General features: G+C 37.1%; 4 protein-coding genes across 4 annotated transcripts; all 4 read left to right on the top strand.

Moving 5' to 3' along the window:
- The first annotated feature begins 15,921 nt into the window (after nucleotides 1-15,921).
- Olfr898 (olfactory receptor 898) lies at nucleotides 15,922-16,872 on the top strand. The gene has a single exon (NM_146871.2). The coding sequence runs from the start codon at nucleotides 15,922-15,924 to the stop codon at nucleotides 16,870-16,872; it is 951 nt and encodes a 316-aa protein (NP_667082.2).
- A 17,512-nt stretch (nucleotides 16,873-34,384) lies between these two features.
- On the top strand, nucleotides 34,385-35,380 carry Olfr250 (olfactory receptor 250). The gene has a single exon (NM_207552.2). The coding sequence runs from the start codon at nucleotides 34,385-34,387 to the stop codon at nucleotides 35,378-35,380; it is 996 nt and encodes a 331-aa protein (NP_997435.2).
- Nucleotides 35,381-44,719: 9,339 nt separating this feature from the next.
- On the top strand, nucleotides 44,720-45,670 carry Olfr251 (olfactory receptor 251). The gene has a single exon (NM_207553.2). It carries the CDS (start codon nucleotides 44,720-44,722, stop codon nucleotides 45,668-45,670), a length of 951 nt encoding a protein of 316 aa, NP_997436.2.
- A 22,877-nt stretch (nucleotides 45,671-68,547) lies between these two features.
- Olfr147 (olfactory receptor 147) lies at nucleotides 68,548-70,666 on the top strand. Its single transcript, NM_146869.2, has 2 exons — nucleotides 68,548-68,761; nucleotides 69,706-70,666. Exon 2 carries the CDS (start codon nucleotides 69,713-69,715, stop codon nucleotides 70,664-70,666), a length of 954 nt encoding a protein of 317 aa, NP_667080.1. The 5' UTR covers nucleotides 68,548-68,761; nucleotides 69,706-69,712.
- The last annotated feature ends 1,423 nt before the right edge of the window (nucleotides 70,667-72,089 follow it).

The following is a 72,089-nucleotide window of genomic DNA, read 5'->3' on the forward strand; positions in this document are numbered from 1 at the left end:
CTTACTATTTTAATAAAATATATTCTAATAATATATATTCTTAAGATATTGGCCAATAATTTTTTAAGCATCACAATATAGTGCTATCTAATATAAGCATATTTGATAATTACTGAAATTTTGGTGTGTTGTGTATGTTTTTACTAAATTATGTATACAGTCTGCACACATTGCTTATATTATTCTGATATCACAGGTTCCTCAAATACATAAGTGGAATTAGGTAAACTGGTTCCATAACTTTATATTAACATATATTGGATTCATTTCGAATCTCTTTCAAACAAAAACATAATGAAAATTATGATTGATTCATAAAAATTCAGTATCATCAACATAAAGGTAATATTCACATGTTAGGCTGTCAAAAATATGAAATTAAAACGTCCAAAAAACAACATTTCAAACCCATGAATGATGTTCATTTACCCACCTCGTTCATTCCATATCGCTAAGTAATCGAAATGTTCATGGATTCTTGATTTGTTGCATTCATCAAAAGTTTCAAATATTTCTCTCTGCAGTTCTTTTTCCCTTTGTAGTTCATCAGTGAGTATCAGAACAGACCTTGGCAACAACATGAATTTTAGATGAAGTGGTACTGGGCCCAAGTCAGTTTAATGTTACCCTGAACACTTGGCATTTCAGGTTGGTTGCTCTGGCAGAGTGTTGCCTAGAAAGTAGTATCCTGGGATCAAAAGTAATGAGGTCTGATATGCTAGCACACCATGGCTGTGGCAGAGCAGGACTAATGAGAAAAAATAATGATATCATTTACTCTGTTACAACAGCCTAAGGCAAGGCTCATTTTATACCTGGCAGCAGCTGTGGTGGTCATGGAAGAGGATGTCTGAGTTTTGGTTTGATTCATTGCTGTCTTTGCTGTTGCAAGATGCCAGGTCAGAAGTTGTAAGAGCTACCTCCTGACACAGAAAACCTAAACTTCCTTTCTAGATAGATACTTCTGTTCATTTCCACTTACATAGTTCTTCAGTTGCCTTAGAAGTACTTACAGTGTGTCTACTCCTACAGTGAACTAGTTTTATGCTACCCAGGTGGATTTTGTGTGTGTGAGTGTTCAAAAATACTTGAAATTGATTTTAAATTATCCAAAGTCTAATTGCTGAAAGAGCAAATGTTGTTTAATGTGATTCAACTTCAATATTTTAAAAGCTGTAAATAATATTTGAAACTATGTTACTGCGTTGGGTCCCATCTATGAATATAGTTACATAGAGCTTGTCTTTCTGAGTCCTTTGAACATACCTAAACTGAGGGAAGAATAACGCTTAACAGCGTAAGAAAGAGGTGCTTAGAAGTGTACCCTGGTGGCTGTGGTCAAAACTTATAGTTTATTTGAGAAATAAATAAATTGCTAATCTGAGAATTATAGCCAATAATAATTTTATGTATTTCACCGACTGACACAATGGAGTTTTAAATAATATAAGCACAAATATAGATGTAAAGAGATGTAGAGAGGTACATTACTTTGCAAGATTTACTCACTGCACAATGTTTATATCTATTAACAATGTCACATAGCCTCCAAAATTTAACTACACTATCTGAATATCATTTCCACATACAATTTCTCATTGGTGGTGTCTAAAAGTAATTTAGAGATATGAGCCCTAACACCAAAGTAAAAATCTAATCGTAAGACTAACATGGGGCCTGCTTCTCTTTATTTCTCTCTCCTCCCCTCTTTTCTTCATTTCTCCTGTTCCTCCTCCTACTCCTCCTCATGTCCTTCCTATGTTATTTCATACCTTCCTTTCTGCTTTTGTAATAACATCTACCTTAATTCTATTGACAAATGCCATTTGTCTGTTGTAAATAGTCTTGAGTTGACATATTTTGCATAGCAAAAGGAGTCTCTGCAAATATCAGTTGTGAAAATTTATGTTTAAAAGCTTAAGAATTTACTCTACCTCCAAATTCATAATTGAACTTGCCACTGTTAATTAATATTCAGAGAAATCACAAAAGACTTGAGTCATCTTCAAATAACTTAATCATTCACAGTATAATAGACAATATTCACACTGTCAATTAAATTCTTATGTCTTTACTTCACATTTCATAGAAGGTACTGTATCTATTACAGCCTCAATATAAGGAACTCTCAATGGTAGGGGCTGTTGAAAAATGGGTCCCAATTTTACAACTCTCAGAAATTTCCTTTTAAAAAGTGTTACTAAACAAATCCATTATTTTTTTGGGAGGAAATTCTATCCCCATCTTCTCAAGATTGTTTGGTTCATATTCTTGGAAAGGTAACTCAGAACAAGGTTGTGAGTTTTTCATGATGAGATATGTAGAACTGAATAAAAACTGCCCAATGATTATCAAATGAGGTAAAAAATAATGCAGGTATATAAATTCATATTTTTCTGTCAATAGCCATTATTTAGGCTGTATTTTGTTTTTTTCTAAGAATACCTAAATAAGCGAAATGTCCTAAATAAGCTTCATAATGCTGTGAAAACTATACATTAAAGAGCATCATTTACACTTTTAAATGTTCCCATCTCTTGATTGATGTCTTACATTCTGCTTTATGTAAATATGATACTTTGTTTAAAAATTCTTGTTTAATTTTAGCATTTTCTAATTAATATCATGGTACTTTCTAACTTTATGTTTGTTCATCTGTGGATAAACAATCATAACAACACACATACACACACTTACACACAGGTATGTGCATGACAGAACTCAGCCTACATGTGAAATAAGTTGTGCAAGGGATATTCTGAGTGCTTGTATAAAAAATAAAAATAAAAAACTTCAAGAAAAAAAGGATAAGTGTCTTTTGATGTCACTTTCTTCAAAAACATGGAATTTGTCATGGAATGTGCTGAGTATTCTGCCCAGGTGTAGCAGATAGGTTGAGTTTACTACAGCTGTTGTATTCATATGCCTCCATGGAAAAACATGGTTTTATTTTTTGTTGTGGCTTATCTTTGTGATTGAACACAATACTAATCTGATTCTTCTTTACTAGCAGAGGAAAATTTGTCTAGTGCTTTGAATAAAATTTGCTATTGAGTGATAATTTTGTCCAACTCATTCCCAGGCAATGTTCTTCCAGGTTCATGTCACCAACTAGAGAGGTAAACACACACACACACACACACACACACACACACACACACATTTTGTGAGAAAGTATGTGTGTGTGTGTGTGTGTGTGTGTGAGAGAGAGAGAGAGAGAGAGAGAGAGAGAGAGAGAGAGAGAAAGAGAGAGAGAGAGAACTATGATGGCACATGCATAAGATATAAGAATTAAAGAAACTGGGGACTGATGTAGGAGGATCACAATTTTAAGGCCAGTTTTTCATACATAGTGAATTACAGGCCATGGTTGATGGTGTAGAGATACCTTAAAAAGACAAGCAATATGAACAGCAACAAACATATAAATAAACAAAATCAAAGAAGTAACAACTAAAATAAAATGTCAACAAAAGCATTGCTAATACTTATTAAATGGTAATGTGTTTGTGATCACAGTACCACAAAGAAAGTGTTACAAAGACCCTGAATTTGCAGGCTATCTGGGCTACAAATAGTAGAAAATATTTAAATAAATAAATAAATAAATGAATAAGCATAAAAGTTTCAATCAGGTGTACAAACACAAGGCAAAATACAGGATTATAATCCAGAAGTAGGCATACATTTTCATTTGTCTCCTGAAAGGCTGAGCCAGAGTCTGACAAATACAGATGTGGATGCTCGTAGTTAATCATTGGAATGAGCATGGGGACCCCAATGAAGGAGTTAGAGAAAGGACTGAAGGAGGTCAAGGGCTTTGCAACCCCACAGGAAGAACAACAATATCAACCAACCAGAGCTCCCAAAGCTTCCAGGGACTGAACCACCAACCATAAAAATACACATGGAGGGACCCATGGCCCCAAACCCATATGTAGCAGAGGATAGAATTGTCTTGCATCAATGAGAAGAGAGGTTCTTGGTCCTGTGAAGGCTCAGTTCCCTATGTAGGGGAATGCCAGGGTGGTGAGGTGGGAGTGGCTAAGTGGGAACCACACTCATAGATGCAGAGGAACGGAGGGATGAGATAGGGAGTTTGCAGAGGAGAAACCAGGAAAGAAGATAAAATTTGAAATAAATTTTAATTTGAATAAATAAAATATCCAATAAAAAAATTGTAGTTTACTTGGGTATGTTATGTAATGTAAGGAAAATTATCCCTCAAATAGTTGTGGAATTATTGTCCCTTTACTAGAAATACGGTATTATAGCACACATAATCTATAGATAAGTGAAACTTAATAAATGTTCTATTGCAATGCCCTGCCTTACCTTTTCTGGCATCATTCATGATTGCAGTAAAGGAGGAAGCCTCCAGCTCTATTCCAACTTGATTTCTATGCCAAGTGTCTAAAGTGTATCATGTAATTAACAATAAGAGCATACTATCTACCTATGATGGGCAACCAAGAGAAATAGTACCTTTCTGTATTATTTGGGAGACCTCTGGGCACTCTCTAACCAATAGCTCATATAGAGGTATCTCCTATCTGAAACGTCTGTTTTTATTTAAATGCTATGATTTCTACATACAGCACATTTTTTGTACATTTGTCTGCTCATTTAAAATATGGATATATTTTAACTACATCAAATTTTCCTTGTTATGAATTAAATTTTCTTACTTCTTTGCATAATTAAATTTGAGATAAAATTTGCCATGTATACACATTGATATCACTTATTATAACACTGAGTTATCAAGAACACAAAGGAAGATTCAAGCTTGGCCAACTTGGATGGAAATGGAAATACCAGTTCTTTGGAGCTTTTGACTGGGCTCATGGGACAAAAGTTTCCATATGAGGAGCCTAACATCTTAATGTTTATCTGATTATATTCATCTGCCCACAATTTTCTGCTTATGTGTCAATAAAAAACATAAAGCAAACCACACAATGACAGAGAATATTTTTAAAATATTTATGTCCCATGAGAATCATTTATCTACAATAAGTAAATAACACTAAGAATTAAATCACAAAGAAAAAAAGCGTAAGACAAAGGCAAAAATCTGAATAGCCATTTCATCAAAGAAAATATGGGAATGTGTCATCAGCATGAAAAAAATGTAAACTTTATTTGAAATTTGAGGATCACAAAATAAAACTATTCAACGTATGACATATACCAGTATGACTAAACTTGAAAAGAAAATCCTGACCCCAAGATTTCTTAATATTAAAAAAGATCTGAAACAATGTAAAATTGTATTTGCTTTATTTTTTATGAGAATTTAGAATGAGTGACATTTTAGAAGAGGATTGGTAGCTTTTCTTTTAACTGAATATTTTTCGAAGAATATATTTTGTTCATATTCTACTTTCCTGCAATTCCTTCAATAGAGTCCCAACCTTCCTACAAGGGAAGAACTTTATTCTTCCCTTGTCCTAAAATCTAAACCAAAACCAACCTAAACCCAAATAAAACCAACAAAAGGCCAAAGCAAATCATCCTCTTCTCTCATAGTCAGTCTGCTCCTAGATAGTTGCTATGGAGTGGTTTGAAAGAAGGTGTGCAAGAGAAAACTTGCATATGAATGGAGCAGTTTTATTTATCTTTTTCAATACAGACAACTAACCAAAATACCCTTTAAAAGATGGTGGATAAACAAATTGTAGTACATTCCATATAAGGAAAAGGGAAGAAATTAGACATTGAGCCTTGCAAAAACGGGGAGGAGTCTTAAGGACACATTGCTAAGTGAAAAACCTGGCCTCAATAGGTTGAATACAAGATATATCTAGTACCACTATTGACATGTTCAGTTGTTTGGCTAGGTATAAAGTACCAGGCATCAATTCTGTCATGTTCTGTAGGACTTGAGACAATTAGACAGTTGTTGGTTGGTGCCATCATTGCACCCTTAGGGATATCTTGATATGATGGCCATCATTATTCAAAGGGTTTGCAAATAGGTAAGATTATTGATTGTTTTCTCCCTTGTCAACTTGTATCAAACCTTCAGACACTCTGAGAGCTAGTCCCCATGAGAATTTCAGTGTCAGGCATGAGAAGCCTTCTCTTGAGTTGTTTTTTTTTTCCCCATTTTTTAAGGTATTTAGCTCATTTACATTTCCAATGCTATACCAAAAGTCCCCCATACCCACCCACCCCCACTCCCCTACCCACCCACTCCCACTCCCCCTTTTTGGCCCTGGCGTTGCCCTGTACTGGGGCATATAAAGTTTGTAAGTCCAATGGGCCTCTCTTTGCAGTGATGGCCGACTAGGCCATCTTTTGATACATATGCAGCTAGAGACAAGAGCTCCGGGGTACTGCTTAGTTCATATTGTTGTTCCACCTATAGGGTTGCAGTTCCCTTTAGTTCCCTGGGTGCTTTCTCTAGTTCCTCCACTGGGGGCCCTGTGGTCCATTCAAAAGCTGACTGTGAGCATCCAATTCTGTGTTTGCTAGGCCCTGGCATAGTCTCATAAGAGACAGCCATATCTGGGTCCTTTCAGCAAAATCTTGATAGTGTATGCAATGGTGTCAGCATTTGGAAGCTGATCATGAGATGCATCTTTGGATATGGCAATCACTAGATGGTCCATCCTTTTGTCACACTTCCAAATTTTGTCTCTGTAACTCCTTCCATGGGTGTTTTGTTTCCTATTCTAAGAAGGGGCAAAGTGTCCACACTTTGATCTTCGTTCTCTTGAGTTTAATGTGTTTAGCAAATTGTATCTTATATCTTGGGTATCCTAAGTTTCTGGGCTAATATCCACTTATCAGTGAGTACATATTGTGAGAGTTCCTTTGTGATTGGGTTACCTCACTCAGGATGATGCCCTCCAGGTCCATCCATTTGCCTAGGAATTTCATAAATTCATTGTTTTTAATAGCTGAGTAGTACTCCATTGTGTAAATGTACCACATTTTCTGTATCCATTCCTCTGTTGAGGGGCATCTGGGTTCTTTCCAGCTTCTGGCTATTATAAATAAGGTTGCTATGAACATAGTGGAGCATGTGTCCTTCTTACCGGTTGGGAAATCTTCTGGATATATGCCCAGGAGAGGTATTGCTGGATCTTCCGGTAGTTTTTTTTTTTTTTTTTTTTTTTTTTTTTTTTGGGTTTTCGAGACAGGGTTTCTCTGTGCAGCTCTGGCTGTCCTGGAACTCACTTTGTAGACCAGGCTGGCCTCGAACTCAGAAATCCGACTGCTTCTGCCTCCCAAGTGCTGGGATTAAAGGCGTGTGCCATTATCACAGTTATGCAAGGCTTCTGTTTTTTCTTCAGTAAGCAGCTGTCTTAAGAAGCCCATTACTCATTATGCTTTTCTTTAGATATAAAATTTACCTATTCAAATAAATTAACATAAAACCGTATTCTACCCTTTTTTATATATTATGTGGTTAACATTGTTTCATGTTCATTATCATTGTTTCATTGTTTTGGGAACTTCATACATGAGTACTATATTTATTTCATTTTTCCCAATTTATATGTTGTCTTCCATTTAACTAGTGTCTCCTATATAAGACAGGGAACAACATTATGAAATATCAAAAATATGGCTGCCTAAATGAGAGATGAGAAAGGACACTTTCAATTGACATGCCATTGTGATAGAGAAACATTTCACAAGCTGCTACACCTAGACAAGGAGCCACAAGCAATCAATGGCTACAGAGAAAGAGAATAAGCCCACTCCAGAGAAAAGCCCCTGATAGACTATGTTATGTTCTCTACTTTTCCAAATGACACTGTTTATTTTAACTTTTTTATTTACTGATAAAATTTGATCTTTTTTCACCATTGTATTTATGTACATGATATATCCTGAATACTTCAATCCTACCTTCTAAAAATACCTGTCTCATACCCCTTCTAATAATCTCTCTTTTCCATCCAAGCTCCAGGACTTTCAATTTTGCTTATAAATTTAGTACTATCTTATGGAGCCTGTTAGGCTCACCTGTACATATTCAACTGAGGACAGTGACTTTGTTCTATCAGTATTCAATAATGATGCACAGAGACCTTGGGTCCTAGGAGACTTTCCACATCCAAAGTCTGAGTGTTAGCAGGTCCAGTCTTCTGCACAATTAGTGGAAACAACAATAGCTCTGTTATTTCATGATTCCAATGGCTCTGTCATGTTCAGATGTTATTTCAGACTATTACAACAAGCAAAATTCTCAATCATTATAGATAAAGAAAGTAAGATATTATACAATAAAGTCAAATTTTGAAAATATCTATTCAAATCCCCAGCCATACAGAAGGTAAAAGAATGAAAATTCAAACCAAAGGAGGTTAACTATAACCATGAAAACATAGGGAATAAATAATCTCAGAGAGGAAAAATCAACAAAGGGAAGCACAGAAACACCCACATATACCATCACCACTATTACCATTCCCAACACTACTAACACTACCACAATCACCACTAACAACAAAATAGCAGGAATAAACAATCATTGGTCATTGATATCTCTCAATATCAATATATGCAATACAAGACAAAACAAACAAATAAACAAATAAAACACAGATGGAAAGAATGGCTGTGAAAACAGGATCTGTCCTGCAACATCCAAAAGACATACCCTAACATCAAAGATAAATATCATCTCAGGGGAAAGGGCTGATAAAAGCTGTTCTAGGCAAATAGTCCTAAAAGGCAAGTTGATATAGCCATTTTAATAGCTAACAAAATAGACTTTAAACACAAACTAATTTGAAACAATAAAGGGCAGTACTACATACTCATAAAAGAAAAATATCCACTAACAAGATATTGCAATTCTTAACTTCTCTGCCCCAAATACAAGTGCATCAAAATTTGTAAAAGAAACACTTCTACAGATTTAAGTTCATAGCAGTAGTTACCTACAAGGATGTGAAGAAATAAGAACACTCCCCCATTGTTGGTGGGACTGCAAGCTGGAACAGCCACTCTGGAAATCAGTCTGGAGGTTCCTCAGAAAATTGTACATAGTACTAACTGAGGACCCAGCTATACAACTCCTTGGCATATACCCAGAAGATGCTCCAACATGTAACAGAGCCTGACAAATACAGAGGCAGATGCTCTTAGCCAACCATTGGACTGAGCACACGGCCTCCAATGGAGGAATTTGAGAAAGGACTGAAATGCTGAGGGGGTTTGCAATCCCATAGGAAGAACAACAGTATCAGCCAACTGACCCTGCAGATCTCCCAGGGACTAAACCACTAACCAAAGAGTACACATAAAGCAACCCATGGCTCCAGACACATATGGAGCAAAGGATGGTCTTGTCATGCATCAATGGAAGGAGAGACCCTTGGTCCTGTGAAGTATTGATGCCCCACTGTAGGGGAATGCTAGCAGGAGTGGTTGGGTGGGTGAGAGAGCACCCTCATAGAAGCAAGGGATGGGATAGGGATTTTCCAGAAGGGAAACCAGGAAAGTGGATAACATTTAAAATGTAAATAAGTAAAATAACTAATAAAAAAAGACCAAGAAACTGGAGGCTTTCAACTGAATATCACACAGGAAAGTTCTAGAAAAAAATGGAAGAAATGAATGCAAGAGAAGTAGACAGCAAAAAAAAAAAAAAAAATTAAATAATAAATAAATAAATAAAATTAAACCAGAGGCTAAAGTCAATAAAATAGAAACAAAAAGAATACAGAGGCTCAATAAAACAGTTTCTTCTTTGAGGAAATAAATGAGATAGATATGCATTATCCAAACTAACTAAAAGACATGGAGAAAATATCCAAATGAACAAAATCATAAATGAAACAGGAGGCATAACAACAAATACCAAAGAAATATAAAGAATCATAAGGACATATTGTAAAAACCTATACTTCTGGGTGTTGGTGATTAGCAGCAGCAGCAACTGAGTTCTCAACTGAGGAATCTCAAATGGCTAGGAAACTCCTAAAGTAATTCACAGACCATGTGAAGCTCAAGAAGAAGGAAGACCAAAGTGTGGATGCTTCAGTCCCTCTTAAGTGGGGGAACGAAATACCGGATGAAATACAGGGACAAAGTGTAGAGGAGAGACTGAAGGAAAGGCCATCCAGAGACTGCCCTACCTAGAAGTCCATCCCATCTATAGACACCAAGCCCAGACACTATTGAGGATGCCAAGAAGTGCTTGCTGACAGAATACTGATATAGCTGTCTCCTGAGAGGCTCTTCCAGAGCCTGGCAAACAAACAGGCAGATGCTCATAGCCAACTATTGGACTGAGCATGGAGTCCCCAGTGGAGGAGTTAGAGAAAGGATTGAGGAGCTGAAGGGGTTTGCATTCCATAGGAAGAAAAATATCAACCAACCAGACCCCCTGGGCTCGCGGAGACTGAACCACCAACCAAAGGGTACACATGGAGTGTTCCATGGCTCCAGCTGCATATGTAGCAGAGGATGGCCTTGTTGGGCATCACTGAGATAGGAGGCTCTTGTTCGAGTGAAGGTTTGATGCCCCAGTGTAGGGGAATGCTAGGGTGAGTAGGCTGGAGTGGGTAGGCAGGTAGGTAAGCACCCTCATAGAAGCAGGGTGAGGGAAAATGGGATGGGGGGGGGGGGGGTTCCAGAGGGGAAATCGGCAAAGGGGATAACCTTTAAAATGTAAATAAATAAAATATCCAATAAAAAAGAGAAATGTTCAGTATCCTTAGTCATCAATGAAATGTAAATCACAACAATGCTGAGATTCCACTCTATACCACTCAGAATAGTCAAAAAGTCACGTCACAGTACATTCTGGTGAGGATAGGGAAAAAGAGGAATACTCCTCCATTGCTAGTGGGATTGCAAAATGGTATAACCACTCTGGAAATCAATCTGGCAGCTCCTCAGAAAATTGGAAATAGTACATCCTGAAGACCCAACTATACCACTCTTAGACATATACTCAAAAAATGCCCCATTATACCACAAGGACACATTCTCCACCATGTTCATAGCAGCCTCACTTATAATAGCCAGAAGCTGGAAACAACCCACATGTCCCTAAACTGAAGAATGGATATAGAAAATGTGGTTCATTTACACAATAAAATACTGTTCAGCTATTAAAAACAAGGACATCATAAATTTTTCAGACAAATGGGTGGATCTAGAAAATATCATCCTGAGTGTGATAAATCAGACCCCCAAGGACATGTATGGTATGTACTCACTGATAAGTGGATATTTACCAAAAAGTGCAGTATACCTAGGATACAACCCATAGACTGTAAGAAGTGTAACAATCAGAAAAGCCCAAGTGAGGATGCTGCAATCCCACTTAGAATGGGAAAGGAAATAATCATGGGAGGCAGAGAGATGGAGCGATCTGGGTAGGAGAGGAGAGAGGGAAGGGGAAAGGGGAACAGGGTTATGTATGGAGGGGACAAAGATAAGCAGCATGGAGGAGGGGGCAGTGGTGGGAGGTAGAGGTACCCTCTGGAAAGTACCAGCGACCTGGAAGTTAGAGACTCTCAGGAATCATTGGGGATAATCTTAGCCAAAATGCCAAACATTTGGGCAGAGGGAACTCCCCATAGCCAGTAGATAGACATGGTCTCAAGTGGAAGGACAGGGTCATTAACTCACAGTCAAAATTTCTGACTCAAAATTGTTCCTGTCTAAAAGAACTACAGGGACAAAAATGGAGAAGAGGAAAGGAAAGGTGGTCCAATAGCCAGTCCAACTTGGGATCCATCTCCTGGGGTTGCACCAAGGCTTGGCACTATTTTTTGATGCTATGATGCGCTTACATATGGGTTGCTGGCATGGTGTCCTCTGAGAGGCCCTACCAGCAGCTGACTGAGACAGAGGAGATACACCCAGCCATTTTACTGAAGTCGGGGATCCCTATGCTTGAATTAGAGGAAGGATTGAAGAAACTGAAAGGAAGGTCAACCCATAGGAAGACCGGCAGTCCCAATTAATCCAGATTCCAGGGAATTCCCAGAGACTGAGCCACCAACCAGGAGCATACACTGGCTGATCTGAGGCCCCTGGCACATATATAGCAGAGATTTGTCTGGTCAGGTCTCAGTGGGAGAATCCTTGAGAGACTTGAGGCCTCAGGGAAGTGGGCAGTTCTGGTTGAGGGAGAGCACCCTCTCAGTGGCAATGGGGGATAGGAGTGAGATGATGAACTGTGGGAGGGGAGATTGAGAGACGGCAATGACTGGAATGTAATAAATAAAATATTAAAAAAGAAACTTTCTATATGGTCCCCCAATCCCCAACCCCAGCAGCTCCATATTTCCACTCATTCTCCTCACCCTCTGGGCTTCTCTCCTGTCTCTCCCCATACCTGATCCTGACCCCTTTTTCCCTCCTATTCCCCTCTCCAACCCAGGTCATCCCTCCCCTTGCCTCCCATGATTATTTTGTTCCCCCTTCTCAGTGGGATTGAAGCATCTTCACTTGGGCCTTCCTTCTTGTTAAACTTCTTACTGTCTTTGAGTTGTATTATGAGTATTCTGTACAATTTGGCTAATATTCACTTATCAGTGAGTACATACCATGATTGTCCATTTGGGTCTGGGTTACCTCACTCAGGATATTTTCTAGTTAAATCCACATGCCTTCAAAATTCATGATGCTCTTGTGTTTAATAGCTGAATAGTATTCCGTTGTGTAAGTGAACCATATTTTTGTGTCCATTCAGTTGAGAGGGACATCTGGGTTGCTTCCAGTTTCTGAATATTATGAGTAAGGCCACTATGACCATAGTGGACCATATATCCTTGTGGTATTGTGGATCATCTTTTGGGAATATGTCAAGAGTGGTATAGCTTGGTAGTCAGATAGAACTGCTTTACCAGCAGCTGACTGAGACAGATGCAGATACTTACAGCCAACCATTGGACTGAGGTTGGGGCCCTTTATGGCAGAGTTAGGGGAAGGACTGAAGAAACTGAAGTAGATCGCAACCCCATAGGAAGACCAACACTGCCAACTAACCTGTATACCTGGGAGCTCCCAGGGAGTAAGCCTGGAAACAAAGAGCATACACAGACTCATCTGAGGCTCCTGGCACATATGTATCAGAGAACTGCCTTGTCTGTCCTCAGTGGGAGAACATGTACCTAATTTAGTCCAAGAAGGGGACTGGTGGGGTGAAAGTGGCAGAAGCACTCTTTCAGATGTAAAAGTAAAGGAGAGAGGGGATGGGGTGAAGAACTCTGGGATGGGAGACCTGGTGGGGGCACAACATTGGGGATGTAATAATTAATTACAAATAAAGTAATAATAATATTAATCTTGGTGATATTAGTAATATTCAGTCATTATCAGGCTTTTGGATGCAGGAGACAGAATTTCAGAGACACACTCTCAGTCATTACTCAGAGAGTAGGATGTTGAAAACATACTTCTCAATGGTATACTTCAAACCTCCCCCTTAGATCTCAGAGAACTCCATGGGAGTAGTACAAGAGAGAGTGTAAGAACCAGAAAGAATGAAGAACTACAAGAGAACAAAGCCCTCTGTCTATTGAACAAATTTCACATGAAGTCACAGAAAATGAAGCAGAAAGCAGAAAGACATCACTGGTTTGCTTCAAGTCCTGTGCCTATATATTCTAGCTTTCAGTTTAGTATTTTTATGAGATCCCTGAGTGTGTGAATGAGTGGATCTCTGATTCTTGTGATTTCTCTTTGGGCTGTTTTTCTTCTGTTGATTTTCCTTTGTCTGGCGTTGATTTGCTAGTGTTTTGTTTTATCTTACTATCTTATTTTTATGTTTGCTGGTTCTCTTAGAGACCTATTTGTTTCAAAGAAAGACAAAAAGGGAGTGGATCTAGATGGGAGGGGAGGGGAAGAGGAATTGGGTGGAGGAGAGGGAAGTCAAACTATAATGTGGATATATTAAGAAATGTACTCAATACACTACAAAGTCTACAGAAAATTAAAACCAATGAGTAAAGCAGAGCTGGGTGTATAGTTCGGTGGGAAAGAGTACTTGCTGCACAAATGTGAACTTCAGTGGTTTGATGCTCAGTACCCAAGTAAAAAATGTATGTGAGTGTTCATATAAAACAACTTAGGTACACAACTAATTTATGTCATAATATAACTTAATTAAAATATAAAATATCATCTCTGATGTAAGCTAAGATTGAGTAGAAATGTTATTATCCTAACAACAAATGGTAAGTAGATCCATGATTCCATGATCAATATATGCAGAGAGAGAGAGAGAGAAAGAGAGAGAAAGAGAGAGAGAGAGAGAGAGAGAGAGAGAGAGAGAGAGAGGATGGACTAATAATGCAAAGTACATATTCAAAAAAGGTTAACCCTTTGACTTTTTAAAATGATTAAAGTCATTCCAAAAGAGAGCAGCATAGAAATTTTTCTTAGAATTAATTTTAATATATCATCTCTTTCAGTTATCAACTTCAAAGAACTCACCCTAATGGCACAACATGCTTTGGCATCTAATTTTCTCAGCCACTACAAATCCTTTTTGATGACAACAGGTGTATGTGATGATGGGAGGTGAAATTAGCATGGCAGGTGGAGCCCAAGAACACTGTTTCTGCCCCACTCACAGTATGGTGCCACAAGATGATACCTACTTCAGATACCAACAATAAAAGCTGAGAAACAATGTATGTGAACAAGAATGTATAATAAAGGGTAGCTAACACTTATCAGCCCCTCTTTTCATACATTTAGGAGAGTTCAAATACATTAGTAAAATATTTCATTGAATTACACAGTGAGATAGCTCTTTTATTTAACAATATTACCATATTTTCTTCTTGAAGTGGTAAATTTGAGCCATATATTTTTATATACTAGAGAAGAATTTTACACTGATATAAAAATAATCATTTTTATGAGTGTTTTTTACAACTATACATAAACAAGGCTCAGAGAGTACTGCAGTTTTGTAGTTACAAAGTGGGAAATCTGGATTTAAATTTATATTGACTTGCAATTCTCCTTCTATTAAATTTTTGTATAGTGTTACTCATTGGTCTAATGTTTATTACTATAATCTTAGAAAAATTACAAATGGCAAGAGGGCATGTCCCTGGACATTAGACTTTCAGAGTTGTAAAAAGTATAATGACGCGAATAGGAAACGAGACCAGTCACAACTGTCCTGAGACTCAGGTACTCCTGCTGGGAAATTATGTTATCTCTAAACATCCAACACTAGTTATTTCACTGGATACAAACACAAGCTCAGTGACACCTACCATAGAGGGCCCACCTAATGTGCGACAAAGGCCCATAACAAAAACAATAATTTCCTCTACTACCAAAGAATTTTCTTAGAAATCCTGGTCTTGTGATACAAATTCTAATTTAACTCAAATGATGTTTTAGAGATTCATAAAATATAATGATTTTCTTTCCTTTATGTGAAAATAAAATTCTGGTGGAGTTCTCAAATATAGATAATGTCCCTGACCATTATACGACTTCTAACATGCCAGAGGCATATCTATACTAATGATTATAACCTGCTTCATTATTGTTACCTTAGACAATCTCTGGACAGTGAGGAGGAACACATCATGTGTTTTGAGAGCAGAAAAGCCTCCAGAAAATCCAGGTGAGCAGTAACTAATCCATACTTTCTTAATTTCTCTTGAACCTCTGTGGATCAGGTACACATCCTCTTCCGCACTAATTCCTAGTGAAGTCTAGGAAAACCAAGGGGAGTAATGTGAAGAGACACTGGAGTTCTGACTGTACTTTTTGGATGCATGGACATAAAATGTGTCTGAGCAGAGGAGAAATGGGGCTTTTTGAGGAAGCAAACATGAACAGTAGTGCTATTGTATGCCTTGCTGTGTGTTCAATAACTCCAAACCCAGTTAGCAAGAACTCCAGTTCTCAGTCTGAGATCAATGGTGAGATTCTTATTAATGACACTTTATTCTCTTATTATTTCAGATGCGAGTCATGAAGCAAATGGTTTCAGAAAGTAACTATTCAGTAACTGAGTTCATTTTTATGGGATTAACAGTTCAACGAGAGTTCCAGTTGCCCCTGTTTGTTCTCTTCTTGTTAAACTACACAGCCACTGTGGTGGGAAACCTGAGCTTAATGAATCTCATTTGCCTAAATTCACATCTTCACACTCCCATGTACTTTTTCATCTTCAATCTGTCCTGCATTGATTTTTGTTATTCGCTTGTCTGTAACCCCACAATGTTGATGAGTTTTGTTTCAGAGCACAACACCATCTCCTATGCTGGATGCATGAGTCAGCTGTTTTTATTCTGCTTTTTTGCCAACTCTGAATGTTATGTGCTGACAGCCATGGCCTATGATCGCTATGTGGCCATCTGTCATCCCCTCAAGTACACAACTGTCATGTCCCCTAAGATCTGCTCTCTGCTGGTGTTTGGTTCTTACTTGATGGGTTTTGCTGGGGCCATGACTCACACAGGGTTTATGATCAGGCTCAGTTTTTGTAATTCAAACATCATCAACCACTACATGTGTGACATCTTCCCCCTCCTTCAGCTCTCTTGTACCAGCACCTATGTCAACGAGCTTGTAAGTTCTGCTGTGGTTGGAACAATTATCATTTTATCTAGCCTCATTATCTTAGTCTCATATGCTATGATCCTTTCCAATATCCTTCATATGTCATCAAGTAAGGGTTGGTCAAAAGCCCTGGGCACTTGTGGGTCCCACATCATAACTGTTAGCCTCTTTTATGGGTCTGGTCTCCTTGCTTATGTCAAGCCATCATCTGCTGAGACTGTGGGTCAGGGGAAAATTTTCTCAGTATTTTACACTCTTGTGGTTCCCATGCTAAATCCTCTCATTTACAGCCTCAGGAACAAGGATGTCAAACTTGCTGTGAAGAGAACAATGAAAAGAGTCACAAGCTGAATGAACAGTGGTGATTTTATAGTCCTGCCCCCACTACATTGATTTATTCTCTCTCTTTGTCTTTTTCATTACATTCTTCTGTTCTGCTTTCTGTTCCTCTCTAAAGTCTAGAAAAAATTCCACTGTAATCTCTTTCTTCTTGCTACAATGAAGTGTAACTCTTATGTCTAATTTTTTTTTCTGTCAGAATTGTTTTCATCTTCATATGGCTCCAAGATATTATTCATTGCCAATATTAAATCATGACCCTGTTCCCTGTCTTTCTTTTCTTAAAAATAACCAATGACTATAGCTTTTTGTTATGTGCCTTTACTGCAAAGAAATTCATGAATTGTAATCTTTATGTCCACCTATCTTCTCTCTATCTCTCTTTCTTTCATTCTTTCTTTCTTTCTTTCTTTCTTTCTTTCTTTCTTTCTTCCTTCCTTCCTTCCTTCCTTCCTTCCTTTTTTTTTTTTTTTTGGTTTTTCGAGACAGGGTTTCTCTGTATAGCTCTGGCTGTCCTGGAACTCAGTCTGTAGACCAGGCTGGCCTTGAACTTAGAAATCCGCCTGCCTCTGCCTCCTGACTGCTAGGATTAAAGGTGTGTGCCACCATGCCCGGCTTCTTTCTTTCTTTCTTTCTTTCTTTCTTTCTTTCTTTCTTTCTTTCTTTCTTTCTTCCTTTCTTCCTTCCTTCCTTCCTTCCTTCCTTCCTTCCTTCCTTTCTTTCTCTCTTTCTTTCCCTTTCTCTCTCTCTCTCTTTCTTTTTCTCTTTTTCTTTCCCTCTTTCTCTCTCTTTATTTCTTCCTTTCTTTCTTTCTTCCTTGCTTGCTTTTTTTTTTCTTGCTTGATTTTCTTAGACAATTTTGGTTTTCTTTGCTTGTTTGTTTCTATAGACAACAGTGAGTTTCATTAACTAAGTTACTTAGATTAGATAAAAAAGGACAGAAATGTAGATACAGCATAGTTATCAAATTTTCAAGATCATTTTGGGTCCTTTAGAGAAGTGTGTATTTCAGACTTTTAGACACATTTATTATGAAATTCTGTACTTTATTTAAATAATATTTGATTCTCACAAGACTCTGAGGAAGTTATCAGCCTAGTTAACTCTTCATTACCACAACTTTGATAATACACAGACAATATGATTGCCTTGTTAAACCAAGGTGAAATTGTCACTGTCATCCTCTGATATATTGATTGGTCTATGATTGTTTTCAAATGACTTACTAACATTCCTGGTGACAGAACATAGGTCAATTTATTTACTCTGTTTTCTATATATGAAAGATGAAAATTTGTAAGAACAATGTATTTGCTTCCTGTGAAAAACAAACTACAGCTGCGCTTAAGGTTTTGGAATAAAGTATATACATACTTTTGTTTGAGTTTAATTTTCAAGGTAAAGAGTAATACTATCGCCCGAGCTTCTGTCCCCGCCAGCCAGAACACACTCGGGACAACCGGAATATTCTGCAGCAAAAGCTTTATTGCTTACTTCTCAGGAAGACCCCGACCCCAGAAAATGGCGTAGCTTATATAGCCCTCAGCCATGGCGTTTCAGCACCTGATGTGGCGTGTCAGCTCCTGATTTGTTGCTCGCCCATCACCCCACTACTACGCCCCAAGAATGGGCAGTGACTAAGTATGAATTCACTCTTGCACTTGCGCATAAGGCTTGTTTACTAGTTAGGCACAGCAGAGGCCAGCGCCATCTTATAATGGTGATTGCTCGTGGCATGCACGGCTCTCCACAGCGATTGTTCGCAGCACGGCTCTCCACATAATACGTATATCTATATTCTTATGTCTACATGTATCTGGACAAGAAAGTAGTTATATAACTTAAAGGCATATAGCTTATGATTCAGAATCTAGGATCATAGTCATTGTGTAAAGATGAAGAAATGCAAAGGCAGATGATTGTAAAAAATAGACAGACCTTCTATAGCATTTTTTCATAATTATTTTAAAAGTTGGGCTTCTGTCAATAAATAGACTCAGCCATGATGCCTTATTATAGAGATAATGAGAAGATATAGGATTGAATTGAAAATTGCATATATTCTTACAGTGTACATATTTAAGAGGTACATGCATGGGACACAGAGTAATATTTTCATCCTCTTTTATGATAAGGATCCCTATTTTAGGATGGTGAGACTGGAGAGACTGAATATGCTTTTCCAGGGAGCCATAGTCACTTAGTTAAATGTATACTTATGTAGCCTACTTCATGTGGCATATTTATTTATAGAGAAAAGTGAGTTAACCAGACACCCATAAAGCTGTTAATTATACTGTGCAACATTTTCTTTTGTGTGTGTTCACAGGACCAGAATCTGTTCAGAACACATGATCTTTCATGTACATCATAAGACTTTTTCTGGTGACACAAGGTTATATTTTTAGTTATTCTACAGATAGTATCAGCAACAGACCAAAGAAACAATTGAACACAGATCAAGCTGATAAAACAATGAATTTGGGAGGGGGGGTACTCACAGAAGTGTAGATGATGGGACACTGACAGGAATATAAGAAACCCAGATACAGCTGCATTACTGATAAACCCTGGCCATCACAAGCAATCCCCAAAACTGACAAGCAGTCAACGCTACATAGAGTATTCTTCCTCCAGAGACCATTTACTAGTAACCTTTTCTTGTGGCAGTAAATTGTGAATATTGTGAGCTTTCTGAATATTAGGAGCATTGCCTTTTCCACCAGAAGAGACTGCTTAAGGTTGAAGGAAATATATATATATACAACCCGTGAGTATGTGTGCTTTGATGAACATTTAAACTGTAATTCTTTTATGTTGAACATGATATTTGAAACATTCTTAAATATTTGCTTGAAGATATAGCCAAAAAATCATTATACCAGTTAAATCTTTGAATCAATCTGATTAAAGTTAATTGTACTAGAGTTAAGCAGTTTTATTTATTACAATATTTATATACCTATCAACTGTGCTTAAAATTGATGTCTCAAGACTATTCTATTTCCTGATCCACTATACTTTTCCCCTGACTCCTGAATAGAGGTGAGTAGCAGTGGTGAATGAGAAACTGGGAATAGCCACTAGAAAGTACCAGATGCCAGGATGCAAGAGGTTCCAAGGACCAAACAGGGATAACATTAGATGAAATACCCAACAAAGGGAAGATACAACCTGTAGAGATCATAACCACCACCCATCTCAAAAAATTTAACCCAGAATTGTTCCTCTCTAAAGGAAATAGAGAAACAAAGAGTAGAGCACAAACTGAAAGAAACACCATCCAAAGATCGCCCCCACCTAGGGATCCATTCCATCTGCAGACACCAAACTAGACAGTATTGTTGATGCCAAGAAACACTTAACAAGAGCCTAATACAGCTGTCCCCTGAGAGATTCTGCCTGCTCTTGACAAATAGAGATGTGCGTGCTCACAGCCAACCATTGGACTGAGCATGGGAGCCCCAATGGAAGAGTTAGGGGAATGCCTGAAAGAGCTGAAGGGGATTGCAACCACATAGGAAGAACACTGTTAACTAACTGGACCATGAGCACCCCAGAGCTCCCAGGGACTAAATCACCACCCAAAGAGTATACATGGAGGGATCCATGTCTCCAGCTGTATATGTAACAGAGGTTTGTCTTAGCTTGTATCAATGAGAGAGGAAGCCATTGGTCCTGTGGAGGCTTAATGCCTCAGCATAGGAGGATGCTAGGGCAGTGAGGCAGGAATGGGTGGGTAGGTGGGGGGGGTCACTTTCATAGAGTCAGGGGGAGTGGGGTTGGGATATGATAGTTGTGTAGGGGAAACCAGGAGTAGGGACATTTGAAATGTTAATAAATAAAATAACCAATAAAAAAAGAAAAAGGAAAAAGAATATTCAATGCTTTTTAATTCTTTTTTTTTTGCCTTTTTCTTTATTTCAAAGAGTTGTGAAAAGTGGTTTGAAAACTACTTACGTACACATATTTTAGTAGACACACACAATTTCTTAAGGTCACGGGGTCAGGTGTGTAAAACTCAAACCTAAAATGACTTAAACAAGAAGGAAATGTTGAGTTGTAAGTTCAAGATAGGAAATGTCATCTGAGTATTCTTTTCTAGTCAACAGCATAACCTGGTGGCTCAGTTCTGTGAAGTAAATGGACATATTTATTTCTTCCATTTGCATGTGTGAATAGTGTTCATTTTTTATTATTTTTATTTTTATTAGGTATTTATTTAATTTACATTTCCAATGCTATCCCAAAAGTCCCCCACACGCTCCCCCACCCACTCCCCAACCCTCCCACTCCCACTTCTTGGCCCTGGTGTTCACTTGGACTGAGGCATATAAAGTTTGCACGACCAATGGGCCTCTCTTTCCACTGATGACCGACTAGGCCATCTTGTGATATATATGGAGCTAGAGACACGAGCTGGGCGGGGGGGGGGGGTAACTGGTTGGTTCATATTGTTGGTCCACCTATAGGCCCCGGCATAGTCTCATAAGAGACAGCTATGTCAGGGTCCTTTCAGCAAAATCTTGCTAGTGTATGCAATGGTGTCAGCGTTTGGAAGCTGATTATGGGATGGATCCCCAGATATGGCAGTTTCTAGATGGTCCATCCTTTTGTCTCAGCTCCAAACTTTGTCTCTTTAACTCCTTCCATGGGTGTTTTGTTCCCAATTCTAAGAAGGGGCAAAGTGTCCACACTTTGGTCTTCCATCTTCTTGAGTTTCATGTGTTTTGCAATTTTTTTGAGTGCATACACAAGGTGTGCATGTACATGTGTGGGCATGAAAATGCTGACATAAGGAGACTTTAACCATCATTATTCATATATTCACCGAGTTAGTCTCTTAGTTGACATCTGAGCTCAGTAATATAGCTAGTCTAGACAGCTAACTTGCTCAGAAGATATCCTGTCTCTGCCTTCTAAGTACTGCAACTACAGGCAGATCAAGGTACCAACCAGGAAATTATGTAGCTTCTCGGGTTTGACCTCAAGTCCTCACTTTTACACAGCATGTGCTTTATCCATTAAGTTATCACTTCAGCAAAGAGGTTTATGTTTCAAGTTTAATTGCTTTTATTGATCTGGAAAAAATGAAATCATTTTATTTAAATAAACTCCAAATTTAATAACATTTATGATTAAAAATGTGAACTACAAACTTACATAAAACAGTCTTAGTAAACTTTGTCCTCTCTCTAGGAAGGAACATTTCAATTCAGAAGAAATATGTACAGAAAAACTGAAATACCCTATTTTCCATACAGATACAAACTGTTTGCTCTAAGTGTAATATTGATCTCATGGTAACAAAGTCTGCTTTCTGTCATTTAGAGTAACATTTCTGCAGACATGCTGCACAATACAAGTGGTCACACCAGGTTGCCATTCAGACAATGCTCTGTGAAACTGGGCCCATTTTTATGTAACATATGAATTTTGTAAGCTAGAGAAGGAGGAGTTATTTATTTTCATTTAAAATATAATTACACCATTGCCATTTACCCCTTACTTCACCTTCTCCCCAATTCTCAATTTTCTCTCAAATATTGGCCTCTTTTTATTTTGTACACACACATGTTATATGTATTACTATCTGTTCATATCTGTACCTATTTATCTATCTGTCATCAACCATATACAACACACACAAACACACACACAAATTCACACACATCTATCATCTATCTGTCTATCTATCTATCTATCTATCTATCTATCCATCTATGATCTGTCTATCATGCTGGTTCTGTCTAGTGTTGCTTGAATGTATGATTTCAGGGTAGATAACCGAATCTGGGAACCAGTAAGAGTGTCTCTTGCTTGGGAAGACTAATTCTTTTTCACTTTAAGCATTAATTGGTCTAGATGTGATGCCTCATGAGATTTCTCCCTTCCACATTAACAGGTCTATTAACACGATGTTTTACTTGTTCAGGTCTTGCTTAGCATAAATACTTTTGAAATATCATGGGTTTCTCATTTCTAGGTGACTCAATCTCCCAAAAGATTTCCTGGTACTCTGCCTCATAGTCTTACTGTTCCGACTTTCCTGATATTCCCTGAGCTTTAGGTGCAGGAATTGTGCTGCAGATTTATAAATTGGAACTTAGAATCAAAGATCAATTGTTCTCTACAATTTGACCACCTCTAGTGTTCTTCATCTATTACAAAGAGAAGCTTTGATAGGTGGTATGAGGTGTACATATTGGTTTGGTACAAGGATAACTATTTAGAACGCAGGTATGAAGAGTTACACTTCATTAGTAAAGTGGTGATTGTATGTTCTGCTTTAGAATCCATAGCTTCACTAGCTCTGGGTATTGGCTAGGTTTCCAGTATCACACATAATTCCCTCGTATTGAGCTGGCCTTAAGTTCATTTAAACAGCTGCTGGTTAGCTCCTAGGTATGAGGTGCTACTTTTCATTGTAAGGGGTGTCTTGCCATGTTGGTCATTGTTGTGATTCATAGGTGATGTTACTGAGTTAGACAATCGGTTGTGAGGAGCGGGTGTGGCCGTGGCCCCAAGATGGCGCCTGGGACTGCTGCAAAGTCTTATGACTGGCACCTGACTTGCTCATATCCCTCAAGATAGCCACATACCTTGAGCTGCATTGTGCAGATGCACCACGACGTAAGATCGGATGATGTGACAAATGTAGTCCTGAGCCAATTATCTGTACCTACGTGGACTGGGGTGAGGGGGAGTGGACTGGAGGGGATAAAGGGCGATGGCAGAGAGAGGTCAGGGATTCTTTTTCCTACACATTTTTGAAGTTCCTGAATAAACTGTCTTGAGAAGGACGTCGGGTTCGTCGCTTATTTTCTACTGGTTGGAGATGGTAGGGTAGCGACAATCGGTTGATTTTCTTCTTTGGCAACTCAAATAACACTTTGTAATAGAATGGAAGCTAGTCCTCCCTGGGTAGGCTTTTGGGTCAGATCCTGATCAATTCTTTCACATCTTCTCTTTGAAGTATGTGGTATCTTCATCAAGCTGCATTATTTTCAACTTCTTGGAGGCAACCAAGGACAACAGCAGTATATGATAACTTTTTGGAGTCCACTGGATTCCCTTGGCCAATAATTCAAAATGGGTCCTCCTATTTCTGGTATTGGAATTTTGGCTTGCTAGTCTATGTCCTTTGGGGGAATCGTTATCAGCACAGAAGTGATCATTTCATTTAAATTGTAGATGTGTATGTATAATAATAGGCTTATATGTATGATATATAAGTGTAAGACTATTTTCAACTGGAAGTTCCCTATTTCAAGTAAGCTATATGTATTCTCATTATTCACAGTTTTTAAAATTTCCAAGTCCATGTTCCTCTCTGATGTTATTATAACTAATAATTATGCTTTTTAACAAACAATAATTATGGAACAGATCAAGCTCACTTGTGTTTACTTCCTTTTCATTTAATCCCCTTTCCCACTATTGTCCTCTTTTAGGGAAAATAGTTTTTTCCCATATAATATATACGGATTACAGTTTCACCTTCCTTCAACTTCTCCAAATTCCTTCTCCCCTGCCATTCAGATCCAATCCCTTTCTGTCTCTCATTAGAAAACAACAGACCTCTAAAGGTTAACAAGACCTAATAAAATAAAATATAGTAAAATATAACAAAACCATCACTTCATAGTTGGAGAAGGCAAACCAACAGAAAGAAAAGAGCACAAGAGAAGTTGCAAAATTCAGAGAACAAATTGTTCACACACTACAGAGTCCTATAAAAACACTAACCTGAAATCCATAATATATCTGGAGAGGACCAGGTGCATATCTATGCAGGCATTCTGCTTGCTGGTCAATCTCTGTGAGTTCTGATAGGCTTTGCTCAGTTGATTTAGAGGACTTTCTTCTCCTGGTACCCTTCATCTTCTATGATTCTTACACTCTTTCTGTCTACTACTGCCTTCTCTAAGGTTTGAGAGGAGGAATTTGATGGAGACATTCCTTTTAGAACTTATTCTTCCCAGATATCTTTCTTTCTCTTTGTAACATGTGGTTGATCTGATGAAGGAGGAAGCCTCTCTGACAATCTATGAGTATAGAAGATTATCATTAGATGTCATTTTTTTATTTTTTTCTACTTCTTTTGTACTTGGATTTTATAGGGTTATCTAAACTTTGGTTCTTGGTCAGCAAGAAATGTTGGCTATGGCTTCTATCTCAGGGAGTGGGTCGTAAGTCAAATCAGAAAATGGTTGGTTACTTTCATAAGATTTGTGCCATCATTACTTTAACATAGTTTGTAGGTAGGACATCATTGTATTTCTAAAGTTTTGTGTCACAGTTATTTGTGGATTTTCATGGGACAATAACTCAATTGTATATGTTAGACCTAGTAGTGTGACATGAGATGATTTTCTAAATAACACAGCAGTTACAATGGCACTAAGACCAAGAATTAATAAATGGGACCTCAGGAAACTGATAAACTTCTTCAAGGGACAGACAACATCATTCAGAAAAAGCATCAGTTTACAGAATTTGAAAATATTGTTACCAACTCAAAATCTGACAGAGGACTAATATCAAATTATATATATATATATATATATATATATATATATATATATATATATATAATTATACATATTACATTGTATAAAATGTGTGTGTGTGAGAGAGAGAGGGAGGAGGGGGAGGGAGAGAGAGAAAAACTAGATATTACCAAATAATCCAATTTAAAAACAGGTTACAAATCAAAATAGAGAATTCTCCATTCTCCATAAAGTAAGCTCAAATGACTGAGAAACGAAGAAAAGTTTACCATCTTTAGTAATTAAAGAAATACAAATCAAAACTACTTTGATATTCCTGCTTACATCTGTCAGAATGGCAAGAACTATAACACAAATGACAGCTGATGCTGGTGAGAATACTGAGTAAGAAAATACTCTTCTATTACTGGTAGGAGTGCAAACTTGTACACTCACTACAGATCTCGGTTTGGTGGTTTCTCACAAAGTTAGGAATCAAGCCACCTAATGATCCCGCTCTTCTTCTCTTGGGCATATCCATGAGAACTCTTGCTCATCTATGGTCATTGTTTCTCTATTCACAGTAGCCAGGAATTGGAAACAACCCAGAAGTCCTTCAACATAAGAATAGATATTAAAAATTGACACATTTATAAAATGTTTTAAACTCAGATGTTTTTAAAATGACAGTATACAATTTACAGATGAATAGATGCCACTTGAAAATTTTATCCTGAGCAAAGTAACTCTGCCCCTGAAAGACAAATATGGTTTGCATTCTCTTATATGCAGATGTAACCATTAAATAAATAATAAGCATGCTATGATATGTAGATTCAAAGTGTTTACATATAAAATAAAGGACTGCTGTTGGCACATAGATCTCCCTTTTAGAGGGAGGGGAACACAATACAGGTGAACTGGGGGCAGGAGTTGGAACAGGAGGATCAGGTTGGGATGGGAAGAATACATATGGAGAGACAGCAAGAATTGAGCATTCGAGGGGTGGTGTGGAAACCTAGTGTAGTGAACCATTCCTAAAACATATGAAGGGAATCCTAATCAAGTCTTCAAATCGTGGGGAGATAGAGTACCAACTTGCCGCCTCTTGTACTGAGGCCAGATTACATCCTCCCTATTCTTTTAGTATGAGAAAGTTGAGACTCTCTTAACTTGAAAATGCTACTGCCAATAGACTCAACTGTTGTACTTCAGGCTGTTTTTGAAATATTATCCGCCAATAAAGCCTTGTCACAAAACAAGGATCAAGTATTCTTATATTTGTCTCACTAGAATGGAAAAACTTCACATGCCCTTTTTCCAGGCTGTTTCCAGAAATACACCAAGTATCTGTTCTCAGCAAAACATCCTCCCATGTGTCTGCTTCAGCAAAAATATCTTTTCATAAACCAGTTTTCAAAAAAAAATTAAATGATACAAAGAAAGAAACTAAAGAAACTAGAAATTTCCACTTCAGAGGTGCCCATCAACTGATGCATATATACACATCATGTGATATCATACACTCCGTAGGTTTTATTACTTCAGTTATAAACAGTATTGCAATTATTGTAATTTTGTGAAAAATCAATGGAACTGAAGATCATCATGGTATATGTGGGTATATAATATCACAGTTGTAAAGGTTACAAAAAAGAGTGAAAGAGTGATAGGTGAATGTGTTCAAAGTTTATTAGAGGAAATCCTTTTTGTATAATAAATGTATAATAAAATTTCTAAAAATATAGATAACAAATAAATTTTTATCAGTAACATACAGATTTTTACTAAAAACTAATGTACTCCAAAGAATTAATGAAAAATGTTGAATTTAATTTTACTTAAATAGTTATACAGTTTTTTTTTTTATCTATCCATTTATTTTTGACAGTGCTGGGAAAGGACTCCAGGGTCTTACACGTAGTGACCAAGTGCCCTCTGAGCCACACCTCAGTCCACAGCTGCATTAAAAGCAGACATCTGTCATCAAATGCATGAGTGCCCCTGTTCTAGGAGTTGTCAGCTAAGTCCCTAAAGTTCACTGGTCACTCTGCACTTGCCTAGGAGTGGTATAGATGGGTCTTCAGGTAGTACTATGTCCAATTTTCTGAAGACATGCCTGTCTTAGATAGGGTTTTTACTGCTGTGAACAGACACCATGCCAAGGCAAGTCTTATAGAAAACAACATTTAATTGGGGCTGGCTTACAGGTTCAGAGGTTCAGTCCATTATCATCAAGGTGAGAGCATGGCAATATCCAGGCAGGCATGGCACAGGAGGAGCTGAGAGTTCTATGTCTTCATCCAAAGGCCACTAGTGGAAGACTGACTTCCAGGCAACTAGGGTGAGGATCTTATGCCCACACACACAGTGACACACCAATTCCAACCAGGTCACACCTATTCCAACAAGGCCACACCTTCAGACGGTGCCACTCCCTGGTTCAAGGATATATAAACCATCACAATGCCCGACTGATTTCCAGAGTGGTTTTACCAGCTTGCAATCCCACCAGCAATACAGGAGTGTTCTCTTTCTCCACATCCTTGCCAGCATCTGCTGTCACCAGTGTTTTTTTCATTTTAGCCACTCTGAGTGGTGTGAGGTAGAATCTCAGGGTTGTTTTGATTTGCATTTCCCTAATAACTAAGTATGTTGACCTAAGGATGTGGGTTCATTTCCTGGTTTTCAATTCTTTTTTTATAATATTTTTTATTATTACATATTTTCCTCAATTACATTTAGAATGCTATCCCAAAAGTCCCCCATGCCCTCCCCCCACTTCCCTACCCACCCATTCCCATTTTTGGGCCCTGGCATTCCTCTGTACTGGGGCATATAAAGTTTGCATGTCCAATGGGCCTCTCTTTCCAATGATGGCCAACTAGGCCATCTTTTGATACATATGCAGCTAGAGTCAAGAGCTCCAGGGTACTGGTTAGTTCATAATGTTGTTGCACCTACTGGTTTTCAATTCTATTCCATTGATCTACCTGCCTGTCACTGTACAAATACCATGTAGTTTTTTCACTATTGCTTTGTAGTACAGCTTGAGATTTGGGATGCTGATTCCCCTGGAAGTTCTTTTATTGTTGAGATTAGTTTTCAATATCCTGGGCTTTTTGTTATCCCAGATGAATTTGAGAATTGTTCTTACTAACTCTATGAAGAATTGAATTGAAATCTTGATGGGGATTGCATTGAATCTGTAGATTGTTTTTGGCAAGATGACCATTTTTACTATATTAATGTTGCCACTCATAAGCATGGGAGATTTTTCCATCTTCTGAGATCTTTGATTTCTTTCTTCAGAGGCTTGAAGTTCTTATCATACAGATCTTTCACTTGCTTAGTTAGAGTCACACCAAGGTACTTTATATTATTTGTGACTATTTTGAAGGGTGTCATTTCCCTAATTTCTTTCTCATCCTGTTTATCCTTTGAGTAGAGGAAAGCTATTGATTTGTTAGAGTTAATTTTATATTCAGTCCCTTAGCTGAAGTTGTTTATCAGCTTTAGGAGTTCTCTGGTGGAATTTTTGGGGTCACTTAAGTATACGATCATATCATCTGCAAATAGTGATATTTTGACATCTTCCTTTCCCATTTGTATCCCTTTGACCTCCTTTTGTTGTTTATTTGCTCTTGCTAGAACTTCAAGTACTATGTTGAATAAGTAGGAAGAGAGTGGGCAGCCTTTTCTAGTCCCTGATTTTAGTGGGATTGCTTCCAACTTCTCTCCATTCACTTTGATGTTGGCAACTGGTTTTCTGTATATTATTTTTACTGTGTTTAGGTATGGGCCTTGAATTCCTGATCTTTCCAAGACTTTTAACATGAACGAATATTGAATTTTGTTAAATGCTTTTTTTACCATCTATTGAAATGATCATGTAGTTTTTTTGTCTATGAGTTTGTTTATGTAGTGGATTAACTTGATGGATTTCCTCTTATTGAACCATCTCTGCATCCCTCAGATAAAACCTACTTGATCACGGTGAATGATAGTTTTGATGGGTTCTTTTATTGGGATGGCAATAATTTTGTTGAGTATTTTTGCATCAGTGTTCATAAGGGATATTGGTCTGAAGTGCCCATTCTTTGTTTGGACTTTGTGTGGTTTAGGTATAAGTGTAATTGTGGCTTCATAGAACGATTTGGGTAGTATTCCTTTTGTTTATATCTTGTGGAATAGTTTGAAGAATATTGCTTTAGGTCTTCTTTAAAGGTCTGATAGAATTCTCCACTAAACCCATCTAGTCCTGAGCTTTTTTTGGTTGGGAAACTATTAATGACTTCTTCTATTTCTTTATGGATTGTGGGACTGTTTAGATGGTTTATCTGATCCTGTTTTAACTTTGGCAACTTATATGTGTCTAGAAAATTGTCCATTTCATCCAGATTTTCCAATTCAGCTGAGTATAAACTTTTGTAGTAAAATCTGATGATTTTTTGAATTTCCACGGTTTCTGTTGTTATGTCTCCCTTTTCATTTCTGATTTTATTAATTTGGACACTGTCTCTGTGACCTATGGTTAGTCTGGCTAAGGGTTTATCTATCTTGTTGGTTTTCTCAAAGAACCAGGTCCTGATTTTGTTGATTCTTGCTACAGTTCTTTTTGAAAGAAAGAAATTAAAGACACATCATTTTGTTCTACTTGTTTGATTTCAGGCCCTGAATTTGATTATTTCCTGCAGTCTACTCCTCATAGGTATATTTGCTTCTTTTTGTTCTAGAGCTTTCAGGTGTGTTGTCAAGCTCCTAGTGTAAGCTTTCACCAGTTTCTTTTTGGAGACAATTAGTGCTATGTGTTTTCCTCTTACCACTGCTTTCATTGTGTCTCAAAAATTTTGATATGATGTGTCTTTAATTTCTTTCTTTATTTCTTCCTTGATCAAGTTATCATTGAGTAGAGCATTGTTCAGTTTCCATGTGTATGTGTGTTTTACATTGTTTTTATTGGAATTTAAGATCAGTTTAGTCTGTTGGGATTTGAGAGGGTGCATGGGATTATTTCAATCTTCTTGTATCTGTTGAGGCCTGTTTTGAGGCCTATTATGTTGTGAATTCTGGAGAAGGTACCATGAGCTGCTGAGAAGAAAGTATATTCTTTTGCCTTAAGATGAAATGTTCTCTAAACATATGTTAGATCCATTTGGTTCTTAATTTCTGTCAGTATCTCTGTGTCTCTGTTTAATTTCTGTTTCTGTGATCTGTCCATTGCTGAGAATGGGGTGGTAACGTCTCCCACTATTATTGTGTGGGGTGTGATGTGTGCTTTGAGCTTTAGTAAGTTTTCCTTTATGAATGTGGGTGCCATTGCATTTGGAGCATAGATGTTCAGAATTAAGAGTTCATCCTGGTAGATTTTTCCTTTGACCAGTATGAAGTGTCCTTTCTTATCCTTTTTGATAACTTTTGGTTAAAAGTCTATTTTTATTTGATATTAGAATGGCTACTCCAGCTTGTTTCTTGGGACCATTTGGTTGGAAATTTGTATTCCAACCTTTTATTCTGAGGCAGTGTCTGTCTTTGACACTGAGGTGGGTTTCCTGTATGCAGCAAAATACTGGGTCCTATTTATGTATCCAGTCTATGTATTTTTATTGGGTCTATTGATGTTAAGAGATATTAAGGAAAAGTGATTGTTACTCTTTGTTATTTTTGTTGTTAGAGGTGAAAATTATGTTCCTATGCTTATCTTCTTTTGGGTTTGTTGAAAGATTACTTTCTTGCTTTTTCTAGGGTGTACTTTCCCACCTTGTGATGCTATTTTCCATTTATTATCCTTTGTTGTACTAGATTTGTGGAAAGATACTGTGCAAATTTTGTTTTGTCATGGAATATCTTTTTTTTTTCTCAGTCTATGGTAATTGAGAATTTTGCTGGGTATAGTAGCCTGGGCTGGCATTCATGTTCTCTTCTGGTCTGTATGGCATCTGCCCAGGATCTTCTAGCTTTCATTGTCTCTGGGGAGAAGTCTGGTGTAATTCTGATAGGTTTGGCTTTATATGTTACTTGACCTTTTTCCCTTACTGCTTTTAATATTCTTTATTTAATGCATTTGGTGTTTTGTTTATTATATGATGGGAGGAATTTCTTTTCTGGTCCAGTCTATTTGGAGTTCTGTAGGCATCTTGTATGTTCATGGGTATCTCTTTCTTTAGGTTAGGGAAGTTTTCTTCTATAATTTTGTTGAAGATATTTACTGGCCCTTTATGTTGGGAATCTTTGCTTTCTTCTATATCTATTATCTTTAGGTTTGGTCTTCTCATTGTGTCCTGGATTTCCTGGATGTTTTGGGTTTGGAGCTTTTTTGCATTTTGCATTTTCTTTGACTGTTGTGTCAATGTTTTCTATGGTATCTTCTGCACCTGAGATTCTCTCTTCTATCTTTTGTATTCTGTTGGTGATGCTTGCATCTATGAGTGCTGATCTCTTTCCTAGGTTTTCTACCTCCTGTCTTCTCTCCCTTTGTGATTTCTATATTGTTTCTATTTCCATTTTTAGAAATTGGATGGTTTTGTTCATTTCCTTCACTTGTTTGATTGTGTTTTCCTATAATTCTTTAAGGTATTTTGACGTTTCCTCTTTAAGGGCTTCTACCTGTTTACCTGTGTTCACCTATATTTCTTTAAGGGAGTTATTTATGTCCTTCTTAAAGTCCTCTATTATTTTCATGTGAAGTGACTTTAGATCCAAATCTTGCTTTTCAGGTGTGATGGTGTATCCAGGACTTGCTATTGTGGGAAAGTTGGTTCACCATGATACCAAGTAACTGTGGTTTCTGTTGTTTATGTTCTTAAGCTTGCCTCCCACCATATTATCTCCAGTGCTCCCTTCCCTCGATATATCTGACTGGATCCTGTCCTTCCTCTAATCCTGATTGAGTCAGAACTCCTCAGAGTCCAGCTATCTCTGTGATCCTGAAATTCTGGGTGTGTCAGAGTTCCTAGGAGTCAAGCTGCCTCTAAGACCCTAAGATACTGGTGTGACCAAGCTCCTAGGATTCTGGGATCCTGGAATCCTGGGATTCTGGGTATACTAGAGTGCTGGAAGTGGAGCTTCCTCTGGGGGCTATGGGACTGGATGCAGAATTATGTCCAAGTTAAACTAGGGAAGATCTGAAGGTACGCAAGCCACTGATCGGGCGAGATTCCTGTGCACTGGATCCTGCTGGTCCCAGTTACTCCCAGTCTTTTCATCTATTTTTGATTTTCAATTTTCCTGATGGAAAATGGTAGTGAATAATCTGTCACATATTTATTAGCTATTGTAATTTTTGGAGAACTTATTTTCAGTTTATTTGCTCATTTAATTATTGTGTTTTTGCAACAATGGATATCACAATAAAGGTTCCATGCATACTCAGCAAGCATTCTTTCAGTGTGTTTCATTCCCTGCTTTTACTTGATCATTTGCTAACTCAATTATTATTCTTTGTTTTTTAGGCTTTTGAATTTGGGTATTTATACAATGTCAGAATAGCTGCCATTTTTTTCTTCTATTCTAATTGCTGTCACTTCACTAAATATTTTTCTTGTGAAGAGACTTTTGAGTTTTTTTTAATTCCACTTATTCAATTATTTTTTCTGCGGTTGCAGTCTTATTCAAAATGAGATTGCCTGATACTAATGCATATTCCTGCTCTTTTCTTCTAGAAATTTCAAACATTTATGTATTCTTTGAAGAACTTTGGTAAGGTTTGTGTTGACTTTTGTATAGAACAACAACAACAACAACAACAAAAACAACAACAACAAAAAAAAAACAAAACGGGAATCTACATTCCATCTTCTGTATGTACATAATGAGTTTTCCCAAAAGCATTTGTTGAAAAGGATGCCTTTTCATTAGCATAAAATGAGATTCCTTGTTTTGAAACATATGACAGAACTGATGTGCATTCCATTCTACCTTTTATGAACCTTATTTCTTATCTACTCAAAGAAATATAGAACTATAAGTATAAATAAAGGTCAGGCATGTTGTGTTATTTCTTGGCAGGTTCATATAAGAAGGCTCACAGCCTGGGTTTATACTCAGAAGCATTTAAAGTTCCTTCTTTATTCTTTCATCTATTCTTTACAAAATGTCCGCTGAAACGTAAAGAATTGCATATTTATTAGTAAAATCCCAGAAGATTATAGGAGGTCCTCAGAAGTGGCAAGTGATTATATCCTTGGATTTTTCTCTATTAGATTTATTTGTTCTTACAAATAAATTCCCAAAGGAGATCATGCAACTCTGCCCTGGGAAGTAGGTACTCTGGGAGGAAAATTATAGATTGAGTAAGAACTTTAAATCCCCAAAGATTCAATGCTAGGTTTATAAAACCTATGGTAAATAGGCTGAGAAGTATCTACCATCAAGGGGTTCATGCAAACTTGCAGGAAATCATAAAAATGAGAAAATTTTCTGTGCTGGTCCATCAGAGAGACTGGAATCTGAATGAGGAGATAGTCTACAGCATCATGCATGCTCTTTTATTCTATTGTATAGGTAAGGAGGAAATTTGAGATAAATTCTCAAATTGAAATCATGTCATTTTCCCCAAGTGTATGGGTTTCTGAAGGTCAGTGATACATCTGTTCTGATGGATATTAGTACATTTATTATCGGACACCAGAATCATTAAGACACTGGAAAGAAAAGGCTCTTGTGCTTCAACAATAGTAAAGCAAGGAGCTAAAAGGCAAGTCCTAAATCACCTATGGCTTGATAATTTTCCCTTCAAATACAAAGCAGTATAAATCATGGGATTGGCAACAAGCCCCTGGATGACTTCTTTTAGTCCCATTCATGACTGGAGGCTAAATAATGGGAAAATGTCCAGCAACATTCCTCTCAGCATTATCTCAGGACAAAGTCACTCTTTGTGGGTGGGAGCTTGAGAAAAAGTGGTAATCATGTTCTTTGGATGCCTTGCCACAATTCTTTAAACAACACTGAGATGGGAAACACTAAACTTTACTTCTTTCTCTCGGTTTAAGATGCAGGTTTCCTTCCTGAAAGTCATCTGGTTCTGACTGATGCTTCTACAGATGCAACACATGAAACAAATGATTATGGAAAATGACTCTTCAGTGTCAGAGTTCATACTTATGGGACTGACATACCAGCCTGAGCTCTGGTGGCCCTTATTTGTTCTGTTCTTGGTGAACTATACAGCCACTGTGATGGGAAACCTGAGCTTAATGACTCTCATCTGTCTGAATTCTCATCTGCACACACCAATGTACTTTTTTATTCTCAACTTGTCCTTCATTGACTTCTGTTATTCATTTGTTTTTACCCCAAAAATGCTGATGGGATTTGTCTCAGAACACAACACCATCTCCTTCACAGGATGCATGACTCAGCTATTTTTTTTCTGTCTTTTTGTTAACTCTGAGTGCTATGTGCTGACAGCCATGGCCTATGATAGATATGTGGCCATCTGTAGGCCTCTGCTGTACACAGTAGTTATGTCTCCCAGGGCTTGTTCCCTGTTAATGCTTGCTGCACACTTGATGGGTGTCTCTTCTGCTGTTGTACACACAGGATGTATAATTCAGCTCAGGTTTTGTGGTTCAAAAGTAATCAACCACTACATGTGTGATACTTTCCCCCTCCTTGAGCTCTCCTGTGGTAGCAGTCATGTCAACGAGCTTGTAAGTTCTGTTTCTGTGGCTGTCGTTGTTGTTATATCTAGCCTAATTATTGTATCCTCATATGCTTTGATTCTTGTCAATGTTATCCATTTGTCATCATCTAAGGGTTGGTCCAAAGCTGTGAGCACATGTAGCTCTCATATAATAACTGTTGCCCTGTTCTATGGATTTGGTTTGCTTGCTCATATCAAGCCATCATCTGCAGAATCTGTAGTTCAGAGGAAATTTTTTTCAGTAGTTTATACTTTTGTGCTGCCTTTGTTGAATCCGCTCATTTACAGCCTCAGGAACAAGGATGTCAAACTTGCTTTGAAGAGAACACTAAAGACAGTTACAATCCAAGGGAAGTGCTTATGTTGTAGCCATAAATCTTGACTCTGATTTGTTTCCTTCTCTTCACTTCTCTTCCCTGTCCACTTCTTCTATGGTACACTTTCCTTCTTTTCATTTTTATTTCTTGAATACATTCAGAGTAAGAAAGGCATATATCCTCTCTAATATCCTTTTCTCTTTCTTCATGAAATGCAGTTACATTTTTCCCTCTCTCTGCATAGCTTTTCTGTGAATGTGGCTCCACTTTACTCTTGTACCAGTATCATAAAGAGACATTGTGAGGGTAGTTTTCTTGATATTTTTCAACTACTTATTTGGAGACTGTCATGGTTAGTATATGTGTATGTGTTTGTGTGTTTGTATGTGTGTGTGTATGTGTGTATATGTAAGTGTAATTTGTATCTATTTTTCCCCTCCAACTCTTCCCATGTTCCCCTATCTCCCTCTCAAATATGTGACTTATAGTTTATTTAACATATATGCACATATAACAAGATATATTTCATATTTATATGCAAATAGAGCCACCAGAGTTTATTTAGAGTTACTTTTAGAGATGACTGTTAAAGATCAAATAACCTATGAGACAGCTCATCTCATGTGAAGACAGAGTTTTCCTATACTCAGCAACTATTCATTGTCTGTAGCCCTTCATTTAGGGGTGGAGACTTGGGAGAGTTCATCTATCTACTTTGCCATGTCAGTGTTGGAATAGTTTTAGTTGTGCAACTCTTTTTTTTAAGCAGCCATATTTTTGAGATTTTCTATATAAAACTCCCTGTCATATAGAGAAGATATTATCTCAAAGCAAACATCTGATTTCTGTCTCTTGAAATCTTTTTATTCCTCACTTCTGATGTCCTGTGCACCTTTGTTACAGTAGTTACAGTGACTATGTATTCATTGGGGGTGGAAAACACATATCCATTCTTTCTTTGCCTTTTGCTCAGCTTTGTATTTCTGGAATGGTGTCTATCTGCTGCAAAAAGAGGTAGCTTTAATGACTGTTGGTACCTGTGAATATAAGAATGTATATCGAATGTAATGAGAAAATGCATTAGTTTAGGAAAATCACAGTAGTAGGATGTCCTCTCAGGTCCATAGCTAGTGGTTTGGCTAGATTTAGAGTATCAGGCATCAATTCCCTCATGTTATGTGGGACTTAAGATGATTAGACAGATATTGGTTGGTGTTATTATTGCACCCTTAGGGATATCTTGCTATAATGGTTATTGCTATTCATAGGATTTGTAGCTAAAAAGGACTATTGATTCTTTTCTCCCTTGTCAGCTTATATCAAACCTTTTAATACTCTGAGAGCTAGTCCTGCAAAAAATTCAATTCCAGGCTTAGGAAGCCCTTTTTGAGTTGTTTAAGACAGTTGAAATGAATCCTCAGTAATCTGGGATATTCCTGTGGCCCTTAGTTGCCTCTAAGAACTTAAGAGCAAAGCCCTATTGCTTCAGACACCATGCTCTTCAGAATTTGCAGAAATGTGCTAAAAATGTTATTTCATTATCTTAAACTAATACTACCAACTGTTCTTTTTCTAGTATATAATATCTACATAAGAAATGTCAAAGAGTTGGTTGTTTTTCTAAATAAATTCATCTCTGTTTTGATTTCCTTAAAGATTTCTTTTTTTTTTCCTTTTGTTTGTTTGTTTGTTTGTTTGTTTCCAGACAAAATTTCTCTGTGTAGCTCTGGATGTCCTGGAAAAGACACAGGCTGGGGTTATCACAGAGAAAGGAGCTTCAGTTGAGGAAATGCCTCCATGAGATCCAGGTGTAAGGCATTTTCTCAATTAGTGATCAAGGGGGGAGGGCCCCTTGTGGGTGGTACCATCTCTGGGCTGGTAGTCTTGAGTTCTATAAGAAAGCAGGCTGAGCAAGCCAGTGGAAGCAAGCCAGGAAAGAACATCCTTTCATGGCCTCTGCATCAGCTCCTGCTTTCTGACCCGCTTGAGTTCCAGTCCTGACTTCCTTGGTGATGAACTGCAGTATGTAAGTGTAAGCTGAATAAACCCTTAACTCCCCAACTTGCTTCTTGGTCATGATGTTTGTGCAAGAATAAAAACCCTGACTAAGACATGGGATATTAATTATTTTTATTAACATTAAAAGTAAAAATAGATAATAAAAATTTAGCGTATAAAGTCATCAATCCTTTTAAAAATTTTCAGAGTCTTTAAAGATATTTCTTATTTGGGGTTTTAAGCTATATGCCTTTAATGATGCTTCATATTTTTTGGAATGATGCTTAATTTGTCCAGATATTTGAAGATGGATTTACATTACCATTCTGCCCATGGCTTTTTTCAAATCCACTTGATATTGCTGTGTTGACAATTCACCTAAATAGAAATGTAATTGTCATTAGATTCATCTGTAGATTATGTATGTGGTTATTTTAAAAAGTTACTGAATACTGAAGAAAAAATTACACATAATGCCAATATTGCTGTTTTCCTGATTATATGATTAGGATTTTCTAATGCCAAAAATGATCCATAGCTGAGATTATATACCATTGATCAGATATATACATGCCTGCCCATAGTTTTAGGTTTGTTAGTTATCAGTATGTATATGTTAAACATATTAGTAAATATATTAAGATTATGCTCATGGACATGTATTTATATCTCAAACAGGAGCAATCAGAAATTTTTCTTTTAATATAAGGTTTTTTTCACATTTCACATTTTTTCTTTTGAAAAAAAAAACATACCTGAAATATCATTCCACATTTCACATTTGAAACTACACTGATAAATATAATTTTCCCTGTATTTTGGATGTGAAAATGGTTATAAGAATTTCTTAAGGATACACAGTTGATGGTACTAGAGAAAATAGGCAGGCCTCTAGAATCCCAGATTTTCAACACTGAATTCTATGAAAAAAATGGAGGAGAAAGAGAACTGTGACAAAACTGACAGAACTTTTTCAGAGTTTTTCCATCATAAATCTTGAAGTAGCACTAGATGGGCATGGAAGCACCAACAAAGATGTTTCCAGAATAGAAATTATCTCCAAAGTTATGATGCCTGATTGAGAAAAATGAACATGCCCCTTTTAAGGAGGAGTTTAAAGTGAAGCAGGCAGGATGACCTGTCCCCACATTTCATTGTTTTTGTTTTTGTTTTGTTTTCTGTTTTCTTGTGGATTAGTGATGATCTTTCTGAAATGATGAACCTGAGGAATTTTGCTAAAGGTATTTTGTTGATGCACACTGCTCTTTCTTTCCTCTTAGTAATTAAGTTATTTATTTATTTTATATCCAGCTCTCAGTTTCCTCTCCCTGTGTTCCTCCCAATTTCCTCTCCCCTCCCTCCCTTTATCTTCACAAGATTCCCCAAGCTCCACTTACTGATTGTCAGTTCATCAGTTTCAATCAGTTTGTGGGTAAAGCCTCTCTGATCACAGTTATGCTAGATTTCTGCTCCTTTGTTAACAAACAAATGATATAAGAAACACATTAGGCATTTGCTTTTATTTAGATGCAAAAATGATTTATTCAAATAAAGTAATAGAAAACTCTATTCTATATTTTCATATATTATACAGTTGGCATTGTCTCATATTCACTATGATTATTTCATTCTTTTGGGAACTTCATACATGAATACTATATTTATTTAATTTTCCTCATATACTTGCTATCTTTCATCCAACTATTCTATATATGACAGGAAATAGCACCATGAAATATCAAAACTATGGTAGCCTGAGTGAGAGCTATAAAGTGATATTTTTAATTTACATGTCATTGTGTATCGAAGATATCTAACAAGGCACTATCACTAGAAAAAGATCTATATGAGTGAATGTAGGCTGAAAAGGAGAATTGATGAACTCCAGTAGCAAGCCCCTGATAGGCCATCTTTATGTTTTGTACTTTTCCAATTTCACAGTTTAACTTTTTGCACTAATAGTTTTTTTTTCTTTTTTAAATTTATATTCATGTATGTGATATACTCTGTTTACTTCAGTCCCCTACCTTTAAAAAAAATTGTTTCATACCTTTTCTATCTCTCTTTTCCTTAAAATTTCCTTTCCCTTGTTTGAGACCTTTTATTTTATTTTTTGTGGCTAACTAAATTTATCTAGGACTTTCAATGTATTCATCAATTTAGATCTGAAGGGTTCTTTTTATTCCATTTTGTCTCCTCTCAGAAACTAGCCCATAAACAATTACTATCCACAGCTGATGTGCCTGTCTGAGTTGCTACAAGACTAGAAGCTGCAGTTTCAGGATTAGCACCTCATAGTAAAAACAGCAGAAGGCTAGGTAAAGAAGACTTTTGTTTTATCTTGGGAGGGATTTGTGCTATCAGCACTTGTATGATTTCCCAAGTACCTGATCACATGGTAAAACGTCCACTATGAGTTTGCACATAAAATTGAGGTCATAAATTGAATAAGAGAAAATGTCTTCATGCATATCCACTAGGAGTAATTATCTGGCTAAACATTCATCATTTGTTACTAGCTTACAGGTTCCTGAAAAGTTGAAAACCATAACTAAGCTCTCCTTGAAGTTTTGTATAGATAATCCCAGTCAATATTTTATCTTCTGTAGTTGCACCTGTGGTGTATATTTTCCAAAGACCTTCAGTTAGTGGTTTTTTACAACCCTTTGGAATGTGCTCTAGGTTCTAGAAGTCTGTTATTATCTCAAAAGCAATTAATCAGTTCTGTTTTAAAAGAGGCTCAAATGTCTTTGTCTGAGCACCATTCTAAAATGATGGTGACCTTAGCATGCTAGTCATTTCTGCAGAATACATCCTCTCTGCTTTTGCATACTACCTGAGTCTGGGGTCTTCCTTCAGTTATTTTTGGACCCTTACAGAGCTATATTATGGAGCCTGTTAGGCCCACCTATGCATACTCAAATGAGGACAATGACTTTTCTTCCCTTATAATCCACCAGTATTCAATAAAGATGCATGGAGACCTTGGACCCTAGAAGTCCTTCTCTATCCAATGTCTGAGTGTTACCAGGTTCATTCTTACTTCTTTTTCATGATAACAAGAATAGCTGATGTGATTTCATGATTCTATTGGTTCTGTCATGTTCAGAAAATAGCACTCTGGGGAACTTCTTGCCTTCTGGCTCTTATAGTCTTCTTGCTCCTTCTTTCTGGTGTTCACTGAGTTTTGGTGGGGGTGGTATAAATATGTGTTTAAAGATATACATTCAACTATCATTTATTTCCAGCATTTTGAGCAACGTTGAATTTCTACATGGACTATCATTCAATGCACAGGAAGCATTTTTGATTAATATTGAGAGTATTATTTTCCTATGGGCAAAATGTAATATTTAGAGACTGTGTCAATTTAGCTAAACAAATTTAGTAACATCCCAGTTGGGCCAATGACCTCACATCTAGGGCTTTTGATTAGGGGTACAGTGCTAGGTACACCATCTTTCCTAGGGAACAGCTTAGAAAATAACCAGAGCATTTCTGGGCATCTCCATAATAGTCCTATTTTCATTATACTAGTAAATACATCTTGTCTGATAGATGCTCCTGAGAATTTTGAAAAAGCAATTACTGGTAGGAGTGCAAAATTGGAAAGCCATTATAGAAATTAGTATAGCAGTTCATCACAAAATTAGGAATCTATCTACATTAGCATACATCTATAACACTCTTCCTCACATACCCTAAGGATATTTTATTCTGCCATAGAAACACTTGCTTGACCATGTTGATTGCTGCTCTATTAATAATAACCAGCAACTGAAAACAACCTAGATGTCCCTCAACAGAAGAATCAATGAAGAAAATATCATGTGCATTACACAATGGAGTATTACTCAGGTGTTAAATAAAAAGGCCACAATAACATTTGCAAGCAAATGGTTAGAACTAGAGAAAAAAAATTATACATACTGAGGTAAACCATACACAAAAAGATAATTATGGTATTCATTTATTTATATGTAGATATAAATCATTAAACAAATGATAAATAAGCTATAGTTAGGTTAGATATAAATGAAGAGACTGGAGGGAATAATAATATATAATTTATTAGTGGACTGAGGGTGGGAATTGGGAATGTGATGGTGAGGGCCATAGAGAGGGGAAGTGGGTTTGAGGTAAGGAATGTAGGGAGAGAATTTAGGGACATTTGGTTGGTGGTATGGTGCAGTAAAAACTTCCTAAAGTATATGAAGGTAATCATAATGAAGTCTCCAAATAATGAGGTAGATGGAATCCCAGCTGGCCATCTTTAGTCACCAAGAAATGGGTCAAGAGACGAGACTGGACATGCAACTGAGATGTTGGCCAAAGTGTTCCCATGAAAATCCATAAATTCAACACAATATATTGCTCTCCACAAACTGACAGCAAGGTCTAATTGTTGAAGAAAATACTCATACAACTCGTTGAACATGGAGAGGGAGAGCTTGTCCCCAGATGGAACCTTCATCTGTACTCTCTAATGTCTTTGTTAAGAACATGCCTTTCTTTTGGAGGCTACAAAAAGAAAATGTAATCACCAACCCTTTCACAAACCCTTTGATCTATAATCTGTCATAACTAAAAAATATGCTATGCAATGGTGACACAAAGCTTGTGAGAGTAACCAATCTAATTGTTGTTTGATTAAAGTCCACTCCATGGAATAGAAGTCATAACTAATACTGCCTCTGTGACCAAGAACCAGGGATTAGATAGCTCATAAAACCAGGGTAAACACAAATACTACTGGTTTAAAACAATAGTTACAAAAAATGACTCATAATGCTATTAACAATGTTAGTTGTCATCAAAGAGACTTCCTGCTACAGCAGATGGGAATGAATTCAGACACACAGTCATTCAATTAGGATCTTGGAACACATAGTTATAAATGGAACATCTCTATCAAATCTCCCTACTTAGAAATCAGGAAACTCCTCAAACATAGAGTCAGAAAAAGTGAAGGACCAGAGAAGATGGAGGACAACAGGAGAACCAAGTCCTATAAGTCTATTGAGCAAAGCTCACAGAAATCACAGAACAAAGCATCAAGCACCCAGACAACACTGGTCTGCCTCAAGTTCCATGCATATATTCTAGCTTTCAGTTCAGTATTTTTATAGGATCACTGAATGTGTAACTGAATAGATCTCTGACTTCTCTTGGGTCTCTTTTTCTCCTGTTAGTTTGGATTGTTGAACTTTGATGTGATGCTTTTTGTTCGTTTGTTTGTTTGTTTGTTTGATCTTAATATCTACATTTGCTGTTATTTCTTAGAAGCATATTTGTCTCCAATGAGAGACAGAAAGGGAGTGGATCTAGATCTAAGGGACAGGACTAGATGTGACAGGAGGAACTGATTGGAGTAGAGAGAAGTGAAAATGTAATCTTTATATATTTTAAAAAGAAATTGTTTCAATACACTACAAAGTCTACAAAAAATTAAAATAGATAAGTAAATCACAGCTAGGGACAGAGTTCAATTTGAGAGGTTTCATCTCCAGAACCCAAGTAAAAAGTACATGTCATATTCATATAAAACTAGTTAAATTGTTTTATATAAACTTAACACATTTATATGGCACAAATAATTTATTTCATAATATCACTTACATCAAATATAAAATATCATCTCTTAGAATTTAATTAAGAATAAGTAGAAACTTTGTCATCTCTCAACAATAAAAGTGGTCCATGATAAGTTGGTCTATTGATAGGCCAGAAAACATGCAAAGTATCTATAAATGGTTAACTCATACAAACAGTTAACTCTTTGATATTTTTTTAATATACTGTTAAAAAATGACACCTTTTAAGTACACCTAGCAGAGAACAGCTTGGCAATTTTTCTTAGAAATTGATTTAAATGTATCATCTCTTAGAAGTTCTCACTTTCAAAGTACTCACCCTAATGGTGTACCTTGCTTTGGCACCTAATTTTCTTATCTACAGTAGTACTCATAGAATGTCTTAAAATAGTTACAGAAATCCTTTTGGGTATCAACTGGTGTATGTGATAAGGGGAGATGATATTAACATGGAGGAGGAGGAGTCCATAGATACTGTTTCTGCTCCACTCCATACTAAGGAGCCACAAGATACCTACTACAAATGCAAATAGTGCCAAATTTGAGAAAAAATTATCTGAATAAGAATGTGTAATATAGGGTAGCTAATACTTATCAGCACCCTTTCATACATGTATAAGAATTCTAATATATTCGTCCTTCATTCATTCAATTACACAGCAAGATAGCTGTTTTATTTGCAGTGCTAAAATTGAACCACAGATTTATACATTCTAGGGAAAAATTCTACATTTATATAAAACCAAATCATTTTAATAAGTGTGTTTTAAAACTATACATAAAAAACGATCAAAGAAGTCTGCAGTTTTGTAGTTACAGAGTTGGAAATCTGGATTTAAATTTGTATAGACTTGCAATTTGTCTTGCTTTAAATTTTTGTATGTTATGCAACGTTCTCTGTTTATTATTGTAATCATAGGAAAATTGTAAGTGTCAAGAGGGCATATCCCTGGACATTTATTCCAGAGTTATTAGGAGAATAATGAGTAGAATAAGAAAGGAGACCAGTCATAACTCTGCCCTGAGGCATAGGTACTCCTACTGGGAAATTATATTTCTAAACATCCAACACTAGTTATCAGACTAAATGCAAACACAAGCTCAGTGAAGTCTACTCTCGAGGACTCACCCAACATGAGAAGAAGTCCCAAAACAAAGAGAATAATTTCAAGGACTACTAATGAATTTTCTCAGAAATCCTGGTCTTGTGATACACATTCTCATCTAACTCAAGTGACGTTTTAGACATTCATAGAAGACAATGATTTTCTTTCCTTTATGTGAAAATAAATTTCTGGTGAAGTTCTCAAATACAGATTCAGGATACTCCCTATTATGCTATCCTAGCATGCTGTAAGTATATCTATACTAATAATTACGACCTGCTTCATTATTTTTATCTTCAACCTTCTCAGGACAGTGAAGGGAAATACATCATGCATTTTGATAGCAGAGAAGGCTCCAGAAACACAAGGTCAACAATCATGGCCTTAACAATTTCTCTCCAAAACTCTATGAGTTAGTTAAATCTTACTCTTTTCTACCCTAATTCCTAATAAAGTCTAGGAGAACCAAGGAAAGTAAAGTTTAGAGACATTAGAGAGATCTGTCTTCACTTTTTTCTGGATGCATGGAAATAAAATGTGTGTAAGGAAACAGGAAATGGGACTTTTTGAGGAAAATAACATGAGCAGTAGTGCTCATGTATGCATTTCTGTGTGTTCACTAGGCACCAAGTTTAGTAAGCAGGAACTTCAGTTCTCACTCTGGGATGAATGATGTTAGTGACATTTTATTCTTTCACTATTACAGATGAAAGTCATGAAGCAAATGGTTACAGAAAGTAATTCTTCAGTGACTGAGTTCATTCTTATGGGATTAACAGTTCAAAAAGAGCTCCAGTTGCCTCTGTTCATCCTATTCTTGTTAAACTACACAGCCACTGTGGTAGGAAACCTGAGCTTAATGAATCTCATTTGCCTAAATTCACATCTTCACACTCCCATGTACTTTTTCATCTTCAATCTGTCCTGCATTGATTTTTGTTATTCATTTGTTTCTAACCCCACAATGCTGAGGAGTTTTGTTACAGAGCAGAACACCATATCCTATGAAGGATGCATGAGTCAACTATTTTTCTTCTGCTTTTTTGTAAACTCTGAATGTTATGTGCTGACAGCCATGGCCTATGATCGCTACGTGGCCATCTGTCATCCCCTCAAGTACACAACTGTCATGTCTCCTAAGATCTGCTGTCTGCTGGTGTTTGGTTCTTACTTGATGGGTTTTGCTGGTGCCCTGACTCATACAGGGTTTATGATCAGGCTCAGTTTTTGTAATTCTAACATCATCAACCACTACATGTGTGACATCTTTCCCCTCCTTCAGCTCTCTTGTACTAGCACCTATGTCAACGAGCTTGTGAGCTCTGCTGTAGTTGGAACAATTATCATTTTATCTAGCATCATTATTTTAGTCTCATATGCTATGATCCTTTCCAATATCCTTCATATGTCATCAAGTAAGGGTTGGTCAAAAGCCCTGGGCACTTGTGGGTCCCACATCATAACTGTTAGCCTCTTTTATGGGTCTGGATTGCTTGCCTATATCAAGCCAACATCTGCTGAGACTGTGGACCAGGGGAAATTTTTATCAATATTTTACACCCTTGTGGTACCCATGCTGAATCCTCTCATTTACAGCCTCAGAAACAAGGATGTCAAACTTGCTCTGAAGAGAACAATGAAAAGAGTCACAACCTGAATGAACAGTTGTGCTTTTATAGTCCTGCCCCACTGCATTGCTTTATTCTCTCTCTTTGTTTTTTTTTTTTTTTCATTACATTCTTTTGTTCTGTTTTCTTTTATACTCTATAGGGTCTGGAAAAGATTTCCACTGTAAACTCTTTATTCGTGCTACTATGAAATGTAATTCTCATGTCTAATTTTTTCCATCAGTTGTTTTCCTCTTCATATTGCTCCAGAATGTTGATCACTGCCAATAACAGATCAAGACTGAGTCTGTGGTTTTTCTTTATTCTTCTAAAGATAATACTTATGGCTTCTTGCTGTGTGCTTTTTCTATGCAAGGAAATGAAAAAATTGTGTTTTTTATGACTTTTTTCTTTCTTGCTCATATTTCTGAGATTTTTTCTTTGCTTGTTTGTTTCTGTAGACAACAAGGAGTTTCATTTAAGTCACTCAGATGACATTAAAGAGGACAATTATGTAGATATATCATAGTTGTCAAATTTTCAAGATTATTTTGAGTCCTTTAGAGCATATTACTTAGTCTAAATGTTATTTTCACATCTATAACAAACTCTGTACATTTTACGAATATTTAATTCTTACAAAACTCTAAGAATGCTACCAGCCTTGTCTACCAACACAATTTTGATAATACACAATCTGATTGCCTTATTGAATTGAGCTGTAATTGTCACTATCTTTTTCTGATATATGGGTTGGCCTATTATTGTTTTTAAAAATGATTACATTCCTGGCTATAGAACAGTAGTCTATTTATTTTCTGTGTTGTTTATGTATAAAGGATGCAGTTTGAAAAAATAATCTATTTGCTTCCTCTGAAAACCAAACTATAAGTACACTTAAGGTTAGATATAAAGTGCATACATGCTTCTGTTTGAGTTTGAATCTCAGGGCCAAGGGTAATATGTACCTGACATCTGAATAGGAAAAATAGCTATGTGACTTTTTAAGGCCACATGCCTTATAATCAGGGACTAGTATCACACCCACTGTGGACTTCATAAAGAATGCAAATGCAGATGATTTTGAAACACCAGATATACCTTCTATAGAGTTGTTTCATAATGATTTCAAAAGATGGAATTCAGCCAAAAAAATTAACTTAGCAATAATGCCTATTATAGAGATAATGATGAGATTTAGGATCCAATTTTTAAAATGTACCTGTTCTTACAGTATGAATATTAAAGTGGCACAGGCATGGCAGACTGAATAATATTTTCATAATTTTTATGATTTTGGATTTTTTTTAGGATGGTGAGTCTGAGATTGAATAATTCTTTCCAAGGAGTCATGTTTTCTCAGTTAACTGTATATTTAAAGAGCCTATTTCATGTTTTCATATTTATTTGTAGAGTAAAATGACATCCAAACACACTTAAAAAATCAGTTAATTTTATTGTATAGCATTTTCTTTTGTGTGTGTCCACAAGACTGGAATCTGTTCAGAACATGTTATCCTTTGTGTATATGGTACAAGACTTTTTCTGGGGACACAAGGATAAACATTCAGTTATTCTACACAGGGTACCAAAAACAGACCAAAGAAACAACTGAACACAAGTCAGTCTTGTAAAACAATGAATTTTGTGTTGTTGCTCACAGAAGTCTAGTTGATGTGATAGTGACAGAAATATGGGAGATCTAAGTACTCCTGCATCGCCCATAAGCCTAGCCCATGGTGGAAAATGGTTCACTGAATCACTGTAACTGGTAAGCAATTAGATCTACATAATACCTTCTTCCTTCAGGGACCACTTACTAGTAAAATATTCTTAGGGCAGCGAATATTATGAGCTGCCTGAATATCAGGAACCTTGCCTTTCCCACCAGGAGAGACTGTTTCAGCTCTGAGGCAATAGTATAAAAAATAGTGGTATGTGGACTTCAAATAAGAGGAATCTTTAAACTGTGATATTTATTTGTGTAGATTATATTTGAAAAGATTTTTGTTTTAAAATGTAGGCTGAGAAATTATTATATCAGTTAAATCTTTGAATCAAACTGAATAAAATTATTTGTAGTAAAGTGAACCATTTTTATATATTATAATATTTTTGTTTAAGAAAATGAGCTTAAAATTACCTTCTAAAAATATTCTATAATTTTTTTTAAAAATTTGCTTTATTCTTACTAAGCATGAAAAGTCACATTTGTCAAAAATGATTTGAAATCTATTTGCATACACATGTTCTAGTTGACTTGCAACATTTCTTAAGGACACAGGGTCAGGTGTGCAAACCCCAAACCTAAAATGTACTTTTAAAAAAGTAAATGTTGAGTTTTAAGTTCAAGATATGAAATATCAATACAAATTATTTTCTAGGCAACATAGCCTGGTGGAAAGCAAATCGGAACATAGTATGGCTCAGTTCTGTGAAATAAATGGGCTTATTTATTTATGCCATTTGCATGTGAATATAGTTAGTGTTCATATGAGTATGAGGACACACAATGTGTTCATGTAGATGTATGTGTATGTAAATGCACTTGTTTGATATCAGGAGACTTTCACCATCATTATCCATGTATTCATTGAGTTAGAGTCTCTCAGTTGATGTCTGAGCTCAGCAATATAGCTAGTTTGGATAGCTAGCTTGTTCTTAAAATATCCTGTCTCTGCCTTATGAGTACTGCAACTATAGGCAGATCGAGGTACCCACCTGGAAATTATGTGGCAGGTTGACATTCAGTCCTCACACTTAGCTGGCAAGTGCTTTATCTATTTTTTTATTTTTAATTTTATCTAATATTTATTTATTTATTGTTTTTTATTAGATATTTTCTTCATTTACACTTCAAATGCCATCCCAAAAGTCCCCTATACCCTCCCCCCTCCCTGCTCCCCAACTCACCCACTCCTTCTTCCTGGCTCCAGCATTTCCCTGTACTGGGGCATATGATCTTCACAAGAACAACGGCCACTCTTCCAATTAATGAATGACGACACCATCCTCTGCTACATATGCAATGAGAGACACAGTTCTGGGGGGTACTGGTTAACTCATATTGTTGATCATCCTATAGGTTTGCAGACCCCTTTAGCTCCTTGGTTACTTCTCTAGCTCCTTCATTAGGGGCTTTGTGTTCCATCCAATAGATGACTGTGAGCATCCACTTCTGTATTTGCCAGGCACTGACATAGCCTCTCATATATAGCTATATCAAGGTCCTTTCAGTTAATCATGCTGGCACATGCAATAGTGTCTGAGTTTGGTGGTTGTATATGGGATGGATCCCCACCTGGGGCAGCCTCTGGATGGTCCTTTCTTCTGTCTCATCTCTTAACTTTATCTCTGTAAATTTCTCCATGGGTATTTTGTTCCCCATTCTAAGAAGGAATGAAGTGTCCACACTTTGGTCTTCCTTCTTCTTGAGTTTCATGTGTTTCACAAATTGTATCTTGGGTAGTCTAAGTTTCTGTGTTAATATGCATTTATCAGTGAGTGCAAATAATGTGTGTTCTTTTGTGATTGGGTAACCTCACACAGGATGATATCCTCTAGATCCATCCATTTGCCTAAGAATGTCATAAATTCATTGATTTTAACTACTGAGTAGCACTCCATTGCTTAAATGTACCACATTTTCTGTATCCATTCCTCTGTTGAGGGACATCTCGGTTCTTTCCAACTTCTGGCTATTATAAATAAGGCTGCTAGGAATATAGTGGAGTATGTGTCCTTATTACAAGTTGGAAAATCTTTTGGGTATATGCCAAGGAGAGGTATTGCTGGATCTTCCAGTAATACTATGTCCAATTTTCTGAGGAACTGCCACACTGATTCCAGAGTGGTTGTACAAGCTTGCAATCCCACCAACAATGGAGGAATGATCCTCTGTCTCCACATTCTCGCCAGCATCTGCTGTCACCTGAATTTTTGATCTTAGCCATTCTGTCTGGTGTGAGGTGGAATCTCAGGGTTGTTTTGATTTGCATTTCCCTGATGATTAAGCATTTTGAACATTTTTTTCTGGTGCTTCTCAGCCATTCGGTATTCCTTAGTTTAGCTCTGTACCCCACCTTTTAATAAGGTTATTTGATTTTCTGAAGTACATCTTCTTGAGTTCTTTATATATAGTGGATATTAGTCCCCTATCTGATTTAGAATTGGTAAAGATACTTTCCCAATCTGTTAGTGGCCGTTTTGTCTTAATGACAGTGTCTTTGGCCTTACAGAAGCTTTGCAACTTTATGAGGTCCCATTTGTGGATTATTGATTTTAGAGCATAAGCCATTGCTATTCTATTGAGGAAATTTTCCCCTGTGCCCATATCTTTGAGGCTCTTCCTCACTTTCCCTTCCATAAGTTTCAGTGTCTTTTGTTTTATGTGGAGTTGCTTGATCCACTTAGACTTGAGCTTTGTACAAGGAGATAAGAATGGATTAATTTTCTGGTCCACGCCAGCACCAGGGTACATTGGGCACGGAGTCTGCAGACACCCACAAGGTACTCACAGGACCCTCCACAGGTTCTTAAGACCTCTGGTGAGTGGAACATAACTTCTGCTCCAATCCAATTGCACGGGACCTGAGACTGCATTAATTAGGGATGCAGAAAACCCGGCCTGATCAGGGGACAAGTCCCTTCTGGTCCATGCCAGCACCTGGGTAATTTGGGCGCAGAGTCTGCGGACACCCTCAAGGTACCCACAGGACCCTCCATGGGATCTTCAGACCTTTGTGAGTGGATCACAACTTCTGCCAGGAGGCAGGTTCGAACACCAGATATCTGGGCACCTTCCCTGCAAGAGGAAAGCTTGCCTGCAGAGATTACTCTGAACACTTAAACTCAGGAGAGATCTAGTCCCCAAGTTCTGCTGATAGAGGCTAACATAATCACCTGAGGAACAAGCTCTAACTAGAGACAATTACAACAGCTAACTCCAGAGATTACCAGATGGCTAAAGGCAAATGTAAGAATCTTACTAACAGAAATCAAGATCACTCACCATCATCAGAACACAGCACTCCCACCCCACCCAGTCCTGGGCACCCCAACACACCCGAAAAGATAGTCCCTGATTTAAAAGCATATCCCATGATGATGGTAGATGACATCAAGCAGGACTTTAATAACTCACTTAAAGAAATACAGGATAACACTGCTAAACAGGTAGAAGACCTTAAAGACGAAGGACAAAAATTACTTAAAGAATTGCAGGAAAACATGACCAAACAGGTGATGGAATTGAATAAAACCATCCAAGACCTAAAAAGGGAAGTAGACACAATAAAGAAAACCCAAAGTGAGGCAACGCTGGAGATAGAGAACCTAGGAAACAAATCTGGAACGATAGATGCAAGCATCAGCAACAGAATACAAGAGATTGAAGAGAGAATCTAAGGTGCAGAAGATTCCATAGAGAACATCGGCACAACAATCAAAGAAAATACAAAATGCAAAAAGATCCTAACTCATAACATCCAGGAAATCCAGGACACAATGAGAAGACCAAACCTACGGAAAATAGGAGTAGATGAGAATGAAGCTTTTCAACTTAAAGGGCCAGCAAATATCTTCAACAAAATTATAGAAGAAAACCTCCCAAACCTAAAGAATGACATGCCCATGAACATACAAGAAGCCTACAGAACTCCAAATAGACTGGACCAGAAAAGAAGTTCCTCTGATAATAATCAGAACAACAAATGTACTCAATAAAGATAGAATATTAAAAGCAGTAAAGGAAAAAGGTCAAGTAACATATAAAGGCAGGCCTATCAGAATTACACCAGACTTTTCACCAGAGACTATGAAAGCCAGAAGATCCTGGACAGATGTTATACAGACACTAAGAGAACACAAATGCCAGCCCAGGCTACTATACCCGGCCAAACTCTCAATTACCATAGATGGAGAAACCAAAGTATTCCACACAAAACCAAATTCACACATTAGCTTTTCACGAATCCAGCCCTGCGAAGGATAATAACGGAAAAAAAAAAAAAAAAAACAATACAAGGACAGAAACCATGCCCTAGAAAAAGCAAGAAGGTAATCCCTCAACAAACCAAAAAGAAGACATCCAAAAGAACAGAATGCCAACTCTAAAAACAAAAATAACAGGAAGCAACATAATATCTCTTAATATCAGTGGACTCAATTCCCCAATAAAAAGACACAGACTAACAGACTGGCTACACAAACAGGACCCAAACTTTTTGCTGCTTACAAGAAACCCATCAAAGAGAAAAGGACAGACACTACCTCAGAATGAAAGGCTGGAAAACAATTTTTCAGGCAAATGGTCTGAAGAAACAAGATGGAGTAACCATTCTAACATCTAATAAAATAGACTTCCAACCCAAATATATCAATAAAGAAAAGGAGGGACACTTCGTACTCATCAAAGTTAAAATCCTCCAAGAGGAACTCTCAATTCTGAATATCTAGGCTCCAAATGCAAGGGTAGCCACATTCATTAAAGAAACTTTAGTAAAGCTCAAAACACATATTGCACCTCACACAATAATAGTGGGATACTTCAACATACCACTTTAATCAATGGACAGATCATGGAAACAGAAACTAAACAGGGACACAGTGAAACTAACAGAAGTGATGAAACAAATGGACTTAACAGATATCTACAGAACATTTTATTCTAAAACAAAAGGATATACCTTCTTCTCAGCACCTGATGGTACCTTCTTCAAAACTGACAATATAATTGGTCAAAAAACAGGCCTCAACAGATACAAAAATATTGAAATTGTCCTGTGCATCCTATCAGACCACCATGGACTAAGGCTGATCTTCAATAGCAACATAAATAACAGAAAGCCAACATTCACGTGGAAACTGAACAATACTCTTCTCAATGATACCTTGGACAAGGAAGGAATAAATAAAGAAATTAAAGACTTTTTAGAGTTTAATGAAAATGAAGCCACAACTTACCCAAACTTATGGGACACAATGAAAGCATTTCTAAGAGGGAAATTCATAGCACTGAGTGCCTCCAAAGAGAAACTAGAGAGAGCACACACTAGCAGCTTGACAACACACCTAAAAGCTCTAGAATATAAGGAAGCAAATTCACCCCAGAGGAGTAGACAGCAGGAAATAATCAACCTCAGGGGCGAAATCAACCAAGTAGAAACAAGAAGAACTCTTCAAAGAATCAAACAAACGAGGAGCTGGTTCTTTGAGAAAATCAAGAAGGTAGATAAACCCTTAGCCAGACTCACTAGAGGGCACAGGGACAGCTTCCTAATTAACAAAATCAGAAATGAAAAGGGAGAAATAACAACAGATCCTGAAGAAATCCAAAACACGATCAGATCCTTCTACAAAAGGCTATACTCAACAAAACTGGAAAACGTGATGAAATGGACAAATTTCTAGACAGATACCAGATACCAAAGTTAAACCAGGATCAAGTTAACGATCTAAACAGTCCTATATCCCCTAAAGAAATAGAAACATTCATTAATAGTCTCCCAACCAAAAAAAAAGCCCAGGACCAGATGGGTTTAGTGCAGAGTTCTATCAGACCTTCAAAAAAGATCTAACTCCAGTTTTGCAGAAACTATTCCACAAAATTGAAGTAGATGGTACTCTACCCAACTAATTCTATGAAGCCACAATTACTCTGATACCTAAACCGCAAAAAGACCCAACAAAGATAGAGAACTTCAGACCAATTTCCCTTATGAATATCGATGCAAAAATACTCAATAAAATTCCCTCTAACCAAATCCAAGAACACATTAAAACAATCATTCATGTGACCAAGTAGGTTTTATTCCAGGGATGCAGAGATGGTTTAATATACGGAAATCCATCAATGTAATCCATTATATAAACAAACTCAAAGACAAAAACCACATGATCATCTTCTTAGATGCAGAGAAAGCATTTGACAAAACCCAACACCCATTCATGATAAAAGTCTTGGAAAGATTAGGAATTCAAGGCCATACCTAAACATGATAAAAGAAATCTATAGCAAACCAGTAGCCAACATCAAAGTAAATGGTGAGGAGCTGGAAGCAATCCCACTAAAATCAGGGACTAGACAAGGCTGCCAACTTTCTCCCTACCTATTCAACTTTGTACTTGAAGTCCTGGCCAGAGCAATTCGACAACAAAAGGTAATCAAGGGGATAAAAATTGGAAAAGAAGAAGTCAAAGTATCACTTTTTGCAGATGATATGATAGTATATATAAATGACCCTAAAAATTTTACCAGAGAACTCCTAAACCTGATAAACAGCTTCAGTGAAGTAGCTGGATATAAAATTACTCAAACAAGTCAATGGTCTTTTTCTACACAAAGGATAAACAGACTGAGAAAGAAATTAGGGAAACAACACCCTTCTCAATAGTCACAAATAATATAAAAGACCTTGGCATGATTCTTACTAAGGAAGTGAAAGATCTGTATGATAAGAACTTCAAGTGTCTGAAGAAAGAAATTAAAGAAGATCTCAGAAGATGGAAAGATCTCCCATGCTCATGGATTGGCAGGATCAACATTGTAAAAATGACTATCTTGCCAAAAGCATTCTGCAGATTCAGTGCAATCCCCCTCAAAATTCCAACTCAATTCTTCAACGAATTAGAAAGAGCAATCTGCAAATTCATCTGGAATAACCAAAACCTAGGATAGCAAAAATTCTTCTCAAGGATAAAAGAACCTCTAGTGGAATCACCATGCCTGACCTAAAGCTTTATTACAGAGAAATTGTGATAAAAACTGTATGATACTGGTATTGTAACAGACAAGTAGAACAATGGAATAGAATTGAAGACCCAGAAATGAACCCACACACCTATGGTCACTTGATCTTCGACAAGGTGTGAGCGCCCATCTCACCAGCAAGAACGACGCCACAATAGGATCCTTCTGCACACGTTTATTGGGAGAGCATTGATTGCATAGGCAAAAGACTCTGAACCCAGAAATGGTGCTGCTTGTATAGTTCTAGGAGTGACGTGTCCATACCTGATTGGTTATGCTACCAGTACCTCATTAGTATGCATAGGGCCAGGCAGTGAGTCTGCAAAAACCTCTTATGCACATGCGCACATTGGTTGTTTACCCATAATCATGGGCAGTGGCCCGTGGTAGCCAGTGCCACTCTGCAATGGCACATGTGGCTTCCCACAACAAGGGAGTTAAAACCATCCAGTGGAAGAAAGTCAGCATTTTTAACAAATGGTGCTGGCACAACTGGTGGTTATCATGTAGAAGAATGTGAATTGATCCATTACTATCTCCTTGGACTAAGGTCAAATCTAAGTGGATCAAGGAACTCCACATAAAACCAGAGACACTGAAACTTATAGAGGAGAACGTGGGGAAAACCCTCAAAGATATGGGCACAGGGGAAATATTCCTGAATAGAAGAGCAATGGCTTGTGCTGTAAGATTGAGAGTTGACAAATGGAACCTCATGAAACTGCAAAACTTCTGTAAAGCAAAAGACACTGTTAATAAGACAAAAAGACCACAAACAGATTGGGAAAGGATCTTTACCTATCCTAAATCAGATAGGGGACTAATATCCAATATATATAAAGAACTCAAGAAGATGGACTCCAGAAAATCAAATAACCCCATTAAAAAATGTGGCTCAGAACTAAACAAAGAATTCTCACCTGAGGAATATCGAATGGCTGAGAAACACCTGAAAAAAATGTTCAGCATCCTTAATCATCAGGGAAATGCAAATCAAAACAACCCTGAGATTCCATCTCACACCAGTCAGAATGGCTAAGGTAAAAAATTCAGGCGACAGCAGATGCTGGCGAGGATGTGGAGAAAGAGGAACACTCCTCCATTGTTGGTGGGATTGCAAGCTTGTACAACCACTCTGGAAATCAGTCTGGCGGTTCCTCAGAAAATTGGACATAGTACTACTGGAGGATCCCAAAATACCTCTCCTGGGCATATATCCAGAAAATGTTCCAACTAGTAAGAAAGACACATGCTCCACTATGTTTATAGCAGCCTTATTTACAATAGCCAGAATGTGAAAAGAACCCAGATGCCCCTCAACAGAGGAATGGATACAGAAAATGGTACATTTACACAATGGAGTACTACTGAGCTATTAAAAAGAATGAATTGATGAAATTCCTAGGCAAATGGTTGGACCTGGAGGGCATTATTCTGAGTGAGGTAATCCAATCACAAAATAACTCAAACGATATGTACTCACTGATAAGTGGATATTAGCCCAGAAACTTAGAATACCGAAGATATAAGTTACAATTTGCAAAACACATGAAACTCAAGAAGAACTAAGACCAAAGTGTGGAAACTTTGCCCCTTCTTAGAATTTGGAACAAAACACCCATGGAAGGAGTTACAGAGACAAAGTTTGGAGCTGAGACGAAAGGATGGACCATCTAGAGACTGCCATATCCAGGAATCCACCCCATAATCAGCTTCCAAACGCTGACACCATTGCATACACTAGCAAGCATATGCTGAAAGGACCATGATATAGCTTTCTCTTGTGAGACTATGCCGGGGCCTAGCAAACACAGAAGTGGATGCTCACAGTCAGCTATTGGATGGATCACAGAGCTCCCAATGGAGGAGCTAGAGAAAGTACCCAAGGAGCTAAAGGGATATGCAACCCTATAGGTGGAACAACATTATGAACTAAACAGTACCCCGGAACTCTTGACTCTAGCTGCATATGTATCAAAAGATGGCCTAGTCGGCCATCACTGGAAAGAGAGGCCCATTGGACTTGCAAACTTCATATGCGCCAGTACAGGGTAATGCCAGGGGCAAAAAGTGGGAGTGGGTGGGGAGGGGAGGGGGAGATGGTATGGGGGACTTTTGGGATAGCATTGGAAATGTAAATGAGGAAAATACCTAATTTTAAAAAATACATATATTATATATATATATATATATATATATATAAAAGAATGGATCAATTTACATTCTTCTACATGATAACTGCCAGTTGTGCCAGCACCATTTGTTGAAAATGCTGTCTCTTTTCTACTGGATGGTGTTAGCTCTCTTTTCAAAGATCAAGTGACCATAGGTGTGTGGGTGCATTTCTGGGACTTCAACTCTATTCCATTGATCTACTTGTCTTTTGCTCTACCGGTATCATGCAGTTTTTAATCATAATTGCTCTGTAGTATAGCTTTAGGTCACACATGGTGATTCCACCAGAGGTTCTTTTATTGTTGAGAATAGTTTCTGCTATCCTAGGTTTTTTGTTATTCCAGATGAATTTAAAATTACCCTTTCTAACTCAGTAAAGAATTGAATTGGAATTTTGATGGGGATTGCTTTCGGCAAGATAGCCATTTTGACTATATTAATCCTGCCAAAACATGAGCATGGGAGATCTTTCCATTTGCTGAGATATTCATTTCTTTTCATCAGAGACTTGAAGTGCCTATCATACAGGTCTTTCAGTTCCTTAGTTAGAATCATACCAAGGAATTTTATATTATTTGTGACTATTGTGAAGGGTGTTGTTTCCCTAATTTCTTTCTCATCCTGTTTATCCTTTGTGTAGAGAAAGGTCACTGATTTGTTTGAGTTAATTTTGTATCCAGCTACTCACCGAAGCTGTTTACCAGGATTAGGAGTTCCCTGATGGAATTTTTAGGTTCACTTATATATACTATCATATGATCTGCAAATAGTGATATTTTGACTTCTTCCTTTCCAATTTGTATCCACTTGATCTCCTTTTGTTCTTTAATTTCTCTGGTTAGTACTTCAAGTACAATATTAAATAGATAGGGAGAAAGTAGGCGGCCTTGTCTAGTCCCTCTATTTAATAGGATTCCTTCAAGTTTCTCTCCATTTAATTTGATGTTGGCTATTGGTTTGCTGTAGATTGCTTTTATTATGTTTAGGTATAGGTCCTCAATTCCTGATATTTCCAAGAGTTTTATTATATATGGGTGTTAAGTTTTGTCAAATGCTTTCTCAATATCTAATGAAATGATCATTTGGTTTTTGCCTTTGAGTTTGTTTATATAGTGGATTTCATTGATGAATTACCATATATTAAACCATCCCTGCACCTCTTGGATGAAACCTACTTGATCATGATGGATTATCATTTTGATGTGTTCTTGGATTCTTTTAGTGAGCATTTTATTGAGTATTTTTGTATCTATTCATAGATATTCATAAGGGAAATTGGTTTCAAGTTCTTTCTTTGTTGGGTCTTTATGTGGTTTATGAATCAGAGTAATTGTGGCTTCATAGAATCACTTTGGTAGAGTACCTCTGTCCCTCTTTTGTGGAATAGTTTCAGGAGAATTAGAATTAGGTTTTCTTTGAAGGTCTAATAGAACTCTGCATTGGTCCTGGGCTTTTCTTTGGTTGGGAGACTCTTAATGATTCCTTCTATTTCTTTAGGGGATATGGGGCTGTTTAGATCATTAATCTGATCCTGATTTAATTTTGGTACCTGGTATCTTTCTAGGATTTTGTCCATTTCATCCAGATTTTGCAGTTTTGTTGAGTATAGACTTTTGTAGTAGGATCTGATGATGTTTTGAATTTCCTCGTATTCTGTTATGTCTCCCTTTTCATATCTGATTTTGTTAATTAGGATACTGTCCCTGTGCCCTCTAGTTAGTCTGGCTAAGGGTTTATCTATCTTGTTGATTTTCTCAAAGAACCAGCTCCTAGTTTGGTTGATTATTTGTATAGTTCTTTTCCTTTCCACTTGGTTGATTTCTTTCCTGAGTTTGATTATTTACTCCTGTTTACTCCTCTTGGGTGTATTTGCTTCCTTTTGCTCTAGAGCTTTTGGAATTTTTTTTTCTGCTACAGTCTATTTGGTGTCCTGTAGGCTTCTTGTATGTTCACGGGCATCTCTTTCTTTAGGTTAGGGAAGTTTTCTTCTATAATTTTGTTGAAGATATTTACTGGCCCTTTAAGTTGAAAATCTTCATTCTCATCTACTCCTATTATCAGTAGGTTTGGTATTCTCATTGTGTCCTGGATTTCCTGGATGTTTCGAGGTAGGATATTTTTGTATTTTGCATTTTCTTTGATTGTTTTGTTCATGTTTTCTATGGAATCTTCTGCACCTTAGTTTCTCTCTTCCATCTCTTGTATTCTGTTGCTGATGCTCGAATCTATGTTTCCTGATTTCTTTCCTAAGGTTACTATCTCCAGAGTTGTATCCCTTTGGGTTTTCTTTATTGTTTCTACTTCCTTTTCTAGATCTTGGATTTTTTTTTTAATTCCTACACCTATTTGGTTATGTTTTCCTGGAATTCTTTAATGGAATTTTGTGCTTCTTCTTTAAGGCCTTCTACCTGTTTAGCCATGTTCTCCTGTATTTCTTTAAGTGAGCTATTAATGTACTTCTTAAAATCCTGTACCAGCATCATGAGATATAATCTTAAATCAGAATCTTGCTTTTCGGTGTCTTGGGTGTATCCAGGACTCATTGTGATGGGAGTGCTAGGTTCTGATCATGCTGAGTGGTCTTGTTTTCTGTTTGTAAGATTTTTACATTTGCCTTTTGCCATCTGGTAATCTCTGGTGTTATTTGTTATAGCTGTCTCTGGGTGGAGCTTGCTCCTCCTGTGATTCTGTTAGCCTCTGTCAGCACTCTTTGGAGTCCAACTCTCTCTTGAGTCTCAGTGGTCAGAGTACTCTCTGCAGGCAAGCTCTCCTCTTGCAGGGAAGGTGCACAGAGGTCTGGAGCTCAGCTCTGCCTCCTGATTGAATATGAAGGCCCGAAATGCACCCTGTCCCAGAAGCTATGTTGCTTCTGTTGCCTGTGTGCTATCCTGGGCAGACTGGTCTCTGAGGGACCAGGGATACAAGATGGTGTTCTCACATGGTCCAAAGGTCACAGCCCTCCCTGGAGACCACCCCTCCTCTGGTGGGGAAAGTGCACAGAAGTCAGCAGCTCAGTTCTGCCTCCTGGCTGAAGATGTAGGCCCAAAAGGGACCCTGTTCCAGTAGCTATGTTGCTTCTGCTGTCTGAGCACTCTCCTGTGCATACTGGTCTCTAAGGGACCCCAGATACAAGATAGTGTTTTCACCTGGTCTTGTCTTTGGTTTCTGTTTGTAGGATTCTTACGTTTGCCTTTCACCATCTGGTAGTCTCTGGTGCTAGATGTTCTAGCTGTGTCTGGATGGAGCTTGTTCCTCCTGTGATTCTGTTAGCCTCTGTCAGTACTCAGGGGAATCCAACTCTCTCCTCAGTCAAAGTGGTAAGAACACCCTCTGTAGGCAAGGTCACCTCTGGCAGGGAAGGTACACAGAGGTCTGGAGCTCAGCCAGCTCTGTCTCCTGGCTGAAGATGAAGGTCTGAAGGGACCCTGTCCAAGAAGCTCTGTTGCTTCTGTGGCCTGCATGCTCTACTGGTCAGACTGGTCACTGAGAGACCTGGGGTACAAGATGGCGATCCCACCTGAGTCCTGGGGTCAGAGCCCTCCCTAGAGGCCGGTTCTCCTCTGGCAGAGAGGGTTCACAGAGGTCTGGGTTCCATCTCATCCTTCTGGCTGAGGATGAAGGTCCAAAGGGCCCCTGTCCAAGAATCTCTGTTGCTTCTGCAGCCCACAAGCTCTCCTGCATGGACTGGTCTCTGTGCTTTGTCTATTAACCTATCATCTTAGCAAATGGGATTATTTTATAAGTTCAATTTCTTTCATTGATCTAGGTAAATAAAATAATTTAGCATTTAAATTAACTCTGAATTTAATAATATTTATAATTAAAATTATTAGTTTCACCCTCAGATAAAACTGAGTCTTAGGAAAGTCTTTCCTCTCTCTAGGAAGCAATTCAACTCAAAAGTAATAGGTACAGAAAAAAAATGAAATATGCTTCTTATCATAGACCTACAACCTGCTTGCCCTAAATGTAACTTTGATCTCAGGGTAACAAAATCTGCTTGCCTGTCATTTAGAGTAACACTTCTGTAGATATGCTGCATGATATAAGTCACCAAGTTCATAGATGTGACAATGCTATGTAAAACTTAGCTGCAGTCATGACTGGGCCCATTTTTTATATACCACATGAATCTTGTAAGCTGGACCAGGGAACAGAGTTATTTTTACTTAAAATATAATTTCATTATTGCCCCCTTTCCCTACCTCCAGATTCTTCCCATTTCACAATTTTCTCTCAAAGTCATGACCTCTTTATACACACAAACATAGACACACACGCACACTATATCTATCTGTATCTATCTCTATCTATTTATCTCTATCTATCTATCATCTATCTATCATCTATCTATCTATCTATCTATCATCTATCTATGTCATATATATAGTCATGTGTCTGTCATGCTGAACCATTTTAGTGCTGCTTGTACTTATAATTTCAGGGTAGATGACTTAGTATTCAGGAACCAGTAAAGGAGTTTACCATGAGATGTCTAATTCTTTTTCACTGTAAGCATTTCTTTGGGTGTGGTGCCTTATGAGATTTCTTCGTTACACATTAGCGTTTGTATTAACATGCTGTTTGTCTTGTTCAGGTATTGTTTAGGTATAAATATTATTGAAATATCATGTGTGTTTCATTTCTAGGAGATTCAATGTTCTGAAAGGTTTTTCTGATACTCTGGCTCATAATCTTACTTCACCCTCTTTCCTGATGTTCTCTGAGCTCTTTGTTTGTTTGTTTTGTTGCTTTGCTTTGTTTTGTTTTGATATTTTCTTTATTTCAAATGTTCTCCCCTTCCCCAGTTTCTCCCCCACCCCCCAGAAACCACCTGTACCATCCACCCCCTGCTTCTGTGCGAGTGCTCCTTCGCCTACCTACCCACTTCTGCCTCCTGTTCTGGCATTCCCCTACATTGGGGCATCTAGCCTTCACAGGGAAAGTGCATGTTCTCCCATTAACTCTCAACAAGGCTATCCTCTGCTACATATGTGGCTGTAGACATAGGTCCCTCCATGTGTACTCTTTGGTTGGTGCTTTAGTCCCTGGGAACTCTGAGGGATCTGCTCCTCCTATGGGATTTCAAACCCCTTCAGCTCCTCCAGTCCTTTCCCTAACTGCTCTATTGGGGACCTTATGCTCAGTCCAATGGTTGTCTGCAAGAATCCTCCTCTGTATTTGTGAGGCTATGGCAAGACACTCAGGAGACAGCAATATCAGGCTCTTATCAGCAAGCATTTTTTTGGCATCCACAATAGTGTCTGGGTTTGGTGACTGTATATGGGATGGATCCCCAGGTGGGACAGTCTCTAGATGGCCTTTCCTTCAGTCTCTCCTCCACACTTTGTCTCCATATTTCCTTCTGTGAGTATTTTGTTCCCCCTTCTAATAAAGACAGAAGCATTCGCACTTTAATCTTCCTTCTTCTTGAGCTTCAGTGGTTTATGAATTGTATCTTAGGTAATCTGAGCTTTTGTGCTAATATTTTGGGCTAAATTTCCTGAGCTTTAGGTGCAGGAATTGTGTTGCAGATTTATAAATTGGGACTTGGAACTAAAGATCAATTGTTCTCTATATTTTGACTACTTGTATGTTTGGAACCAAAAAAAAAAAAAAAAAGGAGGGGCCCAGGGGAAAGTTCTTGGGAAGAGGGGGAAGAGAAAAGGGGCCCAACATCCGGCCAGAGTTCCTGTGCTCTGGGCAGGCAGACACAGGTGTGTGTGTGTGGAGGAGGGGGCTGCCGGACGCTTTCCACTCAGCCCCGGGTGGGCATCTAAGCCTCTGACCCACTCGGTTGGGGGTGGTGGAGAAGGAGAGCCCCTGACAGCAGGGCCCCAGGGCCATACCCTGCAGCCCCAGGTTATAGGAGAGAGGGATAAGGAAAGAGGTTCCCAACACTGACCAGAGTGCCTAGTGGATCTTGATGGAGCAGAGACTCTCTATGGTTTAAGAGCTTTATTATAGAAATGCAGGGAGAAAGTGAGAAGGAAGAGAGAGAGAGAGAGAGAGAGAGAGAGAGAGAGAGAGAGAGAAATAGAGAGAGAGGGAGAGAGAGAAGACATAGAAAAAGAGAAGAGGAGAGAGAAGTGAGAGGTAAGAGAACAAAGGAGTGAGAGTGTAAGAGAGCAAGATGGGGGCTGAACACCCCTTTTTATGGTCTTCACTGTTGCTAGGTGACTGGGGAGGAGTTTAGCCTGAAGGTCAGTAGCTTGGGCCATTGTCTATGTGACTACTGACCATACTTCTCTTTTGGGGGACGTGGGCGGTAACTTAGGCAGGGGCCATAGTTCCAGGAGCATGAGGGAACACTGTGTCATGAAGGTGAATTATGACCATTGGGGTTCAGACCTCAGCTCGACTGGAGACCAGCCTGCAACTCCCCACACTTGTAGTTTTCTGTAGTGGTCTTTATTTACTGCATAGAGAAGCTTCTTTGATGGGTGGTGAAAGCTGTACATATTGGTTTGGTACAAGGATAAGTATTTAGAATGCAGATATGAAGAACTAACTGTGTTAGTAAATTGGTGATTTTATGTTCTGCTTTAGAATCCATAGTTCACTAGCTCTGGGTATTGGCTAGGTTTTCAGTATCACACATAATTCCCTCCTATTGAGCTGGCCTTAAGTTCATTTAGACAGCTACTGGCTAGCTCCTAGGAATGAGATGCTAATTTTCATTTTAATGAGTGTCTTGCCATGTTGGTCATTGTTGTGATTTGTAGGGCTCACTGCTGGGTCAGATGACTGGTTCCTTCTCTTCTGTGGCAACTCAAATAACACTTTGTAGTACCAGGAAAGCTAGTTCTTCTGGGGTAGGCTTTTAGTTTAGATACTGATCAATTCTTTCATGTTTGTTTCTGAAGTGTGTGGTGTCTTCATCAAGCCATTTTATTTTTAACTTCTGGGAGGTAAAGAAGAACAACATCAGTATCCTATATAGCTTTAACTTCTGGGAGGTAAAGAAAAGCAACATCAGTATCCTATATAGCTTTTAGAGTCTATTTGATTCCCTCGGTCAACAACTCATTCCTGGTACTGACATTTTTGTTTGATAGCCTGTTTCCTTTTGGCCTTTTGGAGAAGTGTTGTCAGCACAAATGTAATATATTACATATATATATATATATATATATATATATATATATATATATATATACATATATATATATACACACACATATATATATACACACACACATATATATATATATATACATACAGATAGATATCTCAATCTACAATATATATGTGTGTGTGTATATATATATATATATATATATATATATATATACACATTATATATTGATATGTATATCTTGTGTGTGTATGTCTGTTCAAGAGCATGTATGTGTATGGTCAGAGGACCTGGTGCAAACCCATGCAGGCATTCTGCTTGCTACTTCTGTCTCTGTGAGTTAAGCTATTGATTTAAAGTGCTTTCTTCTTCTGTTATCCTTCATCTCATCTGACTCTTTCATTCTTTATGCCTCCTCTTCTGCGGTGTTTCATAAACTCTGAGGGAGGTATTTGATGCAGACATCCCTTTTAGAACTTATTGTTCTAAGGTCTCTATCTTTCTCTGTATAATGTATGGGTCTATGTCTATTTGTTCTCATATGGTGAAGGAGGAAGCTTCTGTGATGACTGATTAAGATCCTGATCTATGAGTGTAGAAGATAATGACAATAAGTCATTCTTCATTATTTTTGCTACTTTTCATACTTGGATTTACCCTAGATCATGAGAGTATACATGCTCTGTTTCTTGATCACCAAGGAGTACTGTGTATGACTTCCATCTCAGGGAGTGTGCTTTAAGTCAAATCAGACAATGGTTGTTTGTTTTCAAAAGATTTGTGCTACCATTGCCTTAGCATATTTTGCAAGCAGGTCATAATTCTGTGTCAAATTTTGTGGCAGGGTTATTTGTAGATTTCCTAGGGACAAGAACTCAATCGCATATGAGTCAGGCAAGTACTGGCACAGGAAATGAATTTCTGAATAGCACACATTTACATGGGCACTAAGATCAAGAACTAATAAATGGGACATCATGAATCTGAAAAACTTCTGTTAAGGAAAGAACAGCATCATTCAAAGATATGGGGAAATATTTTTACGAACACAATATCTGACAGAAGACTAATATCAAAAAATATATAAATAACTCAAGAAGCTCGATATTAAAAACTAAATAGTTCAATTTAAAAATTGTGTACACCCAAGGAGCTAAAGGGATCTGCAACCCTATAGGTGGAACAACATTATGAACTAACCAGTACCCCGGAGCTCTTGACTCTAGCTGCATATGTATCAAAAGATGACCTAGTCAGCCATCACTGGAAAAAGAGGCCCATTGGACACGCAAACTTTATATGCCCCAGTACAGGGGAACGCCAGGGCCAAAAAGGCGGAGTGGGTGGGTAGGGGAGTGGGGGTGGGTGGGTATGGGGGACTTTTGGTATAGCATTGGAAATGTAAATGAGCTAAATACCTAATAAAAATGGAAAAAAAATTGTGTACAGATCAAAATAGAGAATTTTCAGTAGAGTAAACTCAAATGGCTCAGAAACAAAGAAATTTCTACATCTTTACTCATTAGGGAAACGCAAATCAAAACTACTTTGAGATTTTATCCTACACATGTCAAAATGGTAAGAACTATAACACAAATGACAGCTCATGCTGACCAAGATATGAAGTAAGGCACTCACTTCTATCAGTGGTATGAGTGAAAACTCATACATCAACTACAGAATACAGTATGGTGCTTTCTCACAATGTTAGGAATCAACCTACATGATGACCCAGCTATCCCACTCAAGGGCATATATACACAGGATATTCTATCCTACCACAGGAACACGATAAGTCATGGTCATTGCTGCTCTATTCATCAGTAGCCAGAAATTGGAAACACCCTTGATGATCTACAACAGAAGAATAGATAAAAAGAAAAAAGTGGCTCATTTATACAATGTGACATTACTGAACTGTTTTTTAAAAAATGACATCATGGAATTTTAAGAGGAATGGATTGAAAACTTCATCCTAAGTGAGATAAGCCAGATGCAGAAAGTTAAATATAGCATGTATTCACTTATATGTGTTTTAGTCATTAAGTAAATAATAAGCTTGCTCTAATATGTAGACTCAGAGAGTTTAGATTTACCAGAAAGGACTACAGTGGGCACACAAATATCCCTAGGAGGCGGGACTATAATATGATATACAGGTGAACTAACAGCAGGACCTAGAACAAGAGGATCATGTAAGGAAGAGAAGAGAATGCAGAGAGACAGCTAGAATTACGGAACACTAATGCAGTATATCATTCCTGAAATATATGGAGGCAATCATAATGAAGTCTCCAAATCATAGGGGAGATTGAGTCCCAACTTGCCACCTCTTGTCACCTAACATTTTCCAGAACTGGAACTGGATTATATCCTTCCCATTCTTTTAATATGAGAAATGTGAGACTCTTTTAACTTGAAAATGCTAATGCCAATAGACTCAACTGTGGTTGGTACTGCAGCCTCTGCTTATGAAATATTACCCACCCACAAAACCTTGTGACCGTACAAGGACCAAGTACTCTTATGTTGGTTTCACTAGAATGTAAATCTTAGGTTATCAAAAAATAGAATGGTTTTCAGCAATTGAAGCCGCTAGTTTGTCACAGATGCCACAGCTTTGAGAGACCTGAAAGATGTTATGTGTAGTGAAAAATAAAACAAAATAAAACTACACTAAAACACCTAAAATAACCATCAAACCCTGAGAGTATTTCCAGAGATCATATGGTGTAGAAGTCTATCTATCATCCTCAAATTAGTCACAGTGCAGAGATGATGATGAAATCATTAGTTGTCAGACAATGAGACGATGATATTACCCATGTGGATATATAATTTGTACATGTTTGTTGTCCTATATTGGTAGAATGATATTGTATCTTGATGGTGGTCAGGTTGGTAGCAGTATTTTTAGGATTGACTTCCACAAATCTATATCGAGACCTGCAAACAAACCCACACAAACCTACACCCCGCCACACATGCAGTTCCTGAAAGTTGAACAATATTTGTGATTTAGTTAATATTATACCAATATCAGTTTCTTTTTTTTTTTTTGCTATTTTTTTAAACTTCCGATATCACTATAAGAAGTAGTTATGTGAAAAAATTTTAGATCACTTTAAAAAAAAAACTTTATGTGAATTCCTATTTGATAATTTTAAGGAACTTGTTTTTATTTTCTTATCTCATATCAGTCCAAAAAGTCAGGCTTCAGTGCACATTCACCCTGGATGCCTTTACCAAGCAGTTCTTTTATCCCTTCCCGTTGAATCCTCCAAACATGGTTGCAAGACATCCCACACACATACGACCATGGCCTATCCAGTCATCAAAAATATTCTCTTTCTCTTTTTAAAACTTATATTTAGTGCAAAAATAATCTCATTCATTAGTGTGTAAGCCCCTTTGTGTGTGTGTGTGTGTGTGTGTGTGTGTGTGTGTGTGTGTGTGTTTAGGGGAGTCACAATGTTTTCAACTTAAATATTCCCCCTTTATTGAATGTTGACAGGCTTCAAATGTCTACGTGGACTGTTGTGAGATATACTTGGTCAAATGGACACCAATAGGTGTTGAATCCTTACTGTATTCTGTACATGAACACCGATGCTTCCACTAACTACTGTTAAGTCACCTATTATAAATAGCACAGAAGGTCTGAGTCTTATGTTTTAACTACTTATTTAACTTTCTTTATACTCCCAAATTGACTTGCATATATTAAGTATTAATATATACATTAATATAATTATAATATCAATAATATAAATAAAATTAATGAATGGCTTATTGAATGAAATAAACATCTGTAGTGAATAAAAATTTAATTGTGTACCTTAAAATTTACTTTTCAGAAAATTTAAATTTCTGCTTATGTGTGCACTAAAATTAAGAAAGAATGTGTTGCTAATGACCTTTAAACACTAAATCTAACAGTGTTTTCATGTAGTTTTATATTACAAGCTTTTACATTGAAGTATATTCATTGTATCAAGATTTACTCAAAATTATAAAAAATGCATGTATTTTCATAATTAAATCTCCAGTTATATATGGAAATTGTGAAGTCATATTTTCTTGAAATGGTTGCTCATAAATATCAATGTATTTTACTGATTTAACATTATTATACTGTGGATAAAGGTTTATCTGAACAATGCAAGAAAACTAAAGTGAATAAAGTAAAGGACCATTTTAATTTTATATATTTCTAAAGTAACAATGCCTAAGAAAAAATTGCCTATTTCTGTGCCTGATATACATGTAATTCAACATGAGGTGCTTATAAATTGATGCATGTATAAAGATCATGTGACATCATATACTATATAGGTTTATTGTATCTTTAATAAATATTATAGCAACTATTTTATTTGTGTGCAAAATGTATGGAACTGAAAATCAACAGGCTGTACATGTGATCTATATAGAAATATAAAAGGTTACAGATGTGAACTGAATACTATTAGCATTGTAGAAAAGAAAAAGATTGGAGAGATGCAAAATAGAAAGAGCAAAATGAGGTGAATATGTTCAAAGTTTGTTAGATGCAATCCTTGCTTTGTATAATAAATATAAAATAAATTTACTAAAATTGGCTTAAAAATAAAATTTACGTCAATCAGGTACAGATTTTGTCTAAAGTTAATTTACTTCATAGAAATAAGCAGTGAAAAATTTAATGATGTTAATTGTACTTACATCTCTGTAAGTCTATACCCAGTGGACTAGACAGTCTCTGGTGAAAATATTATGTGTACTAAAACAAAGTGGGGTTTAAACATATTTTTTTTTCCTACTTGATCACCATAGAGTGTTCCCTGGGGGTGGGAGGACCTGTTCCTGGATTTCTAATCAGGTCTAAAAGATTATAAGCAGTCTTGTACTCTATTTCAGTGATGGCTCTGGAGTGATATATGTGAATTTTTCTTCACCAATTTTGAGAAAATGACTATTTAGAAGTATTATTCATATCTCAGAGTGAGTCTCAAATCATGAGACCTGTGGTATGACACTTTTACCACATAGGATTTTGTGATGACATCTGGCCATTTTTAATTGGTATTTGATGCCAATTCTGTGTTCTGGATAGTGGAAGTGAGGTATATAGAAAGGGCTGTTCAAAAACAAGAAAAGGTGAGTGCATTCCTATTCATATCTGCAATTTCTTCTGTGTGCAAAAAAGAGAGTATTTATTATATTGAAAAGCAAACAACAACAAACAATGGATCAGTAGTACAGAGCTCAGATTCTGTTGTTGCCTGTATGTATTTCCTCTTTGGTCAAATAGAAAGACAAGTATAATATTTCTGGGTGACACATGAAATACAAAGCTACCACAGCAGGGAGTAGGTGTTTATTTTAAACAAAATACTAAGGTGCCATCTACAGAAAGAAGTTATATATAATAAGCATATAGTTTGAGCATTAAAATATGTATCATAAATGAAAACCATACCCACATTAATTACTATTTTCGTTTTTATGCCTTTGTAAACCTTTGAAAGTAAAACCTTTCTCCATCCCTGTTTGAAGTTAGGATAGAGTAGAAGAAAATGTAAAGAAACAGTGAAGAATATAATTAGATATTAAATTATTAAAAGATAAATCTTGAGCTACTGTGGACATCGTCCACACCTGCTATCAATTGCTAGCTTCATAGAGTATAGTAGTGAGCACTATGGAAACCTCACATACTGTATATCTGTATGGCTGATTCCTACCAGAACTCACTCTTTATGAACATCACAAAAGAAGTAGGATGTCTAATGCAATGAAAGAATGGGATTTGAAGGACCAGACTGAAGAGACTGTAAATCACATCCCACTACCTAAGTTAATTAATGAATAGGCATGCATGTCAGGCACACTACCTCAATAGGTTGAGGCAAGGATAGAAGAATGTTATTGTAGTATTCAGGTTATAAGAATAAGCATGGGCTAACTGATATTTGTCATAATGGGAGAATGTGATAATATATTCAGATGACAAAGCATAAATTTGTCCATGGTGCTAAATTCTGCTGATGGTAAAACTGTGGAAATGGCCCATCCATTAACAAAATTCTCTTCTCATCTAGATTTTCAATGATAAGCATGCTGGCTGGAAATGGCTCTTCTGTGACAGAATTTGTCCTTGCTGGTTTGACAGATCGTCCAGAGCTCCAGCTGCCTCTCTTTTACCTGTTTCTAATAATCTACATAATCACAGTGGTGGGAAACTTGGGCTTGATCATCCTGATTGGCCTCAATCCTCACCTGCACACCCCCATGTACTATTTCCTCTTCAACCTCTCCTTCATTGATCTCTGTTACTCTTCTGTCTTCAGCCCCAAAATGCTGATTAACTTTGTCTCTGAGAAGAATTCCATCTCCTATGCGGGGTGCATGACTCAACTGTTTCTCTTTCTCTTTTTTGTCATCTCTGAATGCTACATGTTGACCTCAATGGCCTATGATCGCTATGTGGCCATCTGTAATCCACTATTGTATAAGGTCACCATGTCCCCTCAGATCTGTTCTGTGATATCTTTTGCTGCGTATGGGATGGGATTTGCTGGATCCTCTGCCCACACAGGCTGTATGCTCAGACTGACCTTCTGCAATGTCAATGTCATCAACCATTACTTATGTGACATTCTTCCTCTCCTTCAACTTTCCTGCACCAGTACCTATGTCAATGAGGTTGTGGTTCTCATAGTTGTGGGTATTAACATCACAGTTCCAAGCTTCACCATCCTCATTTCCTATGTTTTCATCCTTGCCAACATTCTAAACATCAAATCCACACAAGGAAGAGCAAAAGCCTTCAGCACCTGTAGCTCTCACATCATGGCAATTTCTCTTTTCTTTGGATCAGCTGCATTTATGTATCTTAAATATTCTTCTGGATCTATGGAACAAGGAAAGATATCTTCAGTTTTCTACACTAATGTTGGTCCCATGCTCAACCCTCTGATTTACAGTTTGAGGAATAAGGATGTCAAGGTGGCATTAAGGAAATCATTGATTAAGTTCAGAGAAAAGACAGATTTTAATTAGAATCAATAATCCTGTAAGAAATTGAAGGATCTAAATTTTTGTTGGTATTTTCAGTGAAGATCTTTTTTATGTCAATATGTAAGTTGGTAAACTTCTTTCACAAAACTTGGATAATTTCATTTTGTTTCTGTAACTCCAGTATACCTAACAGCCTATCCAAATGATTGATATCATATTAATGATGCAATAAATACACAGATAATTTTCATTATTAATTTGTATTCTCTTTCCTTGGCCATTTCTCACCTCAAAAAGAAAAGTGAATTTTATGTTACAAAACCTTTCACATGAAAAACTTAAAATGACAAATAGTAGGTGCTTTCTCATTTTGTAGTAGAATTAAAGTTACCAAAAATATAGGGAGTTGTGTAGAAGACAGCAAGAAGGCAGATCATGTATATGGTTTCAATCAGAAAATTACATTTAAGTCCAATACACTGCATAATGACTCTGGTTAATTATTTTTATATTTTCAATTTATAAAATAGTAAATTTTACATGCTTGTGCTACAAAGAATTATATTGTGTCACCTGACATAATAAAAGTCAGTTGATGAATTTTTTATTTTATTCAATTTACTCACTACAAAATCAGTATCTATTGTTTTGCATTGTACTCATATACAGAATATGTAGGATTTTATTTTAAATTACAAATAAAATCAGAAAAGTTCATCATTGACATACATGACTTCTAATTAATGTTGACATAGTCACTAACATTTAAGTACAGAGCCTGATGTTTCAGAACAGTTAACATATTTTCATTAGTAATTTTAAATGTATTTTATTTTAAGTATATTTAATATAAATAAATTGTATCTTCTGGGATATTTTAAATTTTGGATAAATTTTATAAATATTTATAGTTTGTAAGTTTGTTTGAAGACTGGAGATTCACCCTTAGCTGTTACTTTAATCTTCTCTAGTTGCTCAAAGCATGCTACCATAGTGCAGGGTAAGCTAGGCTAGCTGGGATGTGAGCTTCTAGGGATTCTCATATCTGCACATCCCACAGGTTCACCAGAATTACAGATACTTGACATCAGCAGTATAACCTTATATAGATTCAGGAGATATAACCTAGTCCATTAGGCTCAGGCTAAAAATACTTTGACAAACATCCATCTCTTCACCACAAACACAAAATGTTTATTAATATGCTATATGATTTGTGCTGTAGACAGTGTTTTAAAATGTTGAATAATCAACCTTTAATTTGTATATTAATAGTATATATATATATATATATATATATATATAGAGAGAGAGAGAGAGAGAGAGAGAGAGGGAGAGAGAGAGAGCAGGAGAGCTTAGAGCTTACAATTGCTTAAAATTGTTCATCCCTCAGATACTACAAATTCGCAATTTTGCAATTGTTTATGCATATACAACTCATAAGAAAAATGCAGTTCTTTCAAGA

The sequence above is a fragment of the Mus musculus genome, chromosome 9 (genome assembly GCF_000001635.26).
Source record: "Mus musculus strain C57BL/6J chromosome 9, GRCm38.p6 C57BL/6J".
Lineage (NCBI taxonomy): Eukaryota > Metazoa > Chordata > Mammalia > Rodentia > Muridae > Mus > Mus musculus.

Bases quoted from the DNA above. Each gene is read 5' to 3' on its own strand.
- Olfr898 (NM_146871.2), top strand. From the start codon at position 15,922: ATGCGAGTCATGAAGCAAATGGTTTCAGAAAGTAACTATTCAGTAACT.
- Olfr250 (NM_207552.2), top strand. From the start codon at position 34,385: ATGCTTCTACAGATGCAACACATGAAACAAATGATTATGGAAAATGAC.
- Olfr251 (NM_207553.2), top strand. From the start codon at position 44,720: ATGAAAGTCATGAAGCAAATGGTTACAGAAAGTAATTCTTCAGTGACT.
- Olfr147 (NM_146869.2), top strand. From the start codon at position 69,713: ATGATAAGCATGCTGGCTGGAAATGGCTCTTCTGTGACAGAATTTGTC.